Raw genomic sequence first — 68,610 nt, 5'->3', positions numbered from 1 at the left:
AATACTATCCATCATTACATCAGCTACTAGTGGAAGTTCAAGGGAGAATTTTTCACATTACATGAAGGACTATCGATTCTCCTTGTGGAAATCAGTTCATCCCTCATCTTTTGCAGCTTCATGTTTTATAGCTCAACCTCTTCCAGCCCCATGCCTCTTCCAATCAAGTGCTCCGAGATCTTCCCAAAGTGGCCTTGTAACCCTTCCGCTGGCACAATAGCCTAGGACACCCAAGCTTAGCTACTGTAAAGCACATCTTACTTCATTGAAATGTTCCTCTTTCAAGAAATGACAATTTCGATTTCTACTCCTCGTGTGAATTTGATAAAATTCATCGTTTATTGTTTCATTCCTCTAATATGAGCTATACCAAACCATCACAGTTGCTTTACTCTGATGTATGGGATCGACACACACTGTTTCCATCAATGATTATCGTTATTATCTCAACTTTGTGGATTTTATAGTATATTTAAATGGATTTTTTTTCTCAAAGCAAAGTATGAGGTATTTCGAATTTTTCATCAATTCCAGACTCAAGTTCAGTAAAAACTAAATGAGGACGGGAGTTTCGACTTCTTTTTTCTTTCTTTCAACACTTTGGCAATGTTCATCGTCGTACATTCTCTTACACTTCCGAACAAATTGAGTCATTGAGAGAAAACATCGACATATTGTTGATATGGAACTCTCTTCTTGCCCATGCTCATTGCTTCTAAAAATTTGGGACGATGCATTTGTAACTTTTGTTTATCTTATTAATCGTTTTCCTACCACTGCCACACATGGGGTTGTCCCTCTCACAAGACTAACCAATATTGCTCCGGATTCCTCACTTCTCTGAATGTTCGAGTGTCATCGTTTTCCATATCTTCGTCCATACAACTCTCACAAACTAGATTTTAGATCTCAATCATGCATTTTTTTTGGATATAGTATTCATCATAAGGGATATAAGGTTTTAAGTGATTATGGTAGCATATATTAATGGAGAAGCGTTGCGAGAGTATAGATTATGGACAATTGAGAAACACTGTTAGCAAACACAAAATTTGATCATTTGAATTTACACACCTCATGACATGGAATAAAAGTTCGATATAATTTTCTTGAATATCTCTTAAACCAAATTTTTAAGCAAGAAAGTATTTTGTGATCTGTGTGAGTAGATGTTTATCTTGACGAGTGTGGATTGAATTTAGTGGGGGAACTCTTGAGCTTGAAAAGTGAGAAAGTTATGTGAATCTATCATAGTATTTAATTGGATAAATGAGATTGACACTATACACACATGTGAACTCTTAAGTTGTTGTGACATACAGTTGACTTGTTATTTTATCTCTGAGGCCAAAATTCAACTAACAAAACCCACGATTTAAATTTGTTAGTAGTCTTTATTTATTTTTTGTGTCTTTTTTTATTTTGCTCGAAACTAGAAAAAGTCGAAGTTTGATAAATGCTATTTTTTCACTTAATTTATGACGAGAATTTTCTTTAATTATGTTGGTTTGGAGCAGTATTATGTTTTTATAGTTTTTTTTTTTTGGGTTGTAGAGATAAAAACAATAAAAGTAATTAGGGAAAAGACTAGAAGAGATAAGAGTGGGAAGACTTGAAGGAAGTTTGAGAAAGTCTAAAGATTTACTTGGCTGAACAACATGCACCGAAGAGCCTATCACTGGGTAAAACAAGAAGAAACGCCGAGCTAGTGGTGCCACAACACCAAGAACAAGGCACTTAAAAGCCTGTGAAGAAAGAATATGGGACTCCTAGCACCATACATACGGCGCCCTAGAGCCTGAAGCTTGCCAATAATTGTTCGTGAAGAAAATATGGCATCTTAGAGCTTGAGGTGCCAAGACTCCTGCGCGATTAGGACTCTAGATTTCAAGTCTATGAAAAACACTATCATGAGGATTTTAAATAGGGTGTTAGGATCGTTGAAGTGCTTATAAGGGGACTGAATAAACACTTCAAACTTCAATTATTCTGTTTTTGAAAAGTGTGCTTCTGAAATATTTTAAGAAGTCAGAAGCTGATATCATTCTTTGAAATTGCAGCAAACTACCTTTGCCTACTGAAAACTCACTTCAACGGGTCTTACTTTTATCTACTGAAACTCCAAGCATTACAATGCAATCACTTTAAGAAATTTAAATTTGGAAAAGACTCTTTTCTCATATTACTTATGTTTCACACTTTACGCAAGTTAAAAAAAATGAACAAATGTGAATAAAGATAGCACAAATGCTGAATCTAATAAGGCTTTAAATCGTGTGTTTATTTTCTGAGGCTTTGAAAGGCCTGAATTTTTTCTAAAAGAGGATTCACATTAAATTCAGAGTTCTAGAATTGGAGAGCTTATTTTGTGAATCCTCGAGAAGCCTTATATAATTGATCTTAAACATTGAAATAAGAACGAAACTTTTACCTATTAAGAGTACCTGAATCTAGGAATAAAATTTGATATGGTGAGTAGCAAATGATCTTGTATAGCTCATTTAATGACATTAAATGAAGCATACTATTGTACAGAACGGTCACAACAAATAGGGACTTCCTCTTATAGATAATAAAATTGATAACAACCGCCTCTTATTAAAGATTATATGATTTAATGTTAGTCTGACATGTTATCATAAGAAACTACCAGGATGACTACTGCTTTTGGTTTTGAATTATTGAATTCTAGGCATGTTGATATTTGATTTTGAATGTCTACTGAAGTTTCTTCTTAGAGAGTGTTTTGGTTTTTGTTAACCATAAAATCAACAGAACCCTACGATTCTCGTTTTCATTAAGCAATAAATCACTAAAAATAAGGTTCTAGGTTTCCTTAAGGTTTTACTTTTCCTTAACCAGTACACTAAAACTAAAGTTCTGATTTTTCCTAAGGATTACATCACCAAAATTAAGATTTCCTTAACAATTTTCCCATTTGTGGTGATGTCAAAACCTAGAGGATTATAAAATAGATTTAAAAAAATTAAGATAAGGGCAGAAAAAAGCCAAGTGAGAACATCAGTATCATAACAATGGATAGAGTAATTCTAGCCAAATTATAGAAAATCTTAAAAGAATACTGATTTTCAGTCTACTCTTCATCATTGCTTACCTAATCTTCATTTTCAACTTGATTTTGTGCAGGTTCTGCTTTTGCTCTTTTTCTTGCATCTTTTTCCCCTTTTTTGGCTGCACTGGTTTTGACCTAATTAATAAATTCAAGTAAGTGCTCAAAAAGGTGTAAAATTTTAAAAGGCGATTTTAAAAGAAATGTACAGCTGCAAATTACAAAAACAAGGACACATGTCAGTATGTTTGAGATTAGTTCAAAATTTTAAGAAAGACGAACTGACAAACTGACCAATTTCATAAAAGCGCGAGAAAATATTTTGAAAAAAAAAACAGTAGGTTGTCCAAGAGTCGATTAATGATAAGAGCTATACTGGGTATAAATTTGGTATATTATATGATAAGGTCATCTGAAAAGTGGATACTGGAAAAATTCTAGTAATGACACATTTTCAGAAGAACTATCTTATCAATATGAAAAACTATTTATTTAATATAGCAAAATTTTACAGAATCTTAGCTATACTAAACAATACTCCTTCTGGATTGATGCTTAAGTTAGACCAATGAGACTCAAAGCATTGCAGAAATAACAAAAGTTAGCCTCAGATAATGGTATGATAAATATGTCTGTTGCTTGTTGATTAATAGACACATGTTCCAAGCAAACATATTTCTTTTGCACATGGTATCTGCTGAAATGATGTCTTATGTCAATATGCTTGGTTCTGGAGTGCAGTACTGGATTGTAATTGATGGTTATTATACTTGTATTGTCACAGAAGATAGGTGTTTTAGAAGCAGTGATCCCATAATCTTTTATTTTTTTCTGAATACAAAGCATTTGAGAGAAGAAACTTCCAACAGCTAAGTATTCGGCTTCTGCAATAGAAATGACAATAGAAATATGCTTTTTACTAAATCAGGAGATCGACATATCACTAAGAAATTGATAAAAAAAACACTTATACTTTTTTTGTCCAACTTGCAACATGCATAACCCAAAAGATTAAATGTAAAATCTTTCGAACACCATAAGACAACATTCTGAGTCCCCTTTAAATATTTCAATATATGCTTAGCAGCTACATAATGAGTTTGCTTAGTATTAGATTTAAATCTGGCACAGATGCATACTTCAAACATTATCTAGTCTACTAGCAGTAAGATACAATAAAGAACCAATTAGACCTAGATATATTAATACCTCTACTGAAATTCTATTTTTATATTTATCGAGCTTAGTTGAAGAGCTCATTGGATTTGGGGCAGGATTTTTTTTAATCCATGCTAAAAATTTCAGTAGCTCTTTGGTATACTTCATTTGGTTTATGAAAATTCCATATTCGAGTTTTATAACTAGTAATCCTAAGAATAATGTTAATTTCCCATCATGCTCATTTCAATTTGATCTTACATCATCTTAGCAAATATATCACAAAGTTTGGCGTTATTTGAACCAAAAAAATATCATCAACGTATATTTATATACAAAGAGTGTATGCTGGTTTTTTTTTTAAATGTAAATAGTGTTTTATCAACTGTTCCAATAGTAAAGTCATGATTAATAAGAAATAAAGAGAGAGTGTCATACCACGTCCTTGTTGCTTGTTTAAGACTATACAAAGCTTTATGTAATTTAAAAACATGATTTGGAAGGGAATGGTCTACAAAACCTAAGGGTTGTTTCACATTAATTTCTTCTTGTAGCAGACCATTCAGAAAATCTGTCTTCACATCCATTTGAAATACTTTAGAGTTCTTAAATTCTGCAAAGGCTAGAAAGATTCTGATGGCTTCAAGTCTGGCTAATGGAGAAAATGTTTCATCATAGTCTATTCATTCTTCTTGTCTGAATCCTTGAGCCACTAGCTCTGCTTTGTTTCTTACTACAGTTCCTTCCTCATTTAAATTGTTTCTTAATACCCACCGGATTCCAATAACCGATTTATGATTTTGTCTAGATACCAGCATGCATACTTCATTTCTTTTGAATTGATTGATGTAAGGACCTGACGAATCAGCCGTGCCCCACTCACAGGACTCACCACCCCTGGCAGTGGTGTCCATGCCTCCCCAAGAATCGAACCTATGACCTCCAGGACAAGTACATAGTTCCTTGATTCTTGGTAACCACTTGAGCTTGTACTTGTCCTGGATGTCATAGGTTCGATTCTTGGGGAGGCATGGACACCACTGCCAGGGGTGGTGAGTCCTGTGAGTGGGGCCGCGGCTGATTCGTCGGGTCCTTACAATTGAGCTCTTTTTGCATTGCTTCAGTCCAGCTTTGATCACTTAGAAATTCATAATCTTCATTTGTTCCATCTTAGAGATGAAGGCAACATGGATATATTCATTTAATCCATTTCCTTCTGGTTCTGAAGAGTGCTGATGGATTACCAATAATCAATGAAAGATGATTGGTCTTGATATTTCCTCAATTTTGATTGTGAATATAATTTTTGATTTTTAACAAAATTGTTTGATTAAAATTAGCATTTTATTTTAAAATGATATTATTTTTTAAACAAATTATAAATAATTATCACATGTTGTTGTCTTATATGTTCTGAAAATATGGGGACAAAAAATATTCAATGTGAAATGACATTCATCGAATGTAATTATTTAAGATAAAAGATGTATTTGATACCTGTAAAAATTTGAAAAGGTATATTCAATTTTATTTCAGTTTTTCCAACATAACGATCTAATACATAATTATTGTATTTTGTTGATTCAAAACAAAATAATAAAAGTTGTTTAATTAATTTAATACATTATCTAAAGTGAATGTGGTGGTGCCAATAAACAAAATTGATGTACTCTAGTTGATTAATTCTTCAAAGAAGAAGAATATATTATCTTATATGAAGTGAGATATGAATTATAAGATCAGTGAAAAATATTAAGATATACATCTTAAACAAATATTGTACTAAATGTACACAATATATCATATCACTATTTATATGATAGTGTACCTAAACAACGTTAAAATATTTTATTGATATCTATCAAGCACGCTATAAAGTTTATAGAGGTCGTTGATGTCTACCCAAATTATTTTTTTTCATAAGCTAATATAAATGTTTGAAAGATCTAGAAAATCGTTTTATTGACCATGAAAAAAAAATGACGTGATTGATACAATAAAATAGTGATAAAAATTGACGTACGTGGATTCTTGAATCCAATGCTAATATTGATTTGATAAACTATGATATTACAAATCAATATCTCTAGAAGAGCTATAGTGCTCCAAAGAGGTAATATGCATTCTCCTTTAAAAAATGGGGAAAATAAATGAATTTATTCAGAATAATTATTATTATTGTGGTTCGCAATACCTCAACAATAAACCCGAAGGTTTATTGGTATTATAAACCAATATGTCTTTATACTAATAAAAGTATCATTGATACAAATGTTCTTACAGTTTGAGATAATAGATTGGCTTGATCATTCAAATTATACAAATAGTTAGCAAACTACTAATATTGCACAAAGATATTAATGAAGGAGCAAGAAATTTCTTGATCGATAAATATGAAATTTTTGAATCAAAGATCCAGAAGGTTTTATGATTTTGTGAATTTTTCGTTTTTTGCTTACTAAATTTGATATCACTATCATTAGCTCAAATTGACAGAAAATCCCCATATTTTCTAGGGTGAATAAGTAAAGATAAATGTGTGCCCACGAATCACAAGTTTATGTTTGCAAAAATACTTATCGAGAGAAATTTCTAGAATATATAACCAAGAAAATCTTGATTAAAGAAGAAGAAAATCTTATCAATTTTGTGTTTATAAATATGTTGAATTAGTTTATTTATTTGCCTCAAATCAACTATTAGAATAATTGATTTTGAGAATAAATTCGTCATTCTGGGGATTAAATATATTATGTTTGGATCGGTTTAAAGGTTATTGGAAATTTCAAATGCCTCCAGAGACATTCACCTGAATCTAGACCCGATGAACTATTTTTAATTATCTGTATTTATAATGATTGATATGTTTAATAAAATTGAAACACATGAATCATCTATGTTGCTGAATTTCGCATCACCAAAAAAGGAAAAAATGTTGGAACATTTAAATTTTTGTAATATAGAAATTCTTCCAATTATATTAAAATTTAGCACTCCGAGAAATTCAATAGCCAATAAGTTCACCAGACCATTACACATGTCACACCCCGAAACAGAAGCAGTCAGTGTCATCCGACATTGTTTAACAATTACTTAAAAACAATTAAACCTCGTAGCAAATGGACAAAGACCAGTCTTTTTCATATAACAAAATATTGTATTTACAATGACAACAGAGTAAAAATTACATCAGAAATGCGTAAGCGAAATACAAAAAGAAATTGTAAATTCATTCTCGTTCTTTTCATTCGATCACCATCCCCAGAAAGCTTTTTGTTCCTCCTCATTCATTTGCTCTTCATTCTTATCTGAAAGTTGTACGGGGTGAGTGTTCTGGGAAACACTCAGCAAGTGGGGGTCGATCGATTTCTCAATATACATATAGAACTTAATTTTTAAAGCATCTCTTTAACAAACTTTCAAAACTTATTACTTTTGACTTATCATAACAGAACCGAACCAAATATGAAACAAAGATTATCAGACGATTCAGAGCAAATCAGAACAAACACAACACTGTTCCTCATCTCATTTTCCATGGTCAAATTATCCCCAATATGTTAGTTCTTTTAGAGGCGAGATCAGAACACAGTTTTATACCCACTGATGGGGGTCAGACAGAATTACAATTATCGTCCCACATCAAATTCGAATTGTAACAATGTATCACAGAATCAGATTTACCGAACAGAACTTATCAGAATTTTGAACGAATTCGGCGGAATCAAAGAATATCGAAATCAGAAAGAACATAACATTCATCGATCAAGATTTTAAAATTATATAATCACTGATTTTTGAAAATAAGGACACACATGCAAGCATGTCATGTTATATTTATTCAAAGTTTAAATTATAAGAAAATACGTAACAAAAACCCACTTACAGAATTCGAAGATATGCTTCGAGAGTTTCTCAAACTCGGACGTGCGAAACCAGTGCTGAAAACTTGAACAGAGGATGGTCAAACTCGGACAAAACTTTACGTCAGTAACATTGACGATTCTAGCACGAGAATTCCGGCACGAGCTTTCCTTCTTCTCCTTTTTCCTAGCAGTGGCCGAGGGGAGGTCCGAAATTTTTGTGACGTTTTTGGAGTGTTTTTTCTTCAGTCATGATGCCCTATTTATAGATAATTTTTGATCCCTTGAGCTACCCCATGGCCGACCCCTTGCCCTCCAAGAAACTTTAAATGTAGTCAAAGTTTTATCCAAACTCAAGAGGCATCTTGGTTTCCTAAAAAGACCATTCTTGCACAATAAATTTGTCCAATCCCCTAGCTCCTCCTTTAGCTCCCTTTTTCGTCCTTTTAGGACAAGCATGGTTGAGCTTCATTAATCTAAAATATTGAGTCCTTGAGCTGGGGGTTTACTTCTTTGGTGACGACTCTTAGATTGACGCGGTTTCTTATAGTATAGCTTCCCGTTGAGCTAATCTTCGAGCTTTTGAGCTACTTCCTCGAGCCATGCTAGCTGAAAATTTAAGTTTATAATTGATTCTTATAATTAAGTTTGAAGTTTTGAGTTTAATTTCGAGTTTTATTTCTTACATGATCTTCTTCAGAAATTCCGGGTTCTCACATCCCACCCTCCTTATAGGAAGTTTCGTCCTCGAAACTTGGTTCAGCTCGATCTTGTAAAGAGATGAGGGTATTGAGTGTGCATCCTTTCTTCTAGTTCCCAAGTTGCTTCCTGTTCAATATGATTTGAATGGGATGGTTCAGTGTCTCAGCACTTGATATTTGATGTCCACTATTCGAATATGGACCTCTTCATATTTTGGCTCCTTGTTTAGGTGTCCTTCGTTCATCAGCAGTGCTACTTTGAGAATGTGACTCGGGTCTGGAACGTATTTCCGTAGCTGTGATATGTGGAAAACGTTGTGAATTCTGGACATATCCTGGTGGCAAAGCCAGTCTGTAAGCTAGGGTTCTCACTTTCTCCAGTATCTCGAATGGTCCTACATATCTTCGATTTAGCTTTCCGGACTTGTTGAACCGAACCACTCCTTTCATAGGTGAGACTTTTACATAAGCTTTTTCACCGATCTCCAATTCCAACGGTCTTCGCTTTAAATCAGCCCAGCTCATTTGTCGATCTTGAGCTGTCTTGAGTCTCTCTCTGATCATGGCTACTTTGTCGATTGTTACTTGAACAAGCTCAGGTTCAGTGATAGCCTTTTCTTCAACTGCATCCCAGTACAAAGGTGACCTACACTTTCGACCATACAGTGCTCCATACGGAGCCATTTCAATACTCGTGTGATAACTGTTATTATAAGCAAATTATATCAGGGGTAATTGCTCGCTCCAATTTCCATAAGAATACAGAGCACATGCCCTCAACATGTCCTTAAGGGTTTGAATTGTCCTTTCAGTTTGACCATGAGTCTGTGGATGATAGGTCGTGGTGAGAGTTACTTTGGTTCCCATAGCCTTTTGAAAACTTTCCCAAAATCCCTGTTCAATGTAGCTAGGAGCTCGATATGGGCTGAATCAGTAGGTATCTGAAGAAGTTGGCTCTCAGCCGATTCCGTATGATGAGTGAGTTGCTGCACGTCCGTCTCGAGTATGTTCTTGATCTCGATAAGCTAATGTTTCTCTAGTTTCTCCCTAGCAAGTTGCGTCTTCAAAGTCGCAATTTTCCTAGCTTGATTATCTATCGTGAGTTGACGCATAAGAAGGGCAGCTTGAGCACGAGATTGTAGAGCAGCCATTTCCTAGAATAAATCGAGGTAAAGTATCAAAACAGTATAAAAGATAGAAAGGCACAAAATTTGAATGGGCACACAGTTGTCGTGGAATTTTTGATACTAAGAATTTTACAGAATGATTGGAAGAGATGAAATTCGAATTTCTCGAAGAAGATTATGGAGAGGATGAAGTTTTGTTTCAGGTAGGAACGCACTAGGCTTTTGCCTTCGTCAAATTTTGTCTGTCAAAATCACAGCGGGATTATGAACCTGGTAGCTCTGATACCACTTTAATTTCACGCCCCGAAACCGAAGCGTCGGTGACATCCGACATTGTTTAATAATTACTTGAAAACAATTAAGTCTCGTAGCAAATGGCCAAAAACCATTCTTTTTCATATAACAAATATTGTCTTTATAATGACAACGGAGTGAAAATTACATCAGAAATGCGTAAGCGAAATACAAAAAGAAATTGTAAATTCTTGATTCTCGTTCTTTTCATTCGATCACCATCTCGAGAAAGTGTCATGTTCTTCTCATTCATTTGCTCTTCATTCTTATCTGAAAGTTGTAAGGGGTGAGTGTTCTGGGAAACACTCAGCAAGTGGGGGCCGATCGATTTCCAAATATACATATAGAACTTAATTTTTAAAGCATCTCTTTAACAAACTTTCAAAACTTATTACTTTTGACTTATATTAACAGAACCGAATCAAATATGAGACAAAGATTATCAGACGATCAGAGCAGATCAGAAGCAAATCAGAACAAACACAACACTGTTACTCATCTCATTTTTCATGGTCAAATTGTCCCCAATATGTTAGTCCTCTAAGGGGCGAGGCCAGAACACAGTTTTATACCCACTTATGGGGGCCAGACAGAACACAGTTTTATACCCACTGATGGGATACCCACTGAGGGGGGCCAGACAGAATTACAATTATCTTTTCACATAAAAAATTCGAAGTGTAACAGTGTATCACAGAATCAGATTTACCGAACAGAACTTATCAGAATTTTGAACGAATTCGGCGGAATCAAAGAAAATCGAAATCAGAAAGAACATAACATTCATCGATCGAGATTTTAAAATTATATAATCACTGATTTTTGAAAATAAGGACACACATACAAGCATGTCATGTTATATTTATGCAAAATTTAAATTACAAGAAAATACATAACAAAAACCCACTTACAGAATTCGAAGGTATGCTTGGAGAGTTGCTCAAACTCGGACGTGTGAAACCTTGCTGAAACTTGAACAGACTATGGTCGAACTCGGACAGACCTTCACGTTAATAATATTGACGATTCCAGCACGAGAATGCCGACACGAGCTTTCATTCTTCTCCCTCTTCCTAGCGGCGGCCGAGGGCTTTGTGTGGTGAGGGGAGGACCAAAATTTTTGTGATGTTTTTGGAGTGTTTTTCCTTCAGCAATGATGCCCTATTTATAGATGATTTTTGATCCCTTGAGCTACCCCATGGCCGATCCCTTGCCCTCCAATAAGCCTTAAATGTAGTCAAAGTTTTATCCAAACTCAAGAGGCATCTTGGTTTACAAAAGAGACCATTCTTGCATAATAAATTTGTCCAATCCCTTAGCTCCTCCTTTAACTCCCTTTTTGTTCCTTTTAGGACAAGCATGGTTGAGCTTCATTGAGCTAAAAGATTGAGTCCTTGAGCTAGGGGTTTACTTCTCTAGTGACGACTCTTCGATTGATGCGGTTTCTTGTAGTATAGCTTCCCGTTGAGCTAATCTTCGAGCTTTTGAGCTTCTTCCTTGAGTCATGTTAGCTGAAAATTTATGTTTATAATTGATTCTTACAATTAAGTTTGAAGTTTTGAGTTTAATTTCGAGTTTTATTTCTTACACGAACTTCTTCGGAAATTCCGGGTTCTCACAACACACATATATGATAATTTACAAAGGTCTACCGAAATAAAAGTACAAGCAATACTGATTATTCCTAGACTACTGAAAACACAACTGTCATTATTGTACCTTATTTAATGAAGCATTAATTCAACAAATAAAACAATAAGGAAATGTTTAGTACACTATTTAAAGAACTTAGTTTGGCAGCCTCTGTCAAGCATTAATTTCCACTTACTTTTTGTCATAAATAATTCATATTGATCGTGACTTTTCTGTCATCTATGGTGAACTTTCTGTAATGGCTACTGCGGTATTGGCTTTCGTGATTTTGATTGGTCTATCAGTAATGAAATACTACTTGTCATCATCCTGAGCTGTCAGATGAGATTTTATTCTGATTTTTCAGTCATCAAACTCTTATTTAGAGAACATGCTGATTTTTCTAAAAGATGTCATCGATATATATATATAGGTTCATAGGTCGAGAAACCCTCTCTAATACCACTTGTTAGGACCTAGTGGAGGTTGTTTAGAGGCGGATGCATAAAAACCTCACATTTTTCTTTGCTTCTAGATTTATGTGACCTTCTACTAGTGTTTGTAGGTAAAGTTTGATCATGACCCTTCAAAGTTCAGCGAACAATTGATATACAACGCAGAATGAGTCTACCAAGACTTTGTGAACGAATACAAAAACATTATTACAAACAATAAGACACGATGATTGTTTCTGAAAGTTCGAAAGATGAAACCTTCTATGTCTCCTCTTCTATTGTTTCCAGAAGGTATTCAGTATAAGACATTGATATTTATAGCTTCTATAAACACTCACTTCAGCAAGACTTAAACACCGCCTATTGAAATTCTGAGTATAAACATCTTCAAAAGTTTATATAGACTTCTGAACAGAAATACTTTTTTTTCAGTTACAAAACTCACTCAAATGATAGAATAAATTTTGAGATTAGAATGAGTATAACACAACACAAGATGATCTCTAAAAAGATCTGATAAGGCTTTTGAGAGTGTGCTTCGAGTATTTTTAGTAGAGCTTCTGAATAATATGATCATGTAAATAAGTTTGCTAAACTACAAATTGGCCTTTTATAGACAATCTTCCAATGTTACAATCTCAACGATTATAAATAATTCGTACTAAAGCTATAAATGTAGTCGTACATCTTTCCATATGCCAATCGTTGTAATTCATAAAAATTAGGCAACAATTAATAATTTACACGTACTATCAGAATAAGTTCTTGGAATAGCGTACTAAACATACTTTGAATGTTTGATTTCTGAATTAATGCTTCATTAAATAAGGTAACAATAAATGACAGTTGGCATATTCGGTAGTCTTGGAATAATCAGTAATGCTTGTCCATTTAGGTTGGTAGACCTTGGTAAATTAGATGTGTATGAGGTCTGATGAATTAATTGTCTAGTGAATTTCTTCGAGTGTTGAATTTTAATATAATTGAAAAAATTACTACATCACCAAAACTTAAATGTTCCAACATATTATATGCAACATATATTTGAAATATTATGCAACTGATTATGATGAAGTATCTCATTTCATATTGATTTTTGACTTGGAGCCAAAGTTTTTGTTGAAAGATATTGGTTGTGCGATAAACACACTACATTGAATTTCTTAAATAGATTGAAAATATGTTTGACACACTTTAAATTTAATGATCAAGTATGTTGAATTAATAACAATGATATTTTTATGACACAATCTCTTATTTGTTATTTTTTCAAAGCAATGCTTCCAACATTGATGGGAGAAAAATAGAATCTAAAAGAAGATTATTGAGAATGTATCGTCGTTTTATTTATTTGATCTTCATGTAATTTAAAGTAAACATGAAGTTCAAAATTTGATTCTCAAAATACATTCTTTGATCTTGTGTATAAGATCACTTATATTGTTTAGCTTTACTAATGTTTAGGTTGAACGATATATACAACTCTTCTGATACGACAAATAACCCTTTAAAAAATGAATTAATATCTAAAATTAAAAAATAATGGACGATGTTCATTCTGAAGCAAATCTATGTAATGCACAACCATATCTTATTTTACTTGTAAGTAAATATAAAATACGCTAGAAACAAGATCGGCCAATTAGTTAAATGAATCTAGATTATTTTATTCATGAAAAATAACAAGTAATATTAAAATATGAGGATTTTACCAAATTATTTGTTAAATAATAAATTTTAGTATCGAAATGATATAATTATCCATATTTTTTTACTCTCAATGTGTTTTTGTTATTTTGTGAAATAATGAGTATAAATAACTACAATTTGTAGAAATTGTCCATAAAAAACTTAAAATAAAAACGACATGTGGCAATAACATGAGCTTAATTTAGTAAAGTTTCTCAAAATATCCGAAGTTGATTATGATGAAATATCTGCATTTTTCATTGTTGACTTGACAGTGATATATATAGAAAAATTCTCGAAAGATTTGATGCTCAAAATATCATTTTCTCCAAATTCAAGATGAAGAAAAGATATTTGGTCTTGAAGTACCATATCTCCATATCTAAGGAAAATTTATCTAAAAATTAAACCAATAAGGTATAACCCTTTTCCAACTCGAAGACATTAGCAACGAGTAAAGCACATGTCCAGTTTCCTTCCAAATCTTAAACAATCTATGAATTACATAAAGATATTAGAAACAACTAAAAATAATACGACCGATCTTGTTAAAAAGTTATTATATGCATCAACATTTGGAAAATTAGTGTACAAGATCGGAATACGAATAGATAATAATTCAAGTAATTCTTGAATTAGCGTTCGGATACAAAAGTGATCCAACTAATCCTCTATACATAGTGATGTTCATTGATATTACCCTTTAATCTTTGTCGAGTTATTAAGAAATTATTATTATCCTAAAGTTTTGGTGATTGACAAAATCAAAACAACACCTAATTGTTTCAGGAATCAGCTGTGATCTTCCTTGTATAAGAGGAACCATTTCAACCATCTAGATTTCAACTATTTGGTCTCCGACCGCTTGAACTTTCAAACTGGCTGTCCTCCTACAGCTTAGAGAAGTTTCAACCAGTTTAGAAGACTTTCAACCGGCTGTTCAAAGTCTTCAAACCACTTCAATAAAGAGTTATTTATTGCTCACTAAATGAAATACATTCTCTGATCGGATCAGGATATTCAATGGTTGTGCACCACTACAAGGCAACCATATCCTGCACGAGTCCCGATAAAGATCTACATTAATGTCATTATCCCAGAATAGAAAGATTGCTTATACATCTCTCAAGTTCTGATGAAGATAACAATCACCGCAAAAGGGTACTTAGCAGCAACTCTTCGAAAACGGGATTCAAAGTTACACAAGAAAAGAGAACATTAAATGTTTGCTGAAGAACATTTAATGAAGTTGCAGCTGATAGTGACACATCACTCCAGCAATACATGTTTACTTTATTCATCGTTTCGACCGTTGGAATGATATCTTATAAAAGAGGAGTTGAAGAATGCAGAACCCAGCTCGATCGATTTTAAGCTTTTCTACCACGCAATTGACACACTACTGAAGCTTGCATACTCAAAGATCTGAGCGCTCTTAAAGTTCATATACTGCATCGCTCATCAAGCACGCACTAAGCAGAAAGATATCTGATCATTCAAGGATCAATTTTGTGCTACTCAAAACATACAATTTTCTTTTATCAATAACCTTTTGGTTATTTAATTGATTGTGTTGTCTAGGTGAACCGAGGGTTCTTAAAATCCAGAAGTGTAAAGTGATCACTAAGAGTTCCAAAACAGGCAATGTGATAAGTCCTGATTGGAGTGGACTGTTGCAATAAGTTTGTAAATCCAAAGTGTTTTAGTGGAATCCTTCCTAAAGAAGAAGAAAGAGTGACATATAAGTTTTTATCTCCGAACATCTATAAAATCCTGCGTCTTTACTTTTCGCGTGCACTTACTTTTCGCACCGTTTCTTGTTAACAAGTCAGCCAACCTGCTGAAGCTATCATTAGAAATTCAAGTGGTTCATATTTCTAACAGTTCAAGAAAAACTTTCAACCGCCTAAAAATAATTGAAAACTAATTTTAAAAAGTAAATATTTTTAAAGAGTTTATTCAACCCCCCTCTATTCTCTTTCTCGGTCCTAGCACAAGTTTTATTGATGAGTTCATTGGTGTGAAAACAACAACACAATTTTTCATGCCAAATTTCTTTAGTAAGTCTTTGTATATTTGGCCTAATTGATGAAGATGTTTGTTTCAAGCTGCTTTACTTGCAATCCAAAGAAGAATGTCAATTATGTCATCATGATCATTTCAAACTGTTTCAACATGATCTAAAAGAATCTTTCACATAATTTAAGTTTAGTAGGTCCAAATATAATATTATCAACATATATTTTTACAAATAATGAATGACCACATTTAGTAAATCTAAACACTTGTTTAGCAACTATTCATATTATAAAGTTATATTCAAGCAAGAATTTATTTAAGGTATTATATCATGCACGAGATGCTTGTTTCAAACCATGTAGTGCTTTATCCAATTATAGACATGACTTGGATGAGTGTGACTAACAAAACCAGTAGGTTGTTCAAAATAGGCAACCACCAGGGCATACTTCTTTCCCCTAGGCTCATCACAAAAATTGGACCAAATAGGCCCATTTGTATGAGTTCAAGATTTCGAGCCGTTGAAGTACTTCTTTTATTTTTGAAGGTTGGTATGACCTGTTTAACTAACTGACATGCAGAATAGGCTTTATCTTTAGTAAAATCAATGTTGGGCAAACCTGATTCCAGTTTTTGTTTACTGATATTAGAAATAGATTTGAAGGTTAGATTGCCTAAGTCATTTGTGTCAAAGCCAATTCTTATTACTATGCAAAGCAATAAAGCATGTAGGAGTACTTATGTTGTCATCATTCAAACTAACTTTATAAGTGTTCTGTTCTCTTAGACCTAGCATAATGTCATAATTTACGTATTTCACAGTGAAAGTGTGCTTTTAAAAATCAACAGAATACTCATTCTCACATAATTGACTTATACTAATCAAATTATAACAAAGAATTTCAACTAGTACACATCATTAACGATTACCTTCCATGAATAATCTTACCTTTACCCACAATCTTACCCTTGGAATTATCATCAAATGTGATTCTTGGTCATTTTTAATCATTTACTTTCGATAACAGTTTGATATCACATGTCATGTGCCTTAAACACCCATTATCCAAGAACCAAATAAGTTCTTTTATTTTCTTCTTCTTTTGCACATTCAATCATCAGAATAAGACTTTGGTAGCCAAGACTAGTTGGGTCCTGAACGGATTAACCTTTTCAAGACGACACTTGAATTATACGAACAGATTTTTCATTGTGTGTTCTCAATATGGTGCGGTTGTGTGCAAAAACAGGTGATATATGTTGTGTTTTTTCTCTCACTAAATGGTGGCTAGGTCTTTCATCCATCCCTTCCAATTTGTATCTATTTTAAACTGACTGGAAATTATTGTAACAATTTCTTTCCCTTCTCAGAGTAATGTAGGATTAGGCTTGCCCCCTTCTTGTTAGACCATTTCAAGCCGTTGTGACCTGCTTGATTTTTCTGCCCTTTAGCCATGATCGATTAGACTTATAACTCTCTGGTTCCAAGTAACCTAAGCTGCTAAGTCTGCCTTTGTTCTTATAATTTACATTTCGCTTGTGTTGAACTTTAGACTGGTAATGTTCATATATAGTGCTAGACCTGACAAAGTTAATCATTTTTCACTTGCCCTTGTATAGGCACAATTGAGTACTTGCCTCAGATTTGTTGAACTCTTTATTGCCGAACCTTAGCAGAGTTCTGTCTACGATTGGTTTTTGCAACTCATGCATATTTTCTATTGAAGTAGGAGATTTTTTCCAAGAGTTGACTAGAAGTGTCAACCGTTATTTTCATGCAACGTTTCTTGAAACTCTTTCCTCATTTCATCATTCTCAGCCTCTAACATATTAATTTTCACTTTCAGACCGTCAAATTTTTTTTGCTGTAAGCAGCTAAAATTTGTTGACTTATCTTTCAAGTTTATTTTACTGTCTTGGCTTCATGGAATAATTGTGAAGTATTTTGTACTCATCTACCATGTCATGTAGTGCCATGAGAAGATCCTCATGTGAAAACTCAATAGAATAAAAAACCAAATACCATGTCATTGGCAGTTTACTACTACTCTACTTCAGAAGTCTACGTCTCAACATCTATCATGAAAAACTAGACATTCTCATCATCACTTCCACTTGATGAGGTCTTCGAACTAGATTGTTCTGAATCTAAGTCAACCCATTTTATTTAGTTTTCCTCAAAATCAAGTTGTCTTTAATCTTTCTTCTTCTTGAAAGATCTTCTTTCGTTTTTTGACCATTGTTTCTCAAATGATTTCTTCTCATCTTTCTTAGGCATGTTATAGTCTACAATAAAATGGCCTTGTTTTTAACATTTAAAACAAGATTGATTGTCATCAATTTTATTTATTTTTTACGATAAGATTTAAATTTGGATTGATTATTTTCCATAAATTTTCCAGATTTATTAACAAATAAAGACATAGCCTCCTTGCTCATCTAATCACCAGTTTTTCTACTAGAGACACCTTCAGCAACAGTTGGAGTTGATGTTATGGCGGCTAGAGCTTTTGCGGGATGAGGAGTGGTTTGCTCCTCTTCTGTCCTGATTTCTAGCTCAAAATCATAAGCTCTCAAGTCAACAAACAATAAAGTAGCTCTAGTTTGTTGAGATCTTTGGACTCCCTTATGGACATTGTCTTTACATCCTACTCACTGTGAAGTGCTATCATTACCTTCAAAAAAATCTCACAGTTACAATATTCTTTGTCAAGATATGCAAGTTCAATTATGATGCTGCTAAAATGTTCATCAAACTCATTGAAAGATTCTCCGGGTTTCATTTTGACATTGTCAAACTTCTGGATGTCAACAATCAGCTTGTTTTCCTTGGTCTGATTGTTGCCTTCACAAAGTTGGATTAGCTTTTCCCAAATCTCTATCTCTATAGAACAAATTTTAATTTTGTTAAACATATTCTTATCATGTGTTTTATAAAGGATATCTTTGGTCACATTGTCCAGATCGGCCTTCTTTTTTCCTCCGCCATCCTTTTGGACCAGTGCTTCTCTAACATCTGTGGACACCAACAACTGGATTTACTTTCAGGATCTTAATTGGTCCGTCTATGATGGCATACCACATGTTATCATCCTGAGCCACTAGATGTGCTTGTATCGAATTTTACAGTCGCCATAATCCTCTTTGGAAAACATAGTAATATGTTGAATTATGTCATTTAAAAGTGTAGTTATCAGAGTTCAAGAACAACCCGCTCGGATACCACTTTTAGGATCAGATATATGTTTAGAGGGAGATGAATAAACATTTATAAAATATTTTTAACTTTAAATCGTTATCAACATTTTTGGACTGTTAAGAACTATTCCTTAACGACTAGATTTACTGGACCAATATAAAATTAAATAAGTGCAAAAAAGATTCGGCTCAACTGGTGATAAATAAATGGTAGGCGGTTTTAACAAGAAAAGGTATGAAAACTTGAATATACAAGAATGTAGAATGCGTAAGTAAACGACTCGAGACTTTTATGGATGTTAGGATATAAAACTTCTACGTCACACATTCTTCTACGTAGGAAGGTTTCCACTGGTTTTACAACATCTTGTAACAGCCCGCTTCAGTTGGGATTTATCGCACTGCCTAAACTAAAAATCTTAGTGATCACTTTACAAGGCCTGAATATTTAAGAACCCTCTGTTCGCCAGACAACACAACAGATAACAATGACCCAATGATCATCTTTGTAACTACTTGACTTGTTTGAGGTAGCACAAATTGATATTTGAAGATATGATATACTATGATAAGCGTGTGTTTTGGTTGAGTAGCTTGAAATGAGGAATGTTTAGAGTGCTTAAAAATCTTGGAAATATGCAGGGCTACAGATTTCTTGAAAGTTTCAGCTATTTGAAAATAGTTTCAGTGGTTTTCTCTTTGAAATGCACTGCATATTTAAAGTAGAGTGTTCAATGGTCGAAATTGTTTTTCAACAATCATCTGGATTGTTTCCTGATAATATGGACATATATCGTATTTATCATTAAATTTTCAATAATGCATTCTCGACTTTAAGTTCATGCTACATTGTATCCTAATAGAATAGTTTTTTTTTTATTTCAAGAGTTGGTAGGATACTGTGTAATCTTTCTATATTGAGTTTTTAACTGAACGTCTTAAAATGTAACATCTTTTTGGGAATCCTCAATTTTGAATTTTTTGCAATGTGGTTGGAAAACAACAGTTTGAACTCGTGCACTACATTTAATATTTTGGACCGGTCACTCGTCAGAGGAAGTCTTGCAACTGGAGTTCAATAAAATACAATGGTTGGATTTCTAGACAAAGCGGCTTGAATTATTGAATGGTTTGAAAAAGGCGGATTGCAATGTGGCTGTAAAACAACAGTTTGAACTCGTGCACTACATTTAATATTTTGGACCGGTCACTCGTCGGATGAAGTCTTCCAGCTGGAGTTCAATAAAATACAACGGTTGGATTTCTAGACAAAGCGGCTTGACTTTTGAATGGTTTGAAAAAGGCAGATATGATCCAGCAGTCTAAAAATATGTTTTACAATAAAGTGAACAGCTAGATTCTGAAACAACTTGTTGCTATTTATTTTCTCAATCACCAAAACTTAAGGGTCATAAGAATATTCTAACAGAGTTTAATAAAAATTGCACTGTTATTGACTCTTATAAATTCTCTTTGTTCGCTAATGATTTATAGCAATATATGATATTTTATATTCCAAATACAATCTGAATAAAAATGAAAAGAGACTAACTATTTTTTATTTTAATTTTATATTTACTTTTTTTAATTTGCAAGTAACTAATGTACTCTACCGTGAAAAATGAAGAAGAAGCAAAGCATATTATTATTATTAATTCTGATCATGAAATCATATACTATATAAATTCTTGAAGGAATCACATTTCCATCCAACACAGAGAAATACAATTTTCTCTCGCAAGTTTTGTTATGCAATCTAGCAATCGTGTATTCTAGTCAATTATGTTCTCTAAGTTGAGCTCAATCTCCTTCTTTACTTCTTCTACCATTGTGACATAATACGAGAGTTATTCATGAGAGCATTGCTCTGAACCATGCAACTCACGAGCAAGACGAAATCATTGTATTCTTGAGAATATATGGTCTTAATTATGTTGCATCGGGGTATTACTTATTATGAGGAGGTGAAAAACCCTTTAGTCCAGTACTTCGGCACGGCTCGATCTAAATGTTTTTCTCTTAAAATTATTTTTTGCCCCAACCCATTGACCAAAATTTCCAAAAATATAAAAAGTATATTTCTTTGAAATACATTGGGTTCAATCGGTCGAGTGAGAAGACATGTTCATGATTGGACATCATCTGGTGAATGCGAGGTATAATTGTAAACTCATGTACGATTGAAATAATTTAATAATTTAATTAATAATCTAAGTAATGCATGTTATGTGTTCAATTATTTTTAAATGTGTATATATATTTATTTTCATGCAATTTTAAAATATTTTCTCGAGTTTTAGTTTTCAGACGAATATTTGATGTCGAACCGAGAAAGGAGACCGAAGACATTTGAGGTGTTAAAAATTTAAAGTTATATTTTTATTTTAAGTAGAGAAATTAGGTATTTTAAAAGGATTTACCAATTTTAGTATTTAAGCACTAAATTTAATTTATTGAGTGAGATAAATATATGTTACGCATTATAAGGAAGAGTCCTAGCCCTACTTTTACACATCACACGGCACCTACACAAAAACACATAGAACACACACTAACCCACACACACTCGGCCGAGAAGTGCAGCAAGGGTTTGAGATTTTTTGGCGATTCTTCACCTAGCAGCAGCCTTGGCCGATCATCACTCAACATTCCTTGATAAATTTAGCCACTTTTGAAGCATTAAAACGCAGCAAACCGTCTCTGTTCGACCTCCGTTTTCCCTCAAGTTGGTTTTTCGATATTTCGTGTGTTTATAATGCAAAGACATGTCTAAACCCTACTTTGACGTATCGATCATGTTATTTACTATATTTTGATACAAAATATTCATGAAAACTCATTGGTTTGATTATATGAATGCTAGAATGTTATTAAAATCGTTTTCGATATATAATATGTATGAACTTCTCCGTTTTCTCAAGTTTTTGATCGCCAGATTCTCTGGACTGATCCGAAAGCTTGCTGCTACATATGGTTATGTTATGAGGTGTGTTTAGATATCATTAGGCGATCCGGGATGGGCCAATAGGCCGCTGGTGCAGCAATAGTTGAAGAAAGCATCACAACACGCATAAGGGGTGATAGCGGCCTTGGGAGCGTCGGGTTCAGTATAGGCTGGACCAGGGCTCATGTCTACGGTCTAGGCGGGATCTTAGGGTCCTGGGTAAGCCTGACATGGGTTGGTTAAGACCTGGTTGGGTAGCACAGTTGCTGGAGTCCTGAAGTACCGGCTGTGCTTGGAAGGGCTCGTTCATGGAGGGTCTCGATTTCTTGTGGTTATGGGACTATGCTTGTGTCATGGGCTTGAAAGGGTCAAACCAAGGCTTAATCGATTTTTAAGGGTCAAATCTAGGGCTTTGTTTGACTTGGAATCGATAGGAAGACATACGGAACACATAAGTGTTATAGTGTCGCTCTTTGGGCAGCTTGTGTGTGAGAACCTGAATTTCCAGCAGTAGTTAGCATTTTGCAAGCAGAAGCAAAAGTTCAACAAAAGTTAGCAATTCCAGCAGCAGCTTATATTTCAAAAGCTGGTATTTTTCCAGCAGATAGAATCCAGCAGCAGAAGAGCAGTAGCACGAGATTCCAGCAGACAACTACTGATTCTGCTTATGACTTATAATTGAAGTGTTTAACATGAGATAAAGCTGTTAATGGCACATAATGGCAGATTATGACCATTAATTGGGAGGCTAACAGTCAGAATTTTGCCTATAAATAATACTCTTAAATCTTTGAATTGGTGTTACACAAATCTTGAATTAACACTTGAAATTCGAGCTAAGAGAGTGTCTTTTTCGAGCAAGAAAATCCAGTAGCGAGAACAAGCCAATCTCCAGACTTGAACCGAAATTCCCTAACAAATTACGGTAAGTGGGCTTATGTAAAAATAAATTGAAATCAGTTTGATAATTCCTATTTTGAAGCAAAGTATATGTATTTTTTATTTTTGATCTCTGATTTTTGAAGCACTGAAACCTAGTGAACTAATGGTAGGAATATATATTCTGAAATATTACTGATTCCTGATTACTGGCCTCACCCCTTAGAGGAGAGAACATATAGGGGATTGATATCAGTTTAGCCATGAAACTCACGAACGTGCTCAGTGCTTGCTTGCTAAATTTTAAATTCTGATTTCTGAATATTGATTCCTGTTAGTTCTGAATATTGATTCATGTTATTACTGAATACCGATTCCTGTCCTGAAAGTAAAAGTTTCTGTATATTATTCGTATTATTGTTCCTGTTTGAAAATGGTTTTGAAAACTGGGAGTTATTTCCCGTCCCCGCTTACTGAGTGACGACCATATCACTCACCCATCAAATACATCTCAGATAAGAACGAGGAAGAATTATTAGAAGAAGAAGAGCAGAACCAATTCTGGGGCTGGAGAAGAAGACTGTCATGTCTCAGTTCTAATTTATGTTTTTATATTCCGCTGCATCTGTTAAGACATTGTTATGTCTGGTTTTACATTTTCGCTATAAAACATTAGTTATTTGAGTTTGTATCAGACATTGAAATATTCAATATTTATGAATAAAAAGACTGATTTCTGAATATTGTACTTCTGAGACTTGTTGTTTTCGAATGTAAATTTGATAGCAACGCCGGTGTCAACAGACCCCGTCTCTAGGGGCGTGACATTGTGTCTTCATGGTTCGTTGTGCATGGTACGGGGTTTGGTCATGGTTCGGGGCTAGATTAGAGTCTTGGAAAGTAGTTTGGGATGTATTTTACGCGTGAGTCGAGTCCCAAGTCGATTGGTACGTCCTAAGTGATTCTATTTAATTCGAGAGTTGTATGTGTCTGAATGCACATTTAGAGGCTGTTTTGGGTTATTATTTGAGGATATTGTGACAGCATGTCCGAAGAAGATCCAACGAGGTTCACGATATTCGTAAGTATGTATGACATAAAAAATATTTATTTTTGAGGTATGCGATTTGTATTGTGGCCAAATTATGTTACGGGTTTGAAAGCCGGACGTGTCTAGGGACCTCTCCAACATTTTCGGAGGAATTATGTTATGTTAGGGAGCAGACATCCAGTCCAAGGGCTATGGTGATCCCTGCCGGCCCAGTACTATGGTTAGTTTGATCAATCGATTTATGTTATGAGCCACTTTCATTGAACAAAACTGTACATAAAATGATTTACGATTTCGATGATGTATGACGAATAGAAAAATATGATTTTATGAAAATTTTAATGCAGGAAAATAGCGTTTTACATATTTATGCTTATATTATACTATGTACAAGCTATGTTTAATTTGCATGAATTTTATTACATATTACTTGTTATTCACGGTTTATATATCATGAGTCTTTAGACTCACTAGACTTGATCGATGCAGATGATATTGTTGAGGAGATGGGAGGTGATGACTAGTGAGCAGGCTCGGACTAGCGGCAGTGCAAACCCGAGGACCTTGTAGTTCACGAGATTTATTATGCACGTTTAAAACTATTTAATCCGACTTTATGCATTTATGGTTCGATGGCACGCCGTCGAAACTTGTTATGTCATGCGAGGTTAAAATTTTGGTGGTCGTTTTGACTTGGGATTTTTATGGTTGTGGCATTCAAATGATGGAATTTTAATATTAACTTTATTTTTAGTATGAGTGGTGACCGTTATTTTATTTTATGAGTTATGTTTATATAAATTATTTATAAGAAAACTTTAAATTTTTTGTAAATATTCTATTAGTATTATTTTAAGTAATGGGTCGTCAATTCATGAAGATCTCTCCTCAAAATTGATACAATGTATACTCAATTGACTTCAGTTCTTTAAATTTTGAAGACTCCTGGTGTTGACAAAAAGGGAGAAGTTATTCATATAGGGGATATGAGTGAGGCCCGGGGCCGAAGAGGGCGGGGGGTGATCGCCGGTGCCATCAATTGCACGGACAATGAGCGGTTCCTGGCAGGCTTCTAGGTGAAGAGAACATGAATGAACCGACCCACACGGGAATGAGAGGGATTCCGAGACTGTTCAATGTAATGGACTGTACAGTAAAAGATTTGATTTGTACTACTCATATCACGAAGGTGCATCTTCTTTTCTATAGCTCATCACATAAGAACTCCAAAGTTAAGCGTGCTTGACTTGGGGCAATTTTGGGATAGGTGACCTCCTGGGAAGTTTCCCAGGGTGCGTGTGAGTGAGGACATAAGCACGCTGGAAAAACTCGTCTTGGTACAGTGAGGACAGACGTCAAATCTGGGGCGTTACAGTTGGTATCAGAGCCAACCTCTCTTAGTACGGTGTGGTTCGGGGACGAACCAAGCGGAAGCTGGTGGGCATGTGAGGCCCGGGGCCGAAGAGGGCGGGGGGTGATCGCCGGTGCCATCAATTGCACGGACAATGAGCGGCTCCTGGCTGGCTTCTAGGTGGAGGGAACATGAATGAACCGACCCACACGGGAATGAGAGGGATTCCGAGAATGTTCAATGTAATAGACTGTACAGTTGAAGAGGGCTTAAAAGATTTGATTTGTACTACTCATATCATAAAGGTGCATCTTCTTTTCGGTAGCTCATCACATAAGAACTCCAAAGTTAAGCGTGCTTGACTTGGGGCAATTTTGGGATGGGTGACCTCCTGGGAAGTTTCCCAGGGTGCGTGTGAGTGAGGACATAAGCACAGCTGGAAAGACTCGTCTTGGTACAGTGAGGACAGTCGTCAAATCTGGGGCGTTACAATATGAGTCTGAAAAAAACACAACAAAGATAGCTGAGTAAACGAAGAAGCATTATCAGAAAAAAAATCAGTTAGAACAGTTAAAGTTATTAAGCTGAATTATTAGATAAGTCTTCCGTACCAACCGTCTCTGATTTGTCAAAAATCTGCAAGCATTACCTATAGTGTACGAATTGACAGCAAGGACAGTTACATGTAAAATACGGGATTAATGACTACCATATTTGGAACAAATATAATATTTGATTTTACTAGCTGTTGAATCCAAGTATATAAATATAAGAACTTGTAAATCAGTTAGGTTATCTGAAATCATCACATAAGATTCAAAAACTCAAGATTTCAATGGCCTAACTGTTTTCGAGATTTCTTAGTACACACTTAAGTATTATATCAGATAATTGAGAAGCAATATGTGCAATGAAAATAATCGTAAACTAACAGTTAGTATATTGTTCAGTGTTGTTTAAATAAGTAAGCTAAACTATAAATTTCAGTTAGGAATTGATAAAGTCCCACTGAATTGAGTTGTTATAAAAGTTGTAGTCTCCAAAGCTTTCTAGTAACTATCCATCCCACAAAGAATAAGGGTTGAAATTGGGCTTATTCAAATATCCAAATATCCATAAACATCTTTGTGTTATTTACATTTCAATCGGCTTATCCTTGATAACACAAATGTTTTTCTTACTTAGCAATTTTTTAGTGTTCAATTTTTCAGTTTAGCATCCTTCAGCACACAACTTATCTGATTAGCCAACTGACATTGACTTGACAATAATTACTAAATTCAAAGTTGTCGATCCAGTCGAATTTTTGGACAAACTAATATGATTGCTTATTCAATCTCCATTCTATTTAATCACCAGGTCCTAACAGAATCAACCCATCCTACGAATATGAACACCCCCTTACAATTTCAGGGCCAGCAACGGTGAAATTAATCTGTTTGTGTCAATATTTTATTTAAATTCTGATAGTAATCCCGAGGTTCCTTTCATCTCTATGTATTATAATATGAGAAAGAGGAGACACCTGTAGCGGTAATCTCTTCACTCGTATACATATAACTGAGATACAAGTTTTGGATTATGCCAGTAATATGGGACACATTGGTATCAAATTTGGCTTAGATTTTGATCTTCTATCATTTCCAAGTCATGTGTCCCTCATACAGCAATTTTGAAAACACAATGTGCCAACTACTCGAGTAAACAAATTATGAAATAATTTTATTTTTAACATATTCTACACATAGGGGTGGATCCGTGTATGTATACATGGATTTTTACTATTATATTATTGTCACCTAATATTTGTAATTTTGTTATTGGTGCTCCTAAACCTAATTTGGGTTAGTTCGATTCTAGCACATGATTTAGACAAAAACTTGTTTGAGACTGTCTCACGAGTCGTATTTTGTGATACAAATATTTTATTTCAGTCATCAATGAAAAAGTATTATTTTTATTGCTAAGAATATTACTTTTTATTGTGAATATCGGTAGGGTTGATCCGTCTCACAGATAAAGATTCGTGACCTACTCCATGATTTAATGACTACAAGAAAAGTCGTGTCATTTTTCAATATGTTGCCATGCATTGGTAGAGTGGAACAAATCTTCAATTTGCGATTCAATCGTGCCTGTATTGTGGTTTATTCATGTTTTTCAAATGTATTTGAATTATAAAATCAAACTTATTATTGATTAAAGCATGCATTTGAATCGATAGTCCTTCATTTAGTGTTAAATAAATTAGTGAAGATATATCATAAAATGTAATTATTTAATTAAATACTTCTAAAAAAGAGACACGAATTCGTGATCATCTTCCTTTGCACATAGTTCACTATCAAAATTTTAAATAATCGTTTATATGCAGTGTGTGTATATATATATATATATATACAAATAATTAATAAATTTAAAATTTACTGATAAATATTTTGAAATAATACATCCTAAAAAATGTACTATAAGGTTAATTAATTTTAATTTGTGTGGGTCTGTCTATTGAGTAATGAGTAGGTCTTTGGTGAGATGGTCTCACGAATCTTTATCTGTGAGACGGGTCAAATCCATCGATATCCAGAATGAAAAGTAATACTCTTAACATAAAAAGTAAATTTTTTTGATAGATAACCCAAATAAGAGATTCGTCTCACAAAATATGACATGTGAGGCCGTCTCACACAAATTTTTACCTTGATTAAGTTACGGTTATATTTATAAATACAAAAAATGAGGAGAAACTATTTAGAAGCGGAAGTATTTAAAGTGAGAAGGGAGGGATTCATACAATCCAATGGGTTTTATGTGAAAGGAAATGGGCGGAAGAGAGGGTGGCGCGTCGTGGGATTTCAAGAGAGCCGCCAAGAAAATCTTTGTGCAGACGTGTGGCTCTCTTTGCTACGGACAGCAACAATCCAATGCTGTTCGCACCTCCGCTGTATGTATTTTCTCTATCTAATACACACGGTAGAAGGTGCTATGATGATTGGTTTGACAAAGAATGGTCTCTTTGATACTTACTATCCATGTTTAGTTTGATTTTTTGTGTGTGCACACAAATATGTTCGTTTTAAAGTTTTTGTGATTCGCCGAATGAATCATGCTTTTCACCAGGAAAATCGAGAGGGAAATATTTCTTGCAAGAGAATATCATCGGAGATCACTGGAAAAAGCGATGCAAGCACTACTTCCAATAAGGTGTCTTTTTTGTCATCTTTAATGTTGTACTGTTTGATTCTTGATGCATCTATTTCAACCTATGGTTAAATCTTGTGTTGCTGGAGAATCTTGATTCTGTCTGTCATGATTATTGTCTTTTATTGTTTGGTACATCTAACTTTTTGATTCCACGTGGCCCTTTTCAATTCTTGCAGAACTTGTGCTCAATATGTCTCGATCCCTTAAATTACAGCTCAGACCAAGCAATATTTACGGCGCAATGCTCCCATGCCTTCCATTTTTCTTGCATCTCCTCAAATGTTCGCCATGGTAGTGTCACTTGCCCCATCTGCCGTGCTCGATGGACGCAGCTACCTCGCAACCTCAATGCCAGTTGGTCCATCCAGGACAATCAGACCGATCCCGTTTTACAGATTCTTGATGAATATATTGCCAATTCTCGGGAGCACAGGCGGTCCTTTCTTCTGCAATCTTCTCATTATGACGATGTCGATCCAGTCTACCCTGACCACACAAGTGATCAACCCCGTCTTGAAATTATCTCTACCCCATCCTATTCTGGATTATTGCTCGCACCAAATTCTTGAATCGTCTTCAATTCGTGCCTCTACATTGTGGGATAACATCAAACCATTTATCTAGCCCCGCATCACGATTTCCAAAATATTCCCCAAGAAACAAAGCTTATCTTCTGGTAAGATTAGCCCATCAACCTGCAGCTGATTTGGTCTTGGTGACAACCCCAAATGGACCACATCTGAGACCTGTGAAGTAATCTATGGCGTGCTTGTATCCTTATTGCATCCCATCGATCATTTAGCCATTAAGACTTGCGCTAACGCCACATCTCCAGTTTTTTCCCTTCATCCTTTGTCTTTACACGGGAATTAGCCTCATTAAAGTCATTGATCGCCTACTCTATATCTGGCAAAATTCATCCAATGAAAGGGCTAAAGAAAGGAGTAAAGATACTCAGAGACCGAATCCACAAGAACACACAATTCAGTCAATGATCCTACCACAATTTGACACCAAAATACCGGTTCATGTTTTCCATGTGGGCTTTGGATTACAAGCTTCAAATAGGTCTGTCATGCATGAGTTTGAAGAATTTCTCGCAATATTACTACTCAAAGGTGCTATCCAAGTAGTCCGTTGACGATAAGAAAAGCTCGAGAAATTGTTAGGGTATGAGAACTCAGAGGGTATGAAGAGAGGAATTAATGTTCCGCCGAATCCAGATGACTCGGGGGATGTAGATGGGGTATATAGCTACATAGATGGTGAAGAAGGTGAATGCATTAGAATGGGTGAAATTTTATATCTCACGGCAGAGAAAATAGGTAGCACCACAGAAGGAAGGATTAGCGGTACTATAAAGAGTTGGGATTACCGTAATACTTCATGTCTAGAAAGAAGATCGGCCCAGCATTTGCGTGTCAATAGGCTGTAGATTATTTTGCATAACATTCCCAACGATTTTAGTGCTTTTACTATATTATTACAGTGTTATTGTCGCTTTTTTGTCGTGGTTTGGAAAGCATAGAGAGTTTCACTTATCGGGTAATATTGGCAATCATGCACCTTAAGGTATGATTCCTACTGCTACATACCTTTGACCAAATATAGCTTAAAGACAGCATTTATCGCTACAGTGTAAATGATATGTTTTCTTGGTTTGCTCTTTCTCATTCGATGTCGATTTAGAGGAACCTATGAACAGAGCTTCACCAACGATCCTAACTTACTTGAAATTGAATTTTGTGCTCTGCCAGCTGAACAAAGAAAAGAAATAAAATTATAAGTTTCAACTAGTGCCACGCAATTGAATTCGAATTGATGCTACAAGGGGCAAAGGAGTTTTCGAACGAGTAGAAATTTTTGGAAACAATGAGAAAGGTAGAATGAGACAATTGGATCATACAAATGGGATCACATTGGAATACTAGGGAGGCTAGGAAAGCCGAAACGGATATACGACTCATAATATCTGAAAGTTCACCTCCTTTAAGGAGAGAATTTCTAAATCTTAATGTGCTAACAAGTATGGAGCTCCTATAAGATTCTAAGACCGAATCAGGCGTGTAATTTCGGAATCTAACATACAAAATGGCAAATGTGATGCCAGTAACATGCACCATAATGAACTACATGCTGGTACCTGAGACTTTTTCAATCTGAGTGTCTTTATCCCAAAGAATTGTCAATATGCTCGTTAATCAAGAACAGTGAATGCTGCGGCGGCGGCTGGTAAGAAGGGCTGAAGCTTGACCTTAGTACCGAACGGGAAAGAATGGTTCCTAGCTCAGAAAATGCTAAAGCAAGGCTCATCCATTGCTTTTTCCCTGATCTTTCACTCGGGCTCTCAACTGGAGAAGTCACAGGACAAGTGGAACCTGGGGTTAGAGGCTCACGATTGGACAATGATTCATCGACAGAGAGGCTCTTAGCTGGAGAACTTTCTTTGACAGCCTTGTTCAGAAGCGGTGACTCAGATATTGGAGCAGGAGTTGGCGGGTCAGTTAAAATTTTATTATCAGAACCTGGGCAATTGTTTCTTGTTCCAGAAGCAGCAACAACAGAGTCCGGCATATCGGTAAAAACTCCACCGAGGCGTTGTTCCTCAATTATCTTCTCTATGTACTTTCCTCGGGCTTCTATCCGTTGCTGTAACTGTCTTTGCACTTGCATAAGTCATTAACACTCTGATATGAAGACACTACTTTCACTTGTCTATAGATGCAAAAGAAACTTCTGGGAGCTTTACAAATGGCATCATCTCCCCTTAAAAAAAAAATAGGTAGCAAGCGTCTGAGAGGATGCAAAGAGGGAAACCAAAAACTAAAAGAACCAACTCTGGATTGTGGAAGAAGATCAGAGAGACAAAGATCTTATACTTCAATGTATTTCAGGCTAATATGTAGCAATATTAGTCTAAGCAAGTGGCAGAACTCAAAAATTTAAAGAATTTCAAATATATCTTTGCTCTTAGATAACCAGGGCATTACAAATCCAAATGATGAAGTGGAAAGAAAATTTTTGGTCCTCTTAAGTTACGCATCTCTAAAGAATAATTTCCTCTTAGATAACTGAAGCAAATGGAGGATACCACTTAGAATTTAAGGATATCTTGTTGATGTATCTGCTAAAGACAACGAAATACCTCCAGCTACTCATGCAGTCGCGTTTGTACCTCCATCTGCAGCTTTAGCGCTTCGTTTATTTGTATTCCACTACAAGAAAAACATTATCCATGGATCAAATGGCGGATGGAGACAATAGTATGAGAAACTGGAGTTATCACATCATCATGGAGAGAGAATCAGAAACAGTTAGTTACAAATGAAAATCAGAATGAAAAAGGAAATATCCAGCAAATAGGTTGCTCAATGAGGTAAATAAACTATAGAACCGTCATCCACAACATAATTTGAGGAAAGAGTAACGAAAATGAGGAGGATCCACTCACGATGAACCATCCAAGATGGACAGCGCATCTCCAGGTTCTTTCTTCTCAACTTTTTTCCCTTCTAACATAAATGAACACGGAATACAATAGTAAGAAAACGGGCAAGTGAGGGGACAATGACAATCTTAAAAAATCAGTCTAGTTTATATACAGTACAATAAAAATGTGATAACCAACCATCAGATGAAGAATGTGGAAGGTATTTGGCAAGCCGTGTTAGAGTATTGATTATATTTTAATATAAATGAATCGTAATTCGATCTTGAAACTTATTTGTAAACATTTTGTATTCTAAATTCGTTCCCAGTCGATTCATCCGCCTAAAAATAAAGATAAAGATCGCTTGAGTTTGAGACTAGTATCTGTGATGTTGTGTACCGTGTTTCATGGTAAAGGGCATAGAGATGTCCAATCATGCAGATGGTAATCATATGATGATTGTACCAAACAACCCTCACTCAAACTTTCCAAGTGGTTATCATTCATCGAAAGGAAAAATCTGTGGTTGTGATTGTGCACTATTAGCCCTTACGATCCGGGACAAAGATTGTGCTTTGACTCGTTTACCGGCTCCACGAGGGTCACAAGGTGGCGAGGTTGGGTGCAGTTGTGACATGTGTAGGAGCCAGTGCATTTTAGTCGGGGATTCACCGCTCACCTACGGGTGTGGATATCCTATGTGATCTAACGAAATAGTAGTGCATGAAATCCCTGGCCAGAGTGTAAGATGTACATTAGGGACAATGGTTCTCTTGTTGTACACGCGATGACACTATGAATATTTCATAAAGGTATCACATAGCTATCGAATTTAATATGCAACCCTCGATGAACTAATTGTTGCATATTCGATCGGGATATATGAGATAAAGGGACCGTACGGTATGTTAATCATATCTGATTGGTTCTTGCATGCACTATCAGTGATACCTAGGGAATCATGTGGCGATGCTACTAGACGCTATTACCATGATTCGATGGGTTTTATCATAAATTGATTTCTGGCATTTCATGATCAAATGTTGATGCATGGAATAAGACAAATTAGGGTAAGCCCGAATAATGAAAAATGTCTTGAGTCACAAAGAGTTGTGAATCCACGATTAACTGTATCCCTGAACCATTGAGGGTCATACAAACATTGAATTAATTGTTCTAGTTGAAAGAATAAATTCAAGGAGTTGAATTTATATAAAATTACGAGACGGTAAATTAAAAGAGTTGAATTTATAATAATTAAAATTTCGAGAGAATAAATTCGACGAGTTAAATTTATAAAATTTGAGAATTTAAATTATTAAATGCAAAGGTTAAGTTTATTAAAGATTAAATTAAATGAAAATAGGGTATGCATAATGGGCTTATAGGAGTACAAGTCAAACATGCTAAATAATTAAAATTTTAACGGACTTTAATTAATTAGACTAATTGGACTAAAAATTGGTTTGGCTATTATTTAGGGTTTTAAAAAAGTATCTCACGCGAAGGGGCATGAAACGTCCCCTACTTAAATTTTTTTTTTATAAATCATAAACTCAAAAAGTACTAATTTAAAAATAACTTAACATTTCCATAAGTCATAATGATTTAACATTTGAAATCTCAAGTGCATAAAACCCTAAATCATCAGGTAACCAAAAATCATATATCGACCTTAAAAAGATCAACTAACATCAAAATAAAGCATAAAAATCTCTACTAAATTCTTTAACAATAATCTTTTAAATCTTTTATCTATCAAACTAGTGCAGGAAAATAAATGTCCATCGAGGGTGTACTGCCGCACTCGATCCACTCAAGCGTCTGCGCCTCCTTATATCATCAAATCCTGCAACATTCAAACCTAGTGAGTCTAATGACTCAGCACGTTCTAAACATGAGTAGCAAGTAATACATATACAATCACATGTAGTAAAAATCATACTATTATTTAAAATAGCTTTTATGCATAAATAAATCGTAAATCGTAAAATCATTTAATCGTAAAGCTTTCAATTTTTTATCATTTTGGACGAAGTTTGATCCTTGAAAGTGACTAGCATTTTATCCTCTGGTCTACTGATCAGTCTTCAGTTCTACGTGGCCCATGGGAAGGGCACTAGGCACCGCCATGGAATACGATCGTCGGGCTCCTTCTGGGGTCTTTTCCGTAAACGAGCTCCCTCTGGGGCCTTCTACTTCACGACATTCCCATAACATTGTAAGTTCGCCGTTCTTTCTTAAAACGGATCCCCCACATATTATCTATCCTTTGTCACATTCAATTCACATCCCTCAAAATATTTTTTTCTTTTTCCTTTTCAAAGCATAAAATATCATGACTTTTCAAAAATGACATTTTAACAATAAAAATTGCACAGTTTTACCATAAAGCATAAAATTTCATATTTTCATCAGTATACATTTTAAAATATCATTTAGCATGTGTTATGATTTTTCGGGGCGCTGCCAAGCCATTCATACTACCCGGGACCCAAAATGATCATTTTACCCTTGGACCCTAAAATTCCCGATTTTGACTTTTTCTTACTTTTGTTGACCCGAGCCTATCCCAAATAATAATATAAGCTTAAATTTTTCCTCTAGTATTTTTCTTAGAGGTAAACCTGAGTCTTTCGATTTAATAACTTAATGAACTAAACCATGAAGCGTTTTTAACCCGATTAAATTCAAAACTTAATATTTTCTTCCCAAATTTTAATCCTAAACTTTTCATCCTTAAACTTAACATGACACCTTAAAATACACCCATAAACATTTCTTAGACGTAAAATTAAGCTCCTCAACTAATTTCTCAATTCGTTTCAAAACTCAACCGTACGCCTCGGTTTTAACCCGAATCGACTCAAAACTTAACCAAACTTTACTAAAGTTGAACCATAGATTATTAACAACTAACCATACCTTATGCAATCCAAATCAAACCATTTAAGACCATCGGAGTAGCTTAGAATGCCTATTGAATTTTCTGCACATTTGATCAAAACCTAGCCCAAGCCAACTTTCAATCCATCGAGCCTAGCCCTTAACCATCATTTCCAGACCCTATGTATCCATCGTAGGGCCTATATTGAACCCTTAGAACTCTACTGGACCAGCCTCTACATCCCTAGCACTTGCAACCTTAAACCCGCGCCCCTACAAGCCTTAGGCGACCCAAAGTGCACGCTCCTTCCCTAGCCCTTGTACCAGCCTTCCCTTAGCCTATCTAGGACCATGACTAGATCCCCTTTTGACCTCTGGACACTCCCAAACAGCAGCCACACTCTTCAAGGACACCCAAACCGAAACCATAGTCCTCTACAACCCAATTTTCGTTCAACCCTCTTACCCTCTTTTCCAGCCCTTAGCTTTGCATCTATGGACTCTTAAACATGTTAAAAAAAGTCTCTTCCCATAACCATATCATAGCAGCCCCTTTGTGCATCATAATCATGATTTTAGAAGCATGAAAACTCAAGTTTTATCATGTATATTTCATAAAAAGCGAAAATAAAAGGAGGATTTCATATTTTTCATACAAACATGATTAAACACACCTAATATGATTTGAATGATGCAAAAAGAAGGTTTAGAAACGAGCATTTGCGTTTAAAATGCTCGAAATACGAATATCGAAATGGTGGAAGTCGGTGACGAATGGAAGACGATTTCTATTTTTTCTACCCTTTTTTTGTCAAAATCCCACCAAAAACACACCTTGGGATGCAAGGGAGTCGAGTGATCGTTGTTGGAAGGAAAAACGAGGAAGAAAGTCGAAGAACAAAGGAGAAAAAAAATCGAAAATTTTCTTGCCTTCCTTCCCTTCCTCGGCCACTGGTTTCTTCCAAATTTTTACGTAACTTAGTGTATGTTTCGGTGTGTTTGTATGTGTAGGTGTTTAGGTGTGTGTATGTGTGTGTTTAGGTTTAAATAAATAAATAAATAATAAAAAGGATTTTTAACTTTTAAATTAATGAGCTTAATCAAAACTAGTTTTTTAAATTAATAAATTAGGTTCATTAAAATTAATAAAATCATTAAGCTTAAATTAAAAGATTTAAAATATATATTTCCAAAAATCCCCTTATAAAATACATAAAATTCCTTGGTCCCATCAATTAATTTAAACTTGTCCTTAAAATTTCAATAATTCTTAAAATATTAAAAATAAATACTTTTTTAAGTAAAAATAAAAATTTAGCTTTTAAATCTTTAACACCTTAATCGTCTCCGATCTTCCATTCTCACCAACCACCGATATTCGTCTAAAAATCTTTAAATTATGAAATCAAATAAAATTACACAATTAATCATTTATTTACTCAAAATATATCATTCATGCATCCAAAACCATTTAATTAAAATAATTTAACAATTTAATAATTTTCATGCATGCGGTTTACGTGGACTGATTTTTGGACGTTACAAATCCTCCCCCCGTAAATAAAATTTCGTCCTCAAAATTTGTCTAGTCCTGATTATTGAAAAAATTAGGCTACCTCATTTACTTCATACTTAATCTGAATGGCTTAAATTTTGCATTCTATCACGATTTCGCTACGTACTCTGATTTGACATCTTTCATTTTTATCAGTTTATACCAAACTTCTTGATCTCAAGGAAATAAAAATCTTAACTAACTCTACATCCTCCATCCATTATAAATTCTAAACTACCTTAAGTTATTTTATCTTCTCAAAGATTAATTAATTGTTAACTTTACCTTAAGTAATCCTGATCATATAATTTAATTCCCCAAAATATATTCCTATTGTCAAACCCAATTTTGATCCTTAGTCATCATATAGTATCCATGATTATAAAACACCTTAATGACTGATACTTACTAAAACATCATTCATGTATATGCCAAACATATTTTCCTTAATACCATCATCAATATACATTTGTTTTCTTAAATCCCAAGCATTACAAGTACTTAAACAGTTTAAGCATATCGAGTCACCACTTCCTACACAGTATGACGTTTGAAACATGCAGTCATAAATCACCAAGTTCAATTCGCCTCAACTTAGTCTTAGGTAGTGCAAAACTTGAGATACGCAAAACCAAATTCTCCTCACGTCTCCGAAGCATAACTGTACACGCCGTCCAAACCACGTAACCAACATGCATTTAATTAATTTTAAAATACGACTAACCTCCAAATTCGTGTATCATAAAAGCATTTAAAGTTCAGCATATAAAATTTTAGAGCAGTAAAACTCACCGACTTGAGGCGTTACTTCTTGAGTTTCTCGGAGTGGCAGTAACACAACCTTTTGGAGATCATTGGCTCTGATACCAAATGAAATGTCTTATACTTAATTTTTTTTTATACATCATAAACTCGAAAATTACTAATTTAAAATAAATTAACATTTCCATAAGTCATAATGATTTAACATTTGAAATCTCAAGTGCATAAAATAAAACCCTAAATCATCAGTTAACCAAAAATCATACATTGATCTTTAAAAAGATCAACTAACATCAAAATAAAGCATAAAAATCTCTACTAAATTCTTTAACAATAATCTTTTAAATCTTTTATCTATCAAGATTGTGCGAAAAATGAATGTCCCTCGAGAGTGTACTGCCGCACTCCATCTACTCAAGCGTCAGCGCCTCCTTATATCATCAAATCCTGCAACATTCAAACCTAATGAGTCTAATGACTCATCACGTTCTAAATATGAGTAGCAAGTAATACATATACAATCACATACATTAAAAATCATACTTTTATTTAAAATAGCTTTTATGCATAAATAAATCGTAAATCGTAAAATCATTTAATCGTAAAGCTTTTCAATCATTTATCATTTTGGGTAAAGTTTGATCCTTGAAAGTGACAAGCATTTTATTCTCTGGTCGACTGATCAGTCTTCAGCTCCACATGGCCTAGGGGATGGGCACTAGGCACCGTCATGTAAATATGATCGTAGGGCTCCCTCTGGGGCCTTTTCCCGTAAACGGGCTCCCTCCTTTCACGACATCCTCATAAAATTGTAAGTTCATTGTTCTTTTTTAAATAAGATCCCCCACATATCCTATATCCTTTGTCACATGTAATTCACATCCCTCAAAATATTTTTTTCTTTTTCCTTTTCAAAGCATAAAATATCACGACTTTCCAAAAATAGCATTTTAATAGTAAAAATTGCACAGTTTTACCGTAAACCATAAAATTCCATATTTTCATCATAAATATTTTAAAATATCATTTAGCATGTGTTATGATTTTCGGGGCACTATCAAGCTATTCGTACTACCCGAGACGTAAAATGACCATTTTACCCTTGGACCCTAAAATTCTCGATTTTTTCTTACTTTTATTGACTCGAGCCTATTCCAAATAATCATATAATATTAAATTTTTCCTTCTAGTATGACATATGTTTTTCATGTCTTTTTCCTGGTCTAATATGTCCTATAACATTCATGTTAGACTCACTATATTTAGATAACGCAGATGAGAACTAAGAAGTTAAAAATTTAAATTATGGTCGTAAGGATGAGCAGTCGAGGGGGCCAGAGGATTGCATGAAACGATTGTCCGAGAACATTATGTCCAGCATGTCAATTAAATTTATGCAGTTTGGCTACGTCATGCATATTTTATTGGAATTCATATTTTAATACATTAGCTTTAGGATTGAATATTTTATGATTTCAAGTTTTGCTAGCACAAAAAAGTTTTTCCACTCACATATAAGAATCGTGTGATAGTCGAATTTTACCTTTCTTTTGTCCAAAGAGATTTTATACAATTTTTTGTTCATGTGATTTTTGAGGCATTTGGATGTGTTGCATAAATTAAATTTAATACATGATATATTACCCTTAGGAGCACCACGCATGTTTTTTTACTAAAAATATTACATTTTTAATTTGGAGGACACGTGCGGATGAATCGTGGAAATTATTAATGGGTTTAATTTTTGTCAATATTTAATGGTTTGTTAGTATCAAAATTATGTGAATAAATTGCATTTTCAAGTAGGAATAGGACCGTTATCTGTCGAGCACGGTGAACATTTTGCAACGGCTAGTTTCTCCATCAGTTCTCTTTTGTTATCTCTGTTTGTGACAAAGTTCCCAATTATGGTTTTCTGATTTTGTTCGGAGGATTTGAAGTTTTAATCCTCGACCATAATTGGATAGATAATCTTTTTTCTTCTGAATTTGGGTTAGATGGCTGACCGTGTCCACGTAACGGCGACGGATTTGATTGGGGAGCCGCCGGCTCCGCCCCCAACCCAACGGCGTCCAAGAGTGAGGGAAGTCAGTTCTCGCTTCATGTCTCCTCTTGTGCAACCCAATTCATCCCCAAACCATCGCGATTACGCCCGCTCCAAATCCGTTCAGAGGCGGCGAACAGACGAGAACCACCACGTCCCAGTCTCAGAGACTAATCGTAGCTTGGATAAACCTTTAGGTTTCTGTGTTCTTACTGTCCAGAAAAGGCAACAGCCGCAACGAGTGAAGCAGCATTATAAGGAAAACGGCGAAGATCACCAGAATTCATATGTTAGGGTTCCGTCAAGACCTGACACGCCAATGGCCGTCGGCACCGATAGAATCGTTCAGTCTCGATATAGGCAAGTTTTTAACAGTCTCAATCGTTCGAATTCGTCAAATTGTAGCAGCAATGGATGTACGCCGGTTTCTGCGGCAGCTAGGCTATTGCAAGAGGCGACTTCTGATATGGAAAAGAAGCTTTCCAAGATATCAACGTCGAGGGATGATTCTGATTCATGTAGAGTTACTTTTTCAGATCGGAGCAGTTCTTCATGTCCAAACTCACCCCTCTGCTTGCCTATGAGTAAGCTGCGGAGTAATCCTGATACACGGTCTTCTATGCCAGATGTGGATAAATGGGCTGCAGAGAGGAATCCTAGTAATGCTGGCAAAATTCCGAGTGATTGTACGCGTTCCTTGAACTTTTCATCTTCTTCGAAGGCGGGCGGAGGTACTTCATTGCCCCCTCATCCTTCTTTCAGAATAAAGTCGGGGATTGATATCAGGAAAGGAAAAAATATACCCAATCATTTAGAAGATGTCCATTCTCTCAAGATGTTAAGTAACCATAATCTGCAATGGCGATTGGCAAATGCAAAAGCAGAGGCCGCCATTCATGCTCAACAACAGGAAGCTGAGGTTTATTGCAAACCCTCGTCCATATAATTCTTTGTAGGCAAAACTAAATCAGTTCATATACGTGATAAAAAAAAGTTGACTGCCATTCTTGCCCCTGCTTTGATTAAAAGTCAGTTTGGTTCCAGTTCATGTTCTTATGGGGCATGCTCCTCATGGCATATTCAGTTCAATCAATTTGATTTTGTTTATATACCATTTTTATCCCATCCTGTCACGACCCCTTATTTTGATAATCATACATAATTCCCTCCACAACATGGAAGTACTTGAAAATTTTAGATTCAATATTATTTTTGCTGATCAGTTATCTTCTTTTCCTTTTTCTTTTTCTTTTTTTTTTTTTTCAGAAACAACTCTGTTCACTTGGCTTTAAGATATCAGATCTTCGAGAAGATGTGCAAAGGAAACGCAATGAACTTGCAGCATTGAGAGTGATACAGACTTTGACTTCGATTGTTGAGGCTCAAGTAAGAACAAAATTAATAATTTCGGTTCTGTCATCTAATTGAACATTTAATTACATGTCATCAGCTCAACATTTTTTCTAGTGTCTTTTGTCATTTCATTCTTGTTTGCTTCTGGATAATAGCAATGTACATTGGTGATCGTGATTGACTTTCTTACATCCAGCAAATACAAAAAGCCACTATGTTGTCTTTCTTCTAACCGACTGATTCATTTTAAACTGCATTACAAAGAGTTTCATTAAAATATTTACATGTACCTGTAATCCTAATTTAGATGCCATATCTTGATGAATGGTCTACAATGGAAGAAGATTACACCGCTTCTCTGTCAGGCATAACAGATGCATTGCTCAGTTCATCTGCCAGACTTCCAGTCAGTGGCGAAGTGCGGGTGAGAGCTAGTTTTCACTACACTATTTATCTTTGTTTCTTGGTGCTTTATGTGATAGACTGAGCTATGAAGTAATCTTTTTTCAGGCTGATATTGAAGAGCTACAGAATGCTATGAGTTCGGCTTATAAAGTTATTGAGTCGACAGGTTCTCGTATTCAGAGATTTATGGAAAAAGTAAGATATGTGCATCCTTTAAGTAATTTAACTGATGCTATTAGATTATCTAATCTTGTATCTAAATTGAGTGCATAATGTTCCTGTTGTTGAGGTTAGGCTAAATATTTTGGTGGAAAAGTAAATAGCATAAGGCTAAATATGTTTTAAAAAAGGACAATATGTTGTGTATTACTATGAGATTTTGAAATCAAGACCCTTTCTCACACAGGCTGAAGAAATGGATGGCTCAATTTCAGAATTAGCCAGGATGGTTGGCGGAGAAAGAGTTCATATTGAAGAGTGTGGAGATCTGCTAGCCAAAACTCGTAAATCACAGGTATGTGTATTCTTAAAGTTGTATTAGGCTTTGCTTAGTAGTTGAAGAAACTCTAAGGCTCGGGAAAGCTAAATGACAGCTGGTAAAACTCTAATGTTGTGTTTGGATCAGATGAATGATGAAATATTTGAAGGAATGATTTGAAAAGACTCCATGTTGCGGTGTTGATTTACTCAAACAAACTAATAGATCTGTAATCAATCCATTTCATCAAGAAATTCATTTTTGCAGGTGGAAGAGTGCAGCCTGAGGGGAAGTTTAATACAACTCCATCAGTCAATGAAAGCTCGATAATATCTAAATCATGGCGTAGCCAGCCTCCCACAAGGTCTGGAAGTTATGAGTTAATTATACTCTTGATTAAAAAATTTCATCAAGAAAATATTTTGGTCACCTTTTCCCCTTTTGTGTATACCCCCATAACTTGATGTATTTTTTTTAGCAGAAGTATGAAATAAATTATTTTGTACCCATGCTAATTCATAAATAAAAAAACATGTGCCTCTGTTGTTCATTCTTTCATAGCATCGACCATTTCTCGCTTTAGAATGAGGAGAGGACCGAGCTTTTGTACATCGTAGGTCTACTTTTTTATTAAAAAAAAAAAATTCTCCTTTAAACATGTAAAGAATGCTGATTTTCAAAACTAAATTTGACATATTGTAATTGATCTGGATTTTGTATAATCAGTCACAGTCACAAACACGATAGTCCCACAATTAAAATTAAAAGGATACTGATATTCCCGTGTAGCCGACCTGCTCGATCCGGCCTGAGCACTTATTACCCGAGCTCATTTACAGAAACGATAGAAATAATGGACCTATGATTGATACAATTAGGTCCAGAGCCTGGGCCAGAATCTTGCCTCGACTCCAAACTACTCTCTACTCGTCCATAAGTTGATCAGGCCCGAGCAGCTGAGCTATATGATACATTTTATCGAGCCAAGTCCCAAATAAGCATGGCGGTGAATACACAGTCCTATTAATGACAAATACCGGGTCAAGTCTCATACAAGGTAAAAACTTCAATGATATCAAGAAACAATTAAAATTCATAATCTAAGATAAGGTCATATCATTATAAATCTTTCTACAAATCAAGTGTTTAAACATACTTGTCTCACTAAGAGTTCCTCTTCTACAAGGTATCTAGTTCCTCCCAACTCTATAAATACTAGGTATTTTTCACGATTTGCTACTTTCACTTATTAATATCACTAGTACTATTTTTATTGAACACTTAAATTATGTTTCAGTACTGACTTAAGCATCGGAGCCTACGCTGAAAACACTTCTGGCAGACATCCTCTAACTTCTTTTGGTCTGTGCATATCTAAGTTGAACTGTCGTCCGACTTGTGCTGAACCAGTTTGAAGTATTTGGTTCACCAACCGAACTCTCAGGTACATTTTTTGGTATCGTCAATTTGCGGCATATGTGGAAAATTGAAGAAACGAAGATAAGATGGTCAGAGGAAGAGGATGATGTGTGGGTCGTGGATGAGGCCGCGGAGTAAGCCAATAAAATCAAAACCATGAGAATCAAAATCATTATCAAGAGTATAATCCACACCATCTACTCCTCCAAGTTTAAACATCGCAGAACTGACCAAGTTGATTACAACTAATGTGGAACAAGTGTTGGATCAAAGACAAGGGGAAATCCACCCCCACCTCCTCCAAATCAGAACTCATATAAGGAAAATATGAATAGGTTGCGTGAAGATATATAACTTTGAAACGTTTACTACTCGTTTTCTTTAAAATAGAATAAACAATTTTTCTTTCTTTCTATTCTTAAAATACTTTCGGCCAAATATACTTTCTTACATATATATATATATATATATATATATATATATATATATATATATTTGCACCATTTAATATAAACTCACCGACTAATTATTTGTAAATACAAAACGCAGTGTGATAAGTCCAAATCTTATAGAGATTTTAGAGATTTGATTTTATAATATTTGCCCTTATCTAGAATTTTTGTCCTTAATTATGTGTTTATCATGATTAATTTTATAATGATTGTAGATTTGAATAAAAGAGGAAAAAAGCCTCATTTGGGAGATAAGATGATTTTACAAAATTTCAAAGGAAACAAAATACCAAAAGAGAGGAAATAAAATATTTTTATATTATATTCATTGATAATATTGAAGTTTTGGAAAAAATATATGTAGATCTTGACAAAAATAAAATATCACATTTGAAAATAAAATCTAGAATTTTATCTGCATTTGTTATCTTGACACATGGGCTTAAAAGATTTGAAGGATGAGGCCCATTGGGGAGAATAAAAGAAGGCGTGAAGGCAGAATAGAGGAGGGGCGCAAAAAAAGAGAAAAACCAGCGCAGAAGAGAGTAACAGGAGATGAGAGAAGACGAAGACGTGAACAGTGAGAGAAAATAAGAGAGATATAGGTGAGAGAAGAAAAGACAGGGAAGGAAGAGAACAGAACATAGCAGAAAGAGGAGGGCAAAGATGTGGAAGAAGTGAACAGCAGAGAAGGAAGAGAACAGAGGACTACGGGGAAGAAGTGAACAGAAGTCTACAATGAAGACATCAACAAGGAGGAAGACATAGATAAAAGCATTAGGAATTCCTCAACACACGTCACAAATCACTGAGAATTCCTTTCACTCATTCTTAACTTTATTTTCTTCTATGGACTTAAATATGTATTTTCACATTTGTTTTGAATTTATGGAATAATTCTCTTTAGACTATGACCACGATAGGGCCAAACAATACTTTATTTGATATTTGTTTTATTTTCATTGTATTATTTTTCTAGATTCTAATTATTGATTGATGTTAGTTTAATATTTCTTGTTAATATCCTGATCAACTATTTACATGTCTGTTGGTTAATCACGAATCGAAAGATGATTGATTAAATATAGCAACAAAGACGTCATCAACACATGGTTAAAATGACTAGAAATAGTATTCGATTTCAGTGTGCGGTTTTAGGTGAAAACTGAAATTCCACGAAGATTTAATGCATTTAGATCTAATTAAATTCAATTAAAAATAATTGGACTGTTAGATTTAAAGATGTTTATTAACTCGAGGAACCGTTTAATAAATAAATTTGGGGATTTCATCGTGATTGTCAAGAATTAAATAATTAATTGAATTTTAACACTTGTCAACATAGTAGAGTTTGGTACCGTTGTGTGTCTTAGTTATTTATTTGAATTTGAATCCCTCCTTGATCGTTGAATTCGTCGTTTTTAATTGCAATTATTTTATTTAATAATTTAGATTAATAATCCTTGTATCATCTTTTTATTTATGTTGTCTAGCTTAAGTTAAGTGATATAAATTCTAGTAATTAAATATGAGTCTCTGTGGGATCGATACTTGAACTCATCATCCATTTACTATAACTTGACCTAGTCCGCTTGCTAGATTTATTCCCAACCGAAATCGTCGTTCAAGTTTTTGGCGCCGTTGTCGGGGACTTATTTATTTAATATTTACATAAATTACTTATTTGAGACTAGACATTTTTTTCGGAAAAAAATATCATTTTTTTCTATTATTTATTTATTTTTATTTTATTGCTAGGTACTTCAAGATGGATCATCGGCGAGTATTCACGAATTTTGCCCAACAATACTCGGAACAATTTTATGCTGCTTGGGGGAGATTCAATGATTTGGCAAACAAATATCGGTATCATGATTTGTCAAACTATACTCGTATTCGAATTTTATATATTGGTTTGGATGAGTCAACAAGAAGTTGGGTAAATTATGGAGCTTTGGCAAGTGGTAGTCACTTATTTAATAGAGATTACAACATTGCGATGCACTTGTTAGATGATATGACAGATTTCGACTACCACTGGCATTGCGATCCTTCACTGCAGGGTTGGAGTCACCAATATCCTCCACAATTTTGCCCCAGTTTTGTAAACCAAGAATTTGAGCAACAAGAAGCGCGTAGTAAACATTTACATGAAACAATGGCCTAGTGGGAAGAGATGCTCAATGATTCAGCAGATATAAATAAGAAATATTTGGAAATTCACAACAATGCTTTGCGTTTCATAGATGAGCAAATTGAGCTTTTAGTGCAACCAGTTTCTGAAATCCGCCAAGAGAATGAAGCGATTTTTGCTGATCAATTAATGACCAATCAGGTATGGATGAATGATGACAACTCAAACAACCAAGGTTTGGAGAGTGATTCAAATAATGTAGAAACTTCACCTGAATCTGATCTTCCACAAGTATTTGAGTTGGAGGAAGAAGAATTCTTCGAGGAATTCCTATGGGAAGATGAGGCAGAAGTGAAGTTGGAGGATGTAGAAGAACACAAGTCGAACTATTGAACTCATATATGGTCTTAACATATATTTCCAGCAGATTCTTTATTTCCATCAACGCAAACTCAAGAATATTACATCCTCTACGAGCTTTATCATGGATTAAATTGTTCTTTCCCTAATAATCAGTTTTTGCCGAGTGTTGCTGGAGTGACGAGCTTACAGTATCACTATCATGCCAAGCTTGAGGGCACATATAATCAAGACTCATATGTAATATTGTATGATATTTACTATGGGCGGAAGCCGCTATTTGATGGATGCTTCTCCGTAGCCAAGCTATAGACAATGAATTTAGCGCTTGCTGGGAGACAACCCTGGAATATTGGAATGAAACAAGATGATTTAGATTCTGGTAAAACTAAACTGTTGAAATAAAAGATTTCCAGTACTGAGAAATTCTACCATCTCCATGTAGCACTCAATGGAATTTAAAGCAACACTGTCAAGGAAGTGTTCTCTTACTATTCTATATCCAAGTTTTATATTCTTTTTAAATGACATGACACTGAGGACAATGTAAATAAAAATGTGTGGGGGGAATTTGTGTTTGGTTTTTCACGTCACAACACTTAGATGTGCTTAAATGTTTAATCCTTGAGCATGAAAATTTTTCTGATTATTATTTGATAAACTGCACTTGTGATTACATAACATACTAATTGATTTTCTAGATTTTTCATTACTCAAGAGATTGAATCACACCTAGAACTGATTGAGATGAGCTGTAGTTGTAGCCGAAGGATTTGAGCACAAACTAGTTTTGTATCATATTTTGAGACATTATCTATGCACTTTATGTCATACTTATATGAATTAATTGTGAATTGGCAAGATGTGAGCTTATAAAAAAAATTGAAAAAAGAAAGAAAGAAAAGAAACAATCTAGAACTAATTATCCTTCGAGGCGAACGAAGGAGAATGACTTAGGGATGATTTAGGCGATCTTTGGACCGTTTGAGCCTTTCAAGCCTACCCAATGCATCATTTATATCCCTAATATCCCATTTTGCGCCTATAAAAATCGAATGGAGTGTGTCAAAGACATACAAGTAGCCCCCATTCGTATTCCTTCAAAATCCCACATCAACTACCCAATTTTAGCTCATACACTATTCTTCTACCTTAATTTTGAGATAAATAACCCCTTTAGCGCTTTAAAATTTTCAATAACTCTCATGTGTTGATAATTGATAAAAAAAATTGGATGAGTTTGAAAAAAATCATGAAGAATGAGAAAGGAGTTGATGAAAATATATATATAATTATAAAAGAAAAGGAGGATGAATGAATGTTGTATGATGCGGTGATTGAAAAAAATAAAATAGAATGTTGTTTAAGAATGAAAAAAAACTGGAGGAAGAAAAAAAATATGGGAGAATATGAATGAAAGTAGAAGGAAGATAAAAAAGTTAGATGGCTGAATGATGAAATTCAATAAGGGGGGAAGATAAGAGATGAATGAGTGCGCTGTATGACTAAAATTGTTTATTTTCTCTCATTTTGAATCTCCCTACCTTTATTGTAGCCGTGAGTCATGGCCTAACATTATAAGCTTGAAAAGACCTATTGACCGGGTCATATTCCTGCAACATTTAGTGGAGAAATGTATGAAAGACAAGCTTATGGAGAGTTTTTTTTAAAAAAATTCAGAAGCTATGAGCATTCCTTGAACTAAAACACCTTTGAGGAATATGAATTTTGACTTCCACACTACACACGTCTCATTATCTTGATTTTTTCTAGTGAATGCTTGAGTTTTGAAGTTGCAACGAATATGAATTTTATGATTTTCAAAATGTGGCCCTTCGATTGAGTGTGACGGAATTTGGAAGGTTGAAAGGTGTTGATTGTGTCAATTTTGTGGTGAATCATTGAATATTCCTCGGTTATATTTTTATTCTCTGATTTGTTCGAAGACGAACAAAGGTTAAGTGTGGGGGGATTGATAAATCCAAATCTTATAGAGATTTTAGGGATTTGATTTTATAATATTTGCCCTTATCTAGAATTTTTATCCCTAATTATGTGTTTATCTTGATTAATTTTATAATGATTGTAGATTTGAATAAAAGAGGAAAAAAGCCCCATTTGGGAGATAAGATGATTGTACAAAATTTCAAAAGAAACAAAATACCAAAAGAAAGGAAATAAAATATTTTTATATTTTATTCCTTGATAATATTGAAGTTTTTGAAAAAATCTATGTAGATCTTGACAAAAATAAAATATCACATTTGAAAATAAAATCTAGAATTTTATCTACATTTGTTATCTTGACATGAGCTTAAAAGATTTGAAAGATGAGGCCCATTGGGGAGAATAAAAGGAGGCGTGACGGCATAATAGAGGAGGGGTGCAAAAAAAGAGAAAAACCAGCGCAGAAGAGAGTAACATGAGATGAGAGAAGACGGAGACGTGAACAGTGAGAGAAAATAAGAGAGAGGTAGAGGAGAGAGAAGAAAGAAGAGGGAAGGAAGAGAACAGAACATAGCAGAAAGAGGAGGGCAAAGATGTGGAAGAAGTTAACAGCAGAGAAGGAAGAGAACATAGGACAACGTGAAAGAAGTGAAAATAAGTCTACAATGAAGACATCAACAGGGAGGAAGACAGAGATAGAAGCATGAGGAATTCTTCAACACACGTCACAAATCACTGAGAATTCCTTTCACTCATTCTTAACTTTGTTTTCTTCTATGAACTTAAATATATGTTTTCACCTTTGTTTGATTTTATGGAATAATTCTCTTTAGTCTAAGACTACGATAGGGCCAAACAATACTTTATTTGATATTTGTTTTATTTTCATTATATTATTTTTCTAGATTCTAATTATTGATTGATGTTAGTTTAATATTTCTTGTTAATAGCCTGATCAACTATTTACATGTCTGTTGGTTAATCACAAATCACAAGATGATTGATTAAATATAGCAACAAATACGGCATCAACACATGGTTAAACTGACTAGAAATAATATTCGGTTTCAGTGTGCGGTTTTAGGTGAAACTGAAATTCCACGAAGATTTAATGAATTTAGATCTAATTAAATTCAGTTAGAAATAATTGGACTGTTAGATTTAAATAGGTTTATTAACTCGAGGAATCTTTTAATAAATAAATTTGGGAATTTCACCGTGATTGTCAAGAATTAAATAATTAATTGAATTTTAACACTTGTCAACATAGTAGAGTTTGGTACCGTTGTGTGTCTTAGTTATTTATTTGAATTTGAATCCCTCCTTGATCATTGAATTCGTTTTTTTTAATCGCAATTATTTTATTTAATAGTTTAGATTAATAATCCTTATATCATCTTTTTATTTATGTTGTCTAGCTTAAGTTAAGTGATATAAATTCTAGTAATTAAATATTAGTCTCTGTGGGATCGATACTTGGACTCATAATCCATTTACTATAACTTAACCTAGTCTGCTTGCTAGATTTATTCACAACCAAAATCGTCTGCACAGTGCAAAACATAAAATCATAGGATGTCAACCAAACATAAAAATAGTATTTTTCAAAATAAAGCATAGTATCTTAAATTCTCTCAAAACCACTGAAAAGTATCAAAAGTCATAAACGTCACAAAATCATTAAATCATACTAATGTGGAAAAACTAGCAAATGTCCTCGGGTTATGTGCACCATCAGTCCAGCTAGTTCAACCATCAAGTTCTCCAACACCATCAAAATCATGATCACTGCATCGATCACACCTAATGAGTCTAATGACTCAGCAAACCTTAACCAAGATAGCAAGTAATACATATACATTCACATGCGACAGTATTTTTAATAAAAATAACTTTTCATGAACATGTATAAACTTTAAACATTTTTCTTTTCATCATATCCTTTTTTCTTTCATCATAAACATATACATATACATTACCTTTAATGTGAATTCCGTTTATTAATTGTGTCCATCCTTTCATCCTTCGGTCGATTGATCAATCTAAGTTGTAACCATGGTACCAGACGATGAGGCAACATTAACCACTTTTCATTAATGTGCTTTGGCCTATAGTTGGCGGGGACATCAGCGATAATCTCACCCGTCAAATGAGCCTTGCCCCTACATATCATCATATTCTTTTGATGTGAATTTGGTTGTTGGGTCACACGGGGCTTTGTCCCATAAACGGATTCCACTGGGGTCTCGTCCCTCATGAATCATCATTTATTTACCATCACAATTAAATCACTTCTTTCAAAACATTTTTCTTGTTTCCATAACTATATAAAAATAAATGCAATAATATCAATTTCTTTTAAACCAAGCATGCAACACATCTTTTAACATATCATAAAATTTCATAATCTTTCAAAATAAACATTTTAACATTTATTACAGTATTCAGGGCACTGCCAGGACTTCTAACATTTTTCAGGTGTAAAATGATCGTTTTGCCTCTGAAACCCTAACTTTCCCAATTTACCCTTAGACCTTAAAACGACGTCCCGATTCCATCCAAACTTAACATAATAACTTAAAATACACCCGTAAATATTCTTAGACGTAAACTTAAGCTCCTCGAATAATTTTACAATTCGTTTTAAAAATTGAACCTACATCCCGGTTTTAACCCGAGTCAATTCGAAACTTAACAAAACTTATCAAACATGAACTATAGATTATTAACACCTAACCATACCCTGTGCAACCCAAATCAAGCCATTTAAAACCTTTGATCAAGCCTAGAACAGCCACTGAAATTCTGCACTCTTTTCTTTTTCGAAACCCTAGCTCTAACAAACCCTATGCCCCTTCGTCCCTAGACTTCAACCAACCTGTCCAGCCCCTATGCAACCATCCTAGACCATACTCGAGCCCTTAACAAGCTACTGGACCGGAACTACAGCCCACTCAAGCACAACCTCAACCGTGCGCATAAAGCCTTGCGCGACTCCCCCTTATTCACGCCTATAGCCTAGGCCCTTGCACCGGCCTTCCCTTAGCCAATCTAGAACCATGACTAGACCCCCTTAGAAACCTTGAACACATCCCAAACATCATCTAGTAGCCGCTCTCTCCTAGGACCAAAAACAAAAACCCTAGTCCCTTTAAACCCAAAGAAAAGTGCAGCTCTTGCATCCCTACTGTCCAGCCCTTAAACATGCATCTATGGACCATTAAACATGTTGAAAAATGTCTCTCCTAATAGCCACATCAAGGCAGCCCTTTGTGCATCATAATCATGAATTTCAAAGCATAAAAATCAAAGTTTTGTCATGTACATGCCTCAAATACGAAAATAAAATGAGTGTTTCATATTTTTAATGCAAACATGATTAAACACCCATGATATGGTATGAACGATGAGTGAAGGAAGATTAAGGCGTGCCTTTGAATGTTTCACGTACGAAAAACAATCCTTGACGTGAGAGACGTTGGCGGAGAGACGGAGGAGGAATCTTGCTGCGTTTTTTTTGCCCTTCAACTCATGTGAATAGGTTTCAAAAAAACGTTTGGTGTGTGTTTGTGTTCTGATGGAGAAAACACTAGGTTTTTCTGTGATATGAAGTGTTTTGTGATTTTGAAACTCCCTAATTTGATATAAATAATTTGGTAGGAGTTTAGGCTCAATAATCTTAGTATAATAGGCCCATTAGGCTCATTATAGTGTGGGTAACATAATTAGTTTAGGAAAGTTTTCGGAAATATTAACCGAGCCTCCCAAAAGTCCATGTTTTCTTAAAAAATCGATTACCGGTTTAAAATACGACTCGACGTGTAAAAACATGTCAAAAAGCATCATTTTCGAGATTATCATTTAAAACATACCATATATTAAATAATTAAAAATAAGCATTTAATAAAAATATTTTCCCTTTATGGTCACCGGTCTTCGTTCTTCGATCGCGTCTCGAACAACCTTTAAAACACAGTTTTTTTGCATTCTAATATAAAACTCTATTTTAAAAATGTAAACATGCCTATCAAATTCATTAAATGCAATTAAAATAATTCAATTAGTCATTTTCTCTTTTTTCCGAGATTTTCATGCAGTTGGATTACGTTATCGCATTTTGGACCTTACAACTCTTATCGAAGATATCGGGTGGCCCCTTATCCTTCTCCGCTCCGAACTGTCCAATTCTCTACAGAAGTCCTAACAGCCGATCTCCCTCAACACTTCAAGTTCCCCAATATAAGAGAGTATAATGGAAAAAGAGATACAAAAGAGCACTTCTCTCGATTTAAGAACGCTGCTCTGTTACAACAGTACGTCGACCCCATTAAGCATCTAGTTTTCCTCAACACCCTAGCAAGGGCCGCTCAACATTAATTTAATTGGTCGAGCCATGAAGCATCCGAAAGTTTCAAGATTTTAACAGAATCTTCTTGCATAAATTTTCTAGCAGCAAAAAGCAACCACTAACTATGTTAATCCTTTTTATATACACATGTTCAATACTATGGTAGTGGATGTCCCTTCCGTAACATGATTCAAGAATAAAAGCCATCTTGTCCTAAGTAGAATAAAGTAGTAGGCCTTGTAAGTGGGCTTGAGAAGAAAAGGGTCAAGACAATTGGAGAAGGACACCCGAGCCATGTAGGAGAGGTCCTCTAGGTGTCAGCAAAAACAATAATGGGGCAGCACCCCTCGAGATCAACCTCCACCTGAGGGGTTACAAATATAACCTCTGGAGGACCTACAGACAAGAACTCCAACAGAGCAAGAAAATCAAACATATGGATCACATGGACATGGGTAAATTCAAGATGGAGCTCGTTATCACTTCTTTATTTGGATTCATAGGACATGTTGTTAATCCCATTGAAATGATAAATTATCCTCTCTTTCTAGGCGAAGGAGATACTATGAAGACCCGGATTGTCAGCTTCATCATAAGGTAGGCACCTTCCACTTATAATTCAATTTTGGCTATAGACCTTCCATGGCCACCTTCATGGTAGTGGATTATACCCTTCATTAGAGATAAATTTTGAAGTGTGAAGAGTAATTGGAGAATTTAGAGATGATCAAAAAGCAGCTAAAAAATACTATGTTGAAGAAGTCCGAGTAGAGCAAAAGGTAGTTAAAATCGAGCACCCGAGCCAGCCCACACATCGAGAGCATGATCACTTGAATTTTATCGGGGAGACAACCCAAGTCACCACCGAAGAAGATTGCGATAAAGTTTTCATCTCTCCCCAGTCTGACGTGGTCATGATAGCCAAAACCATGGCCGAGCCACTGCAAGGTTGGCCTCTCTAGTGTTTGAAGAAAAATAAAGATGTCTTTGCATGGTTGGCCTCTGATCTCACATGGGTCAGACGAGAAGTTATGGAGCACAGGTTGATGTGTTGAATGATTTCCAAACACTTGTTCAGAAAATGAGGCACTTTGAGCTAAAAAATATGCAGTTATATAGGAGCAAGTAGAAGAATTATTGGAAGTCGAACACATTCAAGGGGTACAGTTTCCAAGCTAGTTATTTAACATTGTTCTCGTGCCTAAATCTTTGTGGAAGTTTAGGATGTGTGTAAATTTTGGGTACCTCAAACGAGAATGTCCCATCTTCCCTGAATCGGTATATTGGTTGATTCTACTATTGGACACGAGCTATTATGCTCTCTAGTGTTTGCCAAGTGTACCATCAATTCCCTTTGGCCAAACAGGACAAAGATAAAGTGAGTTCCATTACCTCAAATGACACATTCTATTATGTTTTTGTAACCTTTGGTCTCAAGAATGTCGGAGCCACTTACCAAAGGCTCATAGACAAAGTGTTTAAAAATCAGATTGGTCGTACTGTGGATGAAATTTTGGTTAAAGTTAAAGCAACAAATGAACTTATCAATGATATAGAAGAGAATTTCTCTACTCTTCGTAATTACGGGCTAAATTTGAATCTGAGTAAACGCATTTTTGGTGTTTATCATTCAAAGAGGTATTGAAGCTAATCTAGAAAAATTTCATGCTATGGATACTATAGGATCTCCTCGAAATGTTAATGAAGTGCATAAGGTAACAGGATGGATTGCAACCCTAGGCAGATTCATTGCCTGATGAGCCGACCGGAGTCTTCCATTCATCAAGATTCTTTGAAAAGTATCAAATTCCAAATCGAACGCCGAAAGTGAACATGAATTCAAGAATTAAAATCTTATATGGGAATATATACGTCTAAATAAACCTACTCAGGAGAAGAATAATTTGTTTACTGTTAGAGTAGGTGCACGTCGAGCTAAGTGTTGGCCGATGGTTCACAATGATACTCTATGTATAAACAATCTTTATTTTTATAATATTTGAAATTATTTTTTTGGCACATCTTTATCTGTATATCCATACTTGTTACTTAGATAAAGTCCTTGAATAGACAAATAGTAAAAATAATATGAGATGCTCATATGATGAGTGTCATGAAACTTATATTTGGAATACTGTATATTCTAAACAGTTCCTAGTCGATTCAGCCGCCGCTAAGAAGGATAAAGGTCGTTTGAATTTGAGACTAGTATCTGCGATGTGAGTACCATTTTTCATTGGTAGGGGACATTGTGATGTCCGAGCATGCAGATAGGTTCTCCTTGTAGAGTGCACTGAAAAACCCTCCATAAAATACTTTCCAAGTAGTTCTCACTTATCGAGTGGAAACGTCCTAATTTATGATTGTACACCATTAGTCCTTATGACATGGGATAACATTGTGACTCTATGCCAGCATTGCACTTTGAATTGTTTACCAACTCATATGGGGTCATCAGGTGGCAAGGTTGGGTGTTTTGTCGAAACATATAGAAGTCTATGCATTGTAGTCGGGGATTCACCGCTTACCTTCGGGTATGGATATCCTATGTGATCTCATGTGTATGTAGTTTGAAATCTCTAATCAGAGTGTTGGTGGTAATTAAGAATGGGTTTCTTAGATTATACCATCGAAGCAACTACGACATGACATATAGTATCGATTCTTTGGAAACTCTCGATATATCAATGGTTGTCGAATCGGTCATGATATATGAGATGAAGGGACTGTGTTGTACGCTAATCATAATGGAATGGTTCTTGCAGGCACTATCATTTGATATCTAGGGAATCATGTAAGAGATGTTGTTAGGCGTTTAACATTATTGGTTGGGTACTATCAGACTTGAGTTCTGACTTTCTTATTAACAAGTATTTGATAAATAAGAATGGGACAATTGGGGTATGCTCATATAAAGACATGTTTAGTCCTGAATCACATTGGGATGCGAACTCACTGCTAGTTGTATCAATGAACCATTGAGGGCCATACAAGTACTAGCTTTCTAGATGCCGTTGAGAAGGAAATTAGCTCAATGTGCTGAACGGCTTATAAAGGAGTTTATAAGCACAAGAAAAATTAGAAGTATGACTTCTACATGGGGTATGTAACTTTTAATTTGTGGAAGTGTTCCTAAATTAAAAGTTGACCAAATAAATAATGTATTTGAAAATTGTGATTTTCATAAACATTGTTATGGACTTAAATAAATTAATTCAAGTGTTCAATTAATTAAACACTAGTGGACCTAGTACAGTCCAAATAATTTAATTAATTCAAGTGTTGAATTAATTAAATAACATTGGGTCTTGTAGAGCCCAAATGAAAATAATTATTTAACTATTGTGCTTGAATAAATTCAAATAAGATTTAATTGATATCAAATGTGTTTGAGATATTAAAATATAGTCCATGAGCTTTGTAATTGTTACAAGCCCAAATAACATGCAAGGGAGTTAAAAGGTTGGGAGTCAACTTTTTTAAATTAAAGGCTAGCATGCTTTTAGAATACACAACACTTTTTACACAACCAAGAAAATGCGTCTCTCCTCCTTCTCTCCATGGTGGCCGAATTTCTCTCCATATTTTTTCCAAATATTTGCTTCTTCATTTGATGAATTGATAGCAAACTTCTCAAAGAAAAATGCCTTACATTTCGTAGTGTAAATGTAAGGTGGTTCTAGCTTGTTGGTGGTGGGCTTGATTTTGAGTAAGGAGTGCTCAAGGGAAGCTTGTAGATTGTCTATCCATTGAAGAGGTAAGTTGTTTGACAACTAAGTTGGAGCCATTATCAATCATTGTGATTAATAGGTAAACACTAAAGCACCCTGTGTATGTTTGTATTTTTGGTATTTGCTACACACTAGTGAGAGGTGCTCATTTTTGCTCTTGTAAAATGCAAATTTTTAAAAACTTCTGTTGCGCATTTTGGGTACCCATAATCGATCCCCTTTCAAGTGGTATCAGAGCTTAGGTCACTTTTTGTGTAGCAAATACATGATATTATATTGACAACCTATTTCTAACCGCATGAGAAATCGACACAACAAATTGAGGCCGGTTCGAGGGGTTGTTTTGGGAGCATGTTCTGCCCATTTCGGGTAGCTAGGGCTGCTCGAGGGGCTGCCCATTTCGAGCAGCATGGGGCTGCCGAAACTTCCTCTACTTTTAATAAAAAATTGTGTGTTGGCCTGTAATGCCCGAGATTTTGTCCTGTTAATTCGAGATTATTAATTGATAAATTGATGTGATTATAGAAGGACCACTCCGAGACCAGATTTGGAAAGGCATGATGAGTATTATATTTTTGGAATACAGCAGACTTCGTGCACATGCGCGGCAGAGAGGCGCGCATATGCGCGAGTAGCAAGTGCCGAGGCAGAAGACCTCGCGCATATGCCCGAGAAGAGGCGCGCATATGCGCGAGCTTGTGAGATGAAGAAGTGCCGAGACAGTAGGTCTCGCGCATATGCGTGAGCTGATGAACCCAGAATTGCCGAGACAGAGAGTCTCACACATATGCGCCGGTGATGGTCGCGCATATGCGCGAGACGTGCAGTGCAAAGAGTAAGACACATGTATTTGCCATGCAATAAAATGATAAGTTCACTTTCATTTCCCTTCCAAACCATCAGAAACAAGAACGAGAGTTCCAGGCAGATTCTCAAATTTTCTTTACATTTTAGAATTTGATTCGTGCAAGATCCGCTCGTCTGATTTTCAATCCGAGTTTGGTACCGTATTTCTCTCGTCAAAGACTTCAATGGGACATAAGTTTTATTACCTTCTTTTATGGTTTGAAAATATGGTATTGAAGGAATCATGATTTTATCTATATTATGTATTCCTGAGATTGTAGTATTCGTATAATTGAAATCGGATCGAAGAACGAATACCGTATGAAATTGTTATCATTTTCAGATTGGATTTGATTGAGATTATACCGATTTTGAGAATATCATATTGTGTTTGTGATTGATTATGAGTTGTTGAGATTGATATCTATTGATATTGTATTGCCGGTATATCGAGATTGTGCCGTCGAAAGTTGATTAGATTGAGAATTATTGTGTTGGGTTGTATATTGATATTGTACTCCTCGATACTGTTATTCCAGAGTTGGTATTGAAGGCTTCAAAGAACGATCAGAGCCAGATTGATATTTGATTTCGTTGACCAGACTGATCTACGAAAAGAAAGGTATAAATCAATGTTAAACCGGGAAGATACGACTCGAGTCAGAGATAACTTGAGTTTCCCAAAACCACATACTTTATTGTAATTGCTTTGATGTTTGCAATTCATGAGATTGATATGCTTAGTCTATTGATTTATAGCAAAGCATGTACTAAGTTTTTGGCAGATGTGCCAAGTCTTTGGCAGAGGTGCCAAGTCACTGGACATTTGGTTTATATTGATGTTGCTTAGGAGTAGATCGACTCCTATTGTAGAGATTCGATATAGAAAGCCAAAGTCCGGGAATAAGAACGTACGACCATCTATGCTTTTATATATGTTTATATGAAATGCATGTATACGTTGTTTATACTGAGAATATATTTCTCACCGGAGTTATCCGGCTGTTGTTGTGTTTGTATGTGTGCATGACAACAGGTGGGACATGATCATGGTCGAGAAAAGGATAGAAGATCGAGATTAGAGTGGAGATTCGGACCTAGATGTAGAGTTGGTTTTCAACACTTGATATGTAGTTGTTGAACCCTAGTTTGTTATGAGTTACTTTTGTACAAGACTTGTACTTTGGATCATGTTGTAGATATTAAACTTGATCTTGTAAATTGAATGAGATGAGACCTACTTGTTATAGAAATTGTACACTTGTTTTTAAGGTGTTCAACATTTAAAAAAAATTTTTATGACCCAGTTTATTTAATTGTTCCTAATTAATCCTAATAATGATTGAAAGAATGAGTTAGCATCCGGGTCCCCACAGCAGGTGGTATCAGAGCAGTATGTCCTTTAGACTGGGATAGAGGCGAGTGAGTGAGGTAGATTGAGTTTTCTTTCCTGCTTTTGCAATGTTAGCATGTTTTACTGTTTTAAAATACATGTTTATCTGATTATCTGATTTGATTGCAAATGTGTACTACTGAGAAATGAATCAGAACCGATTCTTGATCAGAGGTATGATGATCAGAAGAGGACTGAGACAGATTTGTTATATTTGGTTACTAACCCCTTTGATAATCAGATATGCCTCCTCGAAGAATCCCAGAACAGGGTAGTACTTCTACTAATCCGATGGATGTTACAGCGACACCCATGGAAACACTGCTGAAGAGATTTCAGTCGTTCAAACCGCCGACTTTGAAAGGCACTGAGAATTCTATTGACTGTGAGAGTTGGTTAGATGACATTAAGATGTTGTTTGATTCTCTTGACTACACAGATGAGCGAAGAGTTAGACTGATTGGGCATCAATTGCATGACGTTGCAAATAATTGTTGGCTCACAACTAAGAGGGCGTTGGAGCATCGAGGTACAGTTATTACTTGGAAGATCTTTAAGACTGAATTTTATCAAAGATTCTTCCCAGTATCGTACAGAAAAGACAAGGTTGCAGAATTTGATAATCTGAGACAGGTTCATCTGAATATTGAAGAATATGTGGCCAAATTTTCTACCTTGTTACGATTTGCTCCCCATGTTGCTGAGAATGATGAAGCAGTGGCTGATCAGTTTATCAATGGGTTGAATCCTGAGATCTTTACACTGGTAAATGCAGGGTGACCGAACAATTTTGCTGATGCCCTGAACAGAGCAAAAGGAGCGGAAGCGAGCATGATTAGGCAGAAAGGAGTTTCGTATGTTGCCCCAGCGCCGAAACAGCAACAACCCTCAGCTCAGTTCCACCAACCCCCTCCCAGATTTGATAGTGGTGGTAGCAGCAGTGGAAAGAAAGATCATTTAAAAGCCCGAGGGAAACAGTTTAAGAAGTCTGGTAGTAGTTCATCTAGCTCCAGTGGTTCACGACAGAGCCAGAGTTACACCGGGGTCTATTGCAGAACTTGTGGAGGGAGACATCCCACAGAGTAATGCCAAGGAGTGTTTGGTAGTTGCAATATCTGTCGACAGCAAGAACATTTTGCCAGAGTCTGTCCACAGCGTAGTTCTAAACGATCCCAGGGAGCCGAATCATCTGGATCAATGGCTCAGACTGATAGACGATCATCTTCTGTTCACTCTTTCCAGCCACCTACTACTCAGTTACAGCCAAGGCCAGGAGGAAGCCAGACTGTTAGCCAGCCTCCAAGACAGCAGGCCAGAGTATTTGCATTGATTGAAGAACAGGCACAGGAAGCATCTGATGATGTTGTTGCAGGTAAATGTTCTCTTTGTGGTTACTCTGCTTATGTATTGATTGATACCGGTGCATCCCATACTTTTATGTCTGAGCGATTTGCATTGATACATGATTTGCCTGTTGAGTCATTATCTGCTATAGTATCTGTCTCTTCACCTTTGGGGAGAGGTCTTATATCAGTGAAGTCTGTTAAACATTGTATACTACAGTATGATGGGTTTGAGATTGAGTTAGATTGTATTGTACTCGGTTTATCTGATTTTGACTGCATTATCGGTATTGATATGCTGACCAAGTACAAAGCTACCGTAGATTGTTTCCAAAAGATTGTGAGATTCAGACCTGAGATGGGTGATGAATGGAAATTTTATGGTAAGGGTTCTAGAGCTAGAATTCCTTTGATATCTGTGTTGTCTATTACTCGATTATTACAGAAATGAGCAGAGGGATTCCTTGTGTATTCAGTAGATGTACTGAAATCGAGCCCGTCATTGGCAGATTTGCCAGTGGTATGCGAGTTTGCTGATGTCTTTTCAGATGAAATTCCGGGTTTGCCTCCAATCCGAGAAATAGAATTCAGTATGGAATTGATACCAGGTACTGTTCCTATTTCAAAAACTCCATACAGAATGGCACCGATTGAACTGAAAGAATTGGACGAGCAGCTAGAAGATTTGCTAGCCAAGGGTTACATCAAACCGAGTTTTTCTCCTTGGGGTGCTCCAATGTTATTTGTTAGAAAGAAAGACGATTCAATGAGACTCTGCATTGACTATCGGCAACTGAACAAGGCTACGATAAAGAATAAATATCCTTTGCCTCGTATCGATGATTTATTTGATCAGTTGCAGGGTTCTTCTGTTTATTCCAAGATCGATATGAGATCTGGATATCATCAGCTGAGAGTCAGAGATTCTGATATAACGAAAACAGGTTTTAGAACTAGGTATGGCCACTATGAGTTTATAGTCATGCCATTTGGTTTAACGAATGCTCCAGCTGTATTTATGGGTTTGATGAACCGTATATTTCAGAGATATCTTGATGATTTTGTGATTATCTTTATTGATGATATTCTGATTTATTCCAAGAATATGATTGATCATGTTGAGCATCTAAGAACTGTATTGAGAATTTTAAGAACTGAGAAATTGTATGCAAAGCTGTCTAAATATGAATTCTGGCTGAAACAAGTTGTATTTTTGGGACACATTATATCTGGAGATGGTATTGCTGTTGATCCTAGCAAAGTTGAGGCAGTGATCAGTTGGCCTAGACCGACACCAGTGCCAGAGATACGCAGTTTTATGGATTTAGCAGGATACTATCGTCGATTTATTAAAGATTTTTCCAGTATTGCTAAGCCGATTACTCAGTTGACTCAGAAGATTGTCCCATTTGTTTTAGCAGAGGCGTGTGAATCCAGTTTTCTGGAGTTGAAGAAGAGATTGACCAGTGCTCTTGTGTTGACTATTCCGTCAGGTACTGGTGATTTTATTGTTTATTGTGATGCTTCTCACAGAGGAATAGGTTGTGTTTTGATGCAGCGAGGACATGTTATGTAACGTCCCGAAAATTTGAAAGTTCACGTGAACCACATGCATGCAATTTATTAAATTTCTTTGGTATTTTATTAATTTGTTTTAAGCATTAAATGCATGTTTATTTAATAAATTATGTGTTTAATTATTTTTATTCATAATTCATGCATGATAGAATTTATTTCACGAAATTTTAACGGTTTAAGCATTAAAGATTTTTAAGTTTCATTTCGCGCTAAAACGAGGAACGGATACCGGAGAATTTTCAGGAAAATAATTTTTATTACATGATTAATTTTTATTAATTAATATAAGATGTTTTTAAGTGTATTTTTCAAAAATGGGATTTTATTGTGTATTTTTAACGCATGATTTTATTTTTATCCGGTACGCAAATTTTATCGAATCGAGAGACTTTTTGAGGGTTCGGTTAATATTTTCAAAATCTTTCCAACATGAAATATTTTTCAGGAGTGTGTTTGGATTTTATGGGCATATTTTTAAGCTTATTGGGCTTAAACTCTTTTAATTCCTTTTTAATTTAAAATAAAAGCTAATTAACCTAATTGTTAATGATACTTTAATAACCAATTAACCCTACACCTATCCTTTTCCACCACACCAACCGACACTTCTTTATTTCAGTTTATCCCCACCCTCATTATATCAATTCAGCAGCCTCCCTTCAGCAAACCATCGGCCATAGCATTTTGATTCCAAGAAAATTCTTCGGTGCTCTTCCGTTGCGCGGTTCTTCAAAGTTTCGTTCATATACATCAATGGCACGCCATGTACTTTTATTGCTGCATCATACACGTTATATACATGCTTTATTATGTTTATTTGTTTGTGGAATTCACGATCCAAAACATATCATGGAGATCCATCGGTTTATGTCCAAATACTAGCATCTTTGTTTCACTACTCACGTTTTTCTGAATTTTTGGTGCAAGGGGCTGCTGTTCTTGAGTGTCTATAGGCTGCTGGTAATGTTGAGTTGCTGTCACGAGGGGTAGGAAAGTTGCTGGATGTGTACTGGTGTAGGGACGAGAGAAGAATTCTCCACGGTTGGTTCGATCTTGAGTGTTTCAGCGTGCAGGGTTCGACCAGCACGGCAGGGACCTTGCTGAGGCTTAGACCAGAGCTTGGTAGGTCTGAGACAAGTCTTGGAAGGGTTCAATGTGTGCTGGAACCATCCCAAGCGATGTGGATCGAGAGGGTAGAAGCTTGGCTTTGATTTAATTGTTTGGGGAGAATAGCGAGTTGTAGGGAGCTGCGGCTTGCATGAGGTGATTGGCGTGGGTTCTCGGGGTCCAGAGTAGTCTTAAGTTGGTCTAGGGGAGGCCGAACCATGGCTGAGGCTAGGAACGAAATAAAGGGGGGGTTAGCTCACTAGGGATGAGGTGTGATTGGGCTGTAATTTACAGCAGCATATCAGCAGGGTTTTTAAGGTTCTAAGGGGTTCAAATTGGGTGCATTCAGGTATGATAGAGTGTTGGTAAGTCATGTTTTAAGTTTGGTAAAATTCGGTTAAGTTTCGAGACGGTTCGGGTTAAAACCGGGACCACGATCTAAGTTTTAAAACAATTCGGTTAAGTTATGAAATGGGCTCGAGTTTATGTCTAAGGATGTTTTTAAATATGTTTTGGGACATTTTTTGGAGTTTGGTAAGTTTCGGATCAAAATAATGAGTTTTAGATTTATCCGAGATTTAGTCGACGCACGAAACGTTAATTAAAGAATTAAATTGAAACGCTTAGATTTAAGCTTAATAAAATTATGAAAAATTATATTTAAGTTCAAATAATTATTAGAAGTCTAAGTTTTTAATTTGGGTATTTTATGATAAGGTTTGGTTTAATTCGGGATTAAAACGTATTAATATTTTATAGTTAAAGATTAATTTATAAGTCATCGATTTAAGCCAAATAAAAATATGAAAAAATTCCTGTAGGCTTAAATAATTATTTGAAATATGTTAGAGTCAATGGAATTAAGAAAATATCAAAAACGTGAAGTTTTACGTCTAGGGGCAAAACGATAATTTTTGGGTTCCCAAGGGCAAAATGGTCATTTTGCACCCGGGGTGAGGTTTTGGTCCTGGCAGCGCCCTGAGCACAAATTCATGATATTTTAAATGTTCACGCATCATGATTCACGATTTTTAAGATTTTATAAAAATATACATTGCATGCTTGAATTTAAAGGAAATTGCATTTATACATGAATTTTATCAGTGATGAAAATGATAATGTTTTGAATGACGGGAATTAGTTGTGGCTATCGAAGTATATGTAAATGGTTAAGACGTATATGTAAATGCTGATGATGAGGCCTAGGCACAGTGGATGGGTGATCCTGTCACTGATGTCCGACAGCCGCCGGGTACTGCGGTTCTATGTATGATGGATCCATCGTAAATGATGTACGATAGTCACCTCTAGTGAACTGAATTCACCAGTGATAAATGATGAACGATAAAGGATGAATGATAAATGATGAAAGATAAAGAATGAATGATGAACGATAAATGATAAACGATTAATGATGAATGATGAATAACGATGAGCTGTTTTGACAAGTCATGATTTTACACGACACGTTTATGTTCATGTTTTAAAGTTCATGAAAGGTATGTTGGCATATGATTTTACACAACACGTTTACGTTATGCTTTTAAGTTCATGAAAGATATGTTGAGTATGATATTTTTCACTGTTGTGTGCTATGTATATGTACTTGTTATTCCTGGTACAGGCGTGTTGAGTCTTTAGACTCACTAGGCGTGTGTGATGCAGGTGAGCTAAATGCTGAGGAGACTGGAGGTGCCGAACTCTGAGTAGGCAGATTTGGTAGGGTGACACGACCCGAGGACCACATGTTTTCCGCATTACGAATTATGAGATTGAGAGGAGATGAATATTTTCATACGTTGATGATTTTAAGATTTTTACTCGTTTATGTTTACGTATGATTTTGGATGAGTTTGGTTAATTTAAACGGCACTATTTTTACGGTAATATAATTACGATTAATTTAAATGTTATTTAGAAAATGCGAGCTTTTTAAAAAAAATGTCCAGTAAAATTTTAAAAACGAACGAACGTTACATGTTATTGCTTATGCCTCGAGACAATTGAAACCACATGAAACTCGCTACCCGATTCATGATCTTGAATTGGCTGCCATCGTATTTGCATTGAAGATTTGGCTACACTACCTATACGGTGAGAAATTTGAGATTTATTCTGATCACAAGAGTCTGAAATATCTATTTTCACAGTCAGAATTGAATATGAGACAATGAAGATGGCTTGATTTATTGAAAGATTTTGATTGTGAAATCAAATATTATCCGGGAAAATCAAATGCAGCAGCTGATGCACTGAATCGAAATGTATGTTCCTTATCCTTATCGACGATTGGTGTTTCGAATTTGATTGAAGATTGCTGTCTTTCTGGATTAGTATTTGAGACAGATTGTCAACCTCTGAGACTTTATGCTACTCAAGTTGAACCATAGTTGATTTTTCAAATTAAAGAAGCACAGAAAGTTGATCAGAATGTTCAGAATTCGATATTGATGGTCAGATCAGGGCATCAATCAGAATATCAGGTTCGTGATGATGTGTTATATGTAAATAATCGACTTCTTGTGCCAGATGTTTCAGACTTGTGACAGCATATTTTGACAGAGGCTCACTGTAGTCGTTTGAGTATTCATCCTAGTGGCAGAAAAATGTACAATGATCTGAAAAAACAGTTTTGGTGGGAACAGATGAAATCAGACATTGCAGAGTTTGTATCTAGATGTTTGAATTGCCAACATGTGAAAGCAGAAAGAAAGAAACCAGGAGGTCTGTTGCATAGCTTATCGATTCCAGAATGAAAATGGGATCACATTTCCATGGATTTTGTTATGAAGCAACCACGATCCTCCCGAGATTGCGATGCGATTTGGGTCATTATTGACAGATTAACCAAATCAGCGTGCTTTATTCTTTATAGAATGACGTATAGACATAACCAGATGGCAGAGATTTATGTCAGAGAAGCGGTCAGATTGAATGGTGTGCCTAAATCTATTGTATCAGATCGTGATCCTCGATTTACTTCACACTTTTGGCACAATCTGCAACAAGCTCTACGCACGAAATTGCATTTGAGTACTGCATATCATCCTCAGACCGACGGACAGTCAGAGCGGACTATCCAGACATTGGAGGATATGCTGAGAGCTGTAGTGATAGACTTTGGCACTAGTTGGCAAGATTCTTTGCCACTTTGTGAATTTTCGTACAACAACAGCTATCAGACGAGTATAGAGATGGCTCCGTTCGAAGCGTTGTACGGCAAGAAGTGCAGATCCCCTCTTTATTGGGATGAAATATCTGAGGTACCTGAACTTGGGCCTGATTTGATTCGAGATATGACTGAAAAAGTGAAGCTGATTCAACAGAGAATGAAGACAGCTCAAGATAGACAGGCCAAATATGCGAATATTTGACGTCGACCGTTAGAGTTTGAACAGGGAGACAGAGTATTTTTGAAGATTTCTCCTTTCAGAGGCATTGTCAGATTTGGCAAGAAAGGAAAGTTATCTCCACGCTATATTTTATTGGGCCGTATGAGATTCTCGAGAAGATAGGTACTCGTGCCTATCGACTTGCTATTCCGCCTTCTCTATCTGGTATACATGATATCTTTCATGTGTCTATGCTGCGGAAGTATCTTCATGATGCTTCTCATGTTCTTCAGCCAGACGAGGCAGAATTTGATGAAACTCTGAGTTATTTTGAGAAACCGATCCAGATTCTAGATCGTAAGGAAAAGCAGCTCAGAACAAAGACTATTCCGCTTGTGAAAGTTCAGTGGAGTCGTCATGGCATTGAAGAAGCTACTTGGGAAACTGAATCAGATATGAGACAGAAGTTTCTAGAGTTATTTCATTGATGTGAGTTTTCTTATTTAGCTTCTGTATCTCCTTCTTGTATGTGATTTGATTGCCTGTGATTTCGGGGATGAAATCAGATCTTAGAGGGGTAGAATTGTAATGCCCGAGATTTTGTCCTGTTAATACGAGATTATTAATTGATAAATTGATGTGATTATAGAAGAACCACTCCGAGACCAGATTTGGAAAGGCATGAGTATTATATTTTTGGAATACAACAGACTTCGCGCACAAGCGCGGCAGAGAGGCGTGCATATGCGCGAGTAGCAAGTGCCGAGGCAGAAGACCTCGCGCATATGCGCGAGAAGAGGCGCGCATATGCGCGAGCTTGTGAAATGAAGAAGTGCCGAGACAGTAGGTCTCGCGCATATGCGCGGGAACAAGGCGCACATATGCACGAGATGATGAACCCAGAATTGCCGAGACAAAGAGTCTCGCGTATATGCGCCGTTGATGGTCGCGCATATGCGCGAGACGTGCAGTGCAAAGAGTAAGCCACATGTATTTGCCATGCAATAAAATGATAAGTTCACTTTCATTTCCCTTCCAAACCTTCAGAAACAAGAACGAGAGTTCCAGGCAGATTCTCAAATTTTCTTTACATTTTAGAATTTGATTTGCGCAAGATCCGCTCGTCTGATTTTCAATCCGAGTTTGGTACCGTATATCTCTCGTCAAAGACTTCAACGGGACGTAAGTTTTATTATCTTCTTTTATGGTTTGAAAATATAGTATTGAAGGAATCATGATTTGATCTATATTATGTATTCCTGAGATTGTAGTAATCGTATAATTGAAACCGAATCGAAGAACGGATACCGTATGAAATTGTTATCATTTTCAGATTGGATTTGATTGAGATTATACCGATTTTGAGAATATCAGATTGTGTTTGTGATTGGTTATGAGTTGTTGATATTGGTATCTATTGATATTGTATTGCCGGTATATCGAGATTGTGCCGTTATGTTGTCGAAAGTTGATTAGATTGAGAATTCTTGTGTTGGGTTGTATATTGATATTGTACTCCTCGATACTGTTATTCCAGAGTTGGTATTGAAGGCTTCGAAGAACGATCAGAGCCAGATTGATATTTGATTTCGTTGACCAGACTGATCTACGAAAAGAAAGGTATAAATCAATGTTAAACCGGGAAGATACGACTCGAGTCAGAGATAGCTTGAGTTTTCCAAAACCACATACTTTATTGTAATTGCTTTGATATTTGCAATTCATGAGATTGATATGCTTAGTCTATTGATTTATAATAAAGCATGTACTGAGTTTTTGGCAGATGTGCCAAGTCTTTGGCAGGGGTGCCAAGTCACTGGACATTTGGTTTATATCGATGTTGCTTAGGAGTAGATCGACTCCTATTGTAGAGATTCGATATAGAAGGCCAAAGTCTGGGAATAAGAACATACGACCATCTAGCTGGGAAGAGTAGGTGGGAGACTGCTGCGTTTTTATTCGAACCGGGATCCCTAGATAAGAGTCGAGTCAGAGATTAAGAGTCAAAGAGTTTGATTTACAGTTTTATATCGATTCATGTTTTTCAGATTATGATACATGTCATTGATAACTGTTCTATGCTTTTATATATTTTTATATGAAATGCATGTATACGTTGTTTATATTGGTAATATATTTCTCACCGGAGTTATCCGGCTGTTGTTGTGTTTGTATGTGTGCATGACAACAGGTGGGACAGGATCAGGGTCCAGAAGAGGATAGAAGATCGAGATTAGAGTGGAGATTCGGACATAGATGTAGAATTGGTTTTCAACACTTGATATGTAGTTGTTGAACCCTAGTTTGTTATGAGTTACTTTTGTACAAGGCTTGTACTTTGGATCATGTTGTAGATATTAAACTTGATCTTGTAAATTGAATGAGATGGGACCTACTTATTATAGAAATTGTACACTTGTTTTTAAGGTGTTCAACATTTAAAAAAAAAATTTATGACCCAGTTTATTTAATTGTTCCCAATTAATCCCAATAATAATTGAAAGAATGAGTTAGCGTCCGGGTCCCCACCAAAAACCGACGACGGAGCTCCGTCAACGACGATGACAGCTAGGGCTTCCAAAAGTATTTTGGGATATCAAACTGTCATGAGCCCTAAGTTTGTTGGACCATTAGGATGGTTGCTATTTTGGGAAATTTAAACGGGCCAAAATTTTTTTTGTGAAAAATGTCTATGTGGGCCCTTAAGTTTAAATCTACAAAATATGTGTATATTTTCTCATAAAATAAAAAATTTTAAGTTAAATTTTAATTATTTATAGTAAATTGTGATTTACAAGAAATTCGGTTATAAATAAATTAATTAGAAAGTGAACAAAGGAGTTTGTTTACTTTGTTGATTTAATTTATAATCGTGGCTGTTAGTGATTGGATCAAGATATATAATATTGGATCAATTGATTATTGTGATAATTAATTGGTTTATGATATGTGATACTATGCATGATGGATGATTAAAAGCCCAAGCCCAATTTGTTAGATGTATGCTAGGATATTTTGTGTTGAATTGTTGTAATAATTATCAATTTATAAGTGGGCTTGGTTTATAGCTCGTTC

At 35.4% G+C, this 68,610-nt stretch overlaps 2 protein-coding genes and 1 long non-coding RNA gene across 4 annotated transcripts; all 3 read left to right on the top strand.

Moving 5' to 3' along the window:
- Positions 1-28,220: 28,220 nt before the first annotated feature.
- LOC142537944 (E3 ubiquitin-protein ligase WAV3-like) lies at positions 28,221-30,243 on the top strand. 2 transcript variants are annotated; one of them, XR_012818611.1, is made up of 4 exons: positions 28,221-28,372; positions 28,549-28,632; positions 28,809-29,839; positions 29,895-30,243. XR_012818611.1 is itself a non-coding variant. In XM_075643401.1 (3 exons), exons 1-3 carry the CDS (start codon positions 28,250-28,252, stop codon positions 29,199-29,201), a joined length of 600 nt encoding a protein of 199 aa, XP_075499516.1. In that variant the 5' UTR covers positions 28,221-28,249; the 3' UTR covers positions 29,202-30,243. The 2 variants fall into 2 exon arrangements, 1 of the variants encoding a protein (XP_075499516.1); XM_075643401.1 differs by having other exon boundaries at positions 28,809-30,243.
- An 8,830-nt stretch (positions 30,244-39,073) lies between these two features.
- LOC142537943 (protein ENDOSPERM DEFECTIVE 1-like) lies at positions 39,074-42,052 on the top strand. The gene is made up of 6 exons (XM_075643400.1): positions 39,074-40,228; positions 40,576-40,695; positions 40,970-41,086; positions 41,173-41,262; positions 41,474-41,581; positions 41,813-42,052. The coding sequence occupies exons 1-6, from the start codon at positions 39,263-39,265 to the stop codon at positions 41,873-41,875; spliced, it is 1,464 nt and encodes a 487-aa protein (XP_075499515.1). The 5' UTR covers positions 39,074-39,262; the 3' UTR covers positions 41,876-42,052.
- A 19,658-nt stretch (positions 42,053-61,710) lies between these two features.
- Positions 61,711-64,111, top strand: LOC142537942 (uncharacterized). Its single transcript, XR_012818610.1, has 2 exons — positions 61,711-61,861; positions 63,869-64,111. It is a non-coding gene; the product is annotated as an uncharacterized LOC142537942 (long non-coding RNA).
- Positions 64,112-68,610: the final 4,499 nt, after the last annotated feature.

Source organism: Primulina tabacum, chromosome 2 (assembly GCF_025594145.1).
Source record: "Primulina tabacum isolate GXHZ01 chromosome 2, ASM2559414v2, whole genome shotgun sequence".
In the NCBI taxonomy this organism is placed as follows: domain Eukaryota; kingdom Viridiplantae; phylum Streptophyta; class Magnoliopsida; order Lamiales; family Gesneriaceae; genus Primulina; species Primulina tabacum.
The sequence above is the reverse complement of the archived record's forward strand: the minus strand, read 5'-3'. Positions and strand labels throughout refer to the sequence as shown.

Excerpts from the sequence above, each read along its gene's own strand:
- LOC142537944 (XM_075643401.1), top strand. The coding sequence starts at position 28,250 with ATGGGCGGAAGAGAGGGTGGCGCGTCGTGGGATTTCAAGAGAGCCGCC. Across the intron at positions 28,373-28,548 it reads ATGCTGTTCGCACCTCCGCT|GAAAATCGAGAGGGAAATAT; the intron begins GTATGTATTTTC and ends GCTTTTCACCAG. Across the intron at positions 28,633-28,808 it reads CAAGCACTACTTCCAATAAG|AACTTGTGCTCAATATGTCT; the intron begins GTGTCTTTTTTG and ends CAATTCTTGCAG.
- LOC142537943 (XM_075643400.1), top strand. The coding sequence starts at position 39,263 with ATGGCTGACCGTGTCCACGTAACGGCGACGGATTTGATTGGGGAGCCG. Across the intron at positions 41,263-41,473 it reads TTCAGAGATTTATGGAAAAA|GCTGAAGAAATGGATGGCTC; the intron begins GTAAGATATGTG and ends TTTCTCACACAG. Across the intron at positions 41,582-41,812 it reads CCAAAACTCGTAAATCACAG|GTGGAAGAGTGCAGCCTGAG; the intron begins GTATGTGTATTC and ends TCATTTTTGCAG.